This window comes from Manihot esculenta, chromosome 5 (assembly GCF_001659605.2).
Source record: "Manihot esculenta cultivar AM560-2 chromosome 5, M.esculenta_v8, whole genome shotgun sequence".
Taxonomy (NCBI): domain Eukaryota; kingdom Viridiplantae; phylum Streptophyta; class Magnoliopsida; order Malpighiales; family Euphorbiaceae; genus Manihot; species Manihot esculenta.
In genome coordinates this window covers 9,388,278-9,456,509 of record NC_035165.2, presented here as the reverse complement: position 1 = coordinate 9,456,509, position 68,232 = coordinate 9,388,278, and the positions used below count along the sequence as shown (strand labels likewise).

The 68,232-nt window shown below is 36.3% G+C and overlaps 6 protein-coding genes across 6 annotated transcripts; 4 read left to right on the top strand and 2 right to left on the bottom strand.

Annotated features, from left to right (window-relative positions):
* Positions 1 to 21,717: 21,717 nt before the first annotated feature.
* Positions 21,718 to 25,104, top strand: LOC110615797. The gene is made up of 5 exons (XM_021757908.2): positions 21,718 to 22,402; positions 22,496 to 23,835; positions 23,941 to 24,351; positions 24,424 to 24,653; positions 24,737 to 25,104. The coding sequence occupies exons 1-5, from the start codon at positions 22,230 to 22,232 to the stop codon at positions 24,992 to 24,994; spliced, it is 2,412 nt and encodes an 803-aa protein (XP_021613600.1). The 5' UTR covers positions 21,718 to 22,229; the 3' UTR covers positions 24,995 to 25,104.
* A 1,570-nt stretch (positions 25,105 to 26,674) lies between these two features.
* On the top strand, positions 26,675 to 28,671 carry LOC110614663 (60S ribosomal protein L34). Its single transcript, XM_021756273.2, has 4 exons — positions 26,675 to 26,836; positions 26,964 to 27,043; positions 28,113 to 28,222; positions 28,303 to 28,671. The coding sequence occupies exons 1-4, from the start codon at positions 26,758 to 26,760 to the stop codon at positions 28,394 to 28,396; spliced, it is 363 nt and encodes a 120-aa protein (XP_021611965.1). The 5' UTR covers positions 26,675 to 26,757; the 3' UTR covers positions 28,397 to 28,671.
* Positions 28,672 to 38,939: 10,268 nt separating this feature from the next.
* On the bottom strand, positions 38,940 to 40,860 carry LOC110616129 (protein FEZ). Its single transcript, XM_021758452.2, has 3 exons — positions 40,363 to 40,860; positions 39,986 to 40,287; positions 38,940 to 39,874 (listed from the first exon to the last, which is right to left on the bottom strand). The coding sequence occupies exons 1-3, from the start codon at positions 40,541 to 40,543 to the stop codon at positions 39,119 to 39,121; spliced, it is 1,239 nt and encodes a 412-aa protein (XP_021614144.1). The 5' UTR covers positions 40,544 to 40,860; the 3' UTR covers positions 38,940 to 39,118.
* A 6,308-nt stretch (positions 40,861 to 47,168) lies between these two features.
* Positions 47,169 to 53,360, bottom strand: LOC110615656 (putative membrane peptidase YdiL). Its single transcript, XM_021757651.2, has 10 exons — positions 52,973 to 53,360; positions 52,800 to 52,891; positions 52,519 to 52,626; positions 52,198 to 52,280; positions 51,726 to 51,859; positions 51,338 to 51,387; positions 51,089 to 51,181; positions 47,860 to 47,951; positions 47,606 to 47,712; positions 47,169 to 47,462 (listed from the first exon to the last, which is right to left on the bottom strand). Exons 1-10 carry the CDS (start codon positions 53,207 to 53,209, stop codon positions 47,421 to 47,423), a joined length of 1,038 nt encoding a protein of 345 aa, XP_021613343.1. The 5' UTR covers positions 53,210 to 53,360; the 3' UTR covers positions 47,169 to 47,420.
* A 4,868-nt stretch (positions 53,361 to 58,228) lies between these two features.
* LOC110615226 (probable methyltransferase PMT2) lies at positions 58,229 to 63,354 on the top strand. The gene is made up of 7 exons (XM_021757002.2): positions 58,229 to 58,618; positions 59,312 to 59,966; positions 60,061 to 60,271; positions 60,398 to 60,692; positions 60,874 to 61,263; positions 61,635 to 61,712; positions 62,872 to 63,354. The coding sequence occupies exons 2-7, from the start codon at positions 59,319 to 59,321 to the stop codon at positions 63,101 to 63,103; spliced, it is 1,854 nt and encodes a 617-aa protein (XP_021612694.1). The 5' UTR covers positions 58,229 to 58,618; positions 59,312 to 59,318; the 3' UTR covers positions 63,104 to 63,354.
* A 1,088-nt stretch (positions 63,355 to 64,442) lies between these two features.
* Positions 64,443 to 66,715, top strand: LOC110615119 (protein PHYTOCHROME KINASE SUBSTRATE 1). The gene has a single exon (XM_021756831.2). The coding sequence runs from the start codon at positions 65,193 to 65,195 to the stop codon at positions 66,660 to 66,662; it is 1,470 nt and encodes a 489-aa protein (XP_021612523.1). The 5' UTR covers positions 64,443 to 65,192; the 3' UTR covers positions 66,663 to 66,715.
* Positions 66,716 to 68,232: the final 1,517 nt, after the last annotated feature.

The following is a 68,232-nucleotide window of genomic DNA, read 5'->3' as shown; positions in this document are numbered from 1 at the left end:
TATTTTTAAAAAATACAAATTAAATAACATTATAAATAAAACTGAATTAAATTTCTAAAATTAATTTATTCAATTATTATTTCAATTCGAATTAAAACGATTCATCCTAATATTAAATGCTTCTAAATAAGGGAATATTCTTTATAATTTACTATTTAAAGAATATTATTTTTTTACCTATTAATATTTCTGATACCGCATTTTAATAAAAGGGCAGTTTTGGGTCTATAATTTAATTTTATGCATAACTGAAAATTTTAATTATTGATTATACTTTATTATAGTTAAATAATAAAATTACTATATATACATATATGTAACGGTTTTATGGTAATTTTATTTTGAAATTATATTAATTTAGAGGAATTTTATTAATCAGAAATGCTAATGCTGCTTCCCAAGGTTTATGACGTGTCCTTTTTTTTGGGTATTTTAATCTGGTTTATCTCAGCCTTCAAGGCAAGCAGGCTTTTTCTATTTTTGTGCTGAGTACATGTTAGGTAATGTAGGGAGTTGGCCTGAAGGAGAATTGCCACCTTTCCATATTTGGGCGGTTGATGAAAGCGGCAAGTTTTGTTTCCTTCTCCTCACTCATTATATAAATCAGGACAGCCACCTTAATCAACTTCTCTCTGTTTATTATTACATGTCTCACAAATCAGCCACATGCATTGGATCCAAATCTATTTATATTAAATCAAAATCCAGGATATCATGAATTCTCATTGCTCTTCCCTTCCACCACGTGGCCTTTCTAAACATTTTCTTTTTCAAAAAAACAGTGTGGATGCGTCATGCGTACGATTCTGATTTCTTTGAGTTTGAATTCTTATCAATAGTTTTAACATGAATTTTACTAATTCAATTCAGACCGTATTTCAAACCGGTCCATATGGAGGTCTATTTCAAGCTGATGTTAAGGCTCATATTCTTGCCATTTGCCAATATTGTAAACAGCTGGAATGTGGATCTTTTACAGTGTTTAAGCTGAATCCTGGCAGAATACCAGGATTCTTGGCCATGTGACGCCCATGATCCTGTTGGATTGGGGTGAGAAATTTTGAATTTAAGGCTTTTGCAGGACTTGTCAATTCTATGACTTGGAGTTACTGTAGCCAATCTGTAACTATACTATTGCTTTCAAAGGGACATCACTTCCTACTGAGAACTGATTACTCTTGTTCACCGCAAAGTAAGCGTCCAGTCCATTTCAGCCGCAATCACTTACTACTCCCTATTTGCACAATGGCTTTAAAAAATGCACAAATCTGAGCAGGTTAGCTTATAGAATATCAAAATATTAATTAGTTTGTAGAATATTATAAAACATTTGAAAGTATAAAATTTTAGGGCGTGGAGAATGGTAGTTGCAGGGACCATATCTGGTATGCAAGCACAAGAACTCAAATGCAGGTAATTCTTATATAGTTACAATCAGCAATCATCACCGCCGTGGACTCCCAACTCCTGCGCCCAAACATCAGACTTGATTAATTATTAGCTTAGAGTTCCATATTTAATACTGACGTAAGATAATTGGTTGGCTGATAATTACTCGTTATGTTGATTGAATGGAGAAATTTTTGGAGCTCCTTGGGTTGGAAGAGAGCCTTTTTTTTGTTTTTTTGGAATATAGGTTGGGCCCATCATCTGTAATTGGACATTGTTTTCATTGGTTTGGTTGGGCTTTCTTCAGCTCCAATCTTTTTCTTTTTAGCTTTTTTTTTTTTTTTTTGAAATGGTTTTCTTTTTAGCATTTAAAAGGTCATTCTCATTAATGCCTGTTTATTTATTTATTTTTTATTTTATTCATATTCTAAATATATAAAAATAAATCCTACGTTCTTGATTTTGCCTTTTGTTTCTAAAGGCACACAATTAATTTAGAAACATTCTCTTTGAAGCTTCTCGAGAGCGCAAGAAGGGGAAGGGAGAGAGCGCAAAGCGTGCGTGCGTGCAGGGGTGTGTGAGTCGGCGACAATGGGGACGTAAATGATTTTGTCTAGCAATTGTCTCATTTGGGTGGCGTGTGGGTAGCGGTTTGACGGGAGCTCTGGTTGCTGTTTGAGTGTTGTTGTTTGGATTTTTCTTTGGTGCTTCTTTGCTTTTTCATTCGGAGTCTTTGGTCCCTTTTTTCTGTCTTCAGACAGGGAGGGTTTGTTTCTATTCTTATTTTTCTTGTTTTATTTTCCTGGACCTCTACCCTTGGTCTTCTCTCACCGTGGGTAGAAGTTGTTTTTCTTCTTTTTTTACTTTGTTTTGTTCAGGTCCGACGCTGCAAAGTGAGGAAAATTTTGTGGATATATGGTATCAGAGAGTTTGGATTTGACTTTCGGGAAGATCGGTTGAACCTTGACGTGGGCATCGTGGGACCACATCAATGCGTCCGGTAATTTTACTCCCATCAGCCGGTAGATACCGGCTACGCTCTGGCACGTCTCTTCTTGTCAGAATGGATCAAAGTGCGATGAGATTGCTTGTGTTTGCATGTTGTTGTTTCTGTTTCTTTTTTGCTGATCAGCCTTTTTGTTGGGCTCCATAGATTGGCTTGTGTAGTCATTGATTCTGTGATGGTCGGAATGTTCGTTTTGCTGTGATGGATGGTGGTGAACGAATGGTATCCAGAGGGCAGTGGTGTCTGTTTGTTTCTTATTTTCTAGTAATGTGATTGAATTTAATTTGATTTTATTATAATTTTATATTATAAATTTATATAAATTCAGCCAAAATAATTTTTTTTACAAGCTTACGGGATTTTTAATCAAGCATATAAAAAATATTATTATTAGAAAGAGTTACATTCTTGACTCAGAAATATTTAAAAGCCTTGAGAGAAGCCTAATGTCAATAGTCCAACACAAGAAAAACTTAGAGATTATGGACTCAATTCGACCCAGAAAGGAGAACAAGTAGAGCAGAAGATGAGCCATGGAAGAAGACCACCAAACTCCATGCTATCAGCTAGAAATGGAGGAAATTTAACAGATCAATGGATAAAACATCTGAAAGCACTTCAAAGTAGATAAAACAGCCTTTTTGAAGCATCATGAAGTTTTCTTCAAGAACAACTTCACAGAGCCAACATGCAAAAGGGAAGGTAAAAGTCCATCTAAATATAACCAAAACGATTAGATATTGTGGATTGATGAAAGGACTCTTGAAGTTTCGTATACACTAAAAAAAAAAAAAAAAACCTAGCAGAAGGCAAAATGAAAAAGAAAGAAAAAATCATAAAAGCACAATCGGGGGAAGAGAGTTGTTGGTGGGAGTTTTGAAATAATTTTTTAAGGTAACTAACTATAAAACTCTAGTCTATTCAAACAGCTGGGAGATAGAAAGCAGGACCTTGAACTCTTTTTTTTTTTAATAATACGTGCAATAAAAAAACAAAAATAGAACTTTCTTTCTCTAAAACCGCTAGAGAGAGAAAGCCTAACTTCTCACCGAATAGTTTACTTCATAGGTAGCTTTTTCCTCATAATTACTGTAAGGACAAAAAGAGAGTGATAGAGAGAAATTTCTGAGTGCGGATTATGGGATTTGGAAAATTTATTAAATTGGCATCGTCAACATCAATGGTTAAAACGATAAAACTCTTTGTCCTCCTTATGTAATAGTCCAATTCTTATGTATTATCACCTTGAAAACTTCATATAAACAACAACAATGTCCACTTTTGTTTTTTTCCCTTAAACCTATTGTAGCTTTGATACCACTTTTAATTTCTCAATACTCAAATATCCAATAAAATTAATGTAGATATAATTTTTAGTGAGCAGCCTAACAGAAATAAAATAAAATAAAAATAAAAAAATAAAAAAAAATAAAAGAAAGATTTACGAGTTTGAATTGATTTTTAAGAATCGTTCTACATCTCAAAATAAAAAATCCTTTATTCACGATGAGATACAAAAAATAAAACATCCACACGAGTATAAGCTCGATTATAAATCAACAATGACAGAAAAATAATCTTAGTGTTTTTTTCTTTGAATTCTCTTTTCACCCTTCGGACACCCAAAATAGAAGAACGTCTGCTCTTTAAATAGCAGACTCAACAACCTTAGCCCCCATGAAAAAGACTGAAAAATCTCTCAATTCTCTTTTTTTATCCAGAAGTTTCGATCACTTTTTGAATAATTCGAGCATCGATCCTTCAATTTTCCACCTTGCTTGAATTTCTTCAACACATATGAATCCTCGTTCCTTCTTCGACCTGACCCTCATCATTCTTCAGTCAGCTTCAACAAACTTAGCATCTTTTTGAACTTGTTAACAAGTAAAATCTTGGCTAGGTTTTTTTCTGTGTGGATTTTTAAAATCCTGACAATATCTTGAGAATCACAAAACACCTCCACTGTCTCTTTGTCTCTTGTTTGAATCTGAGTTCCTCCCCTTTTAACCAGATTCCCTCTTTAATAACTTCTATCAATGCCATATACTCGGCATCTGGGGTCAAAAGAGCTATGGCATGCTGCAGACCGGACTTCCATCTTACAATATTTCCATTAACAATGAATATATACCCTGACACCGACTTCATTTTATCCAAATCAATTGCATAATCAGAATCACAAACCTCTGACTTTCAGACTTGATTCCGTAACATACTTGAGTTTTAGCTTCTAAATTCCTCTAATGTACCTGAGTACCCATTTTATAGCATTTTAGTGATCTCTTTCTAATTTGCTCATGAACCTATTGATAATTCTAACTGGATAAGCCAAATCAAGCCTTGTTCCAATCACCCCAAAAAATATCTTGGGTTACTACCTCTATGAGTGACGCTTTAAGTAGTCTTCAGAAAAATAAAAAATCCATTTAGAATCTTTATGGAGAAACAGAACACTACATGGATCTGCTCTGTGTTGCGAAGTGATCTTCATGCTGGGCGCGCTTCACCCCGTACTCCTTTCTGTTTCTACTTGGCAGGGCTTCCGTGCTTCACCAGTCTTGTGCCTCCAGGATTTCGAGCTTTCAAGCCTTAGCAAGTCTTCAAGTCTTTAGGCTTTCCTTCTTACCTTGCAAGCATCCGAGCACTCCTTCCTGCCTTACAAGCTTCCGAGCATCCGAGCACTCTAAGCTTTTGGACAACTGGCCTTCCTTAACGAGTATTCGGGCTCCACCAGCCTTGTGAGCATTCGGGCTCCATCAGCCCTGCGAGCATCCCAAGCACACTAACCCCTTTTCGAGCTTTTTAGCTTTGGCCCCTCCGAGCTCCTGGCACTCCCTGGCCTCTCAAAGCTCCTGGGTACTTTTGCCTTAGCCTCGCATCCATACAATGCTCCACCTCTCGGCAGCTCGTCTCTCCAACCGCTTATTTCACCAATAGCTCTCGCCTACTCCGCAACTCATTCCGCTTGGCTTGGCAGGTCGTCCTAGCCAGTCTAACCTCTGCAGACCAGCTCGTCCGCTAGACTCTAAAACGTTGCCCCACCTACAAATTTGGCCATGACTTCTTGATTTGACATTGGTTCTTCAATATCGATCTTTTCTGCAGATGTGAAGAAAAAAGCCACAGTCTTAGCCTCATTATATCTTGAAGGGGGGTTGATTTCTCTTCTACCTCTATTCCTTGCAAGCATATAATTACTAAGATCTTCTTGCTCGGAATCCATCACTTTCTCTGGCCTTTGTCCCAATTTTGCGTCTTTAGCATTCTCGGATCCATCATCTGAAGAGATGTCCTTCTCTTTAGATCCTGATGAATTCTCAACTGTTCTCTAAGGAACTCCACATTGATCTTTAGTCTCTTCACTATTCTTGTTCTGCAAAGTAGGAACCTGGAGTAACATTTTCCTTTCCTGAGATCTGCCTTGTATCCTCTTCCTCTTTCTCTTCCTGCAGATCCTTGAACACTTATTCTTCATTGAATCTAATATCTCTACTAATGACACACTTATTCTCTTCCAGCAACTAGATCCTGTAACCTTTGATTTCTTGAGGATATCCAATGAATATCCCCTTTCTTGCTCTTGGCAACAATTTATCCTGATCTGTATGAATGTAAGCCACACAACCAAACTTTTTCAAGTGTGAATAAGAAGGCTCAGCCCCTGACCACATCTGTTCTGGAATATTTAACTCTATAGCAGTAAATGGGGACATATTGATCAGGTACACACATGTAGATGCAGTTTCAGCCAAGAAATTTTTGACAAACCCAACTCACTAAGCAAGCTTATGACCTTTTCCATTATTTTCCTATTTATCCTTTCTGTAACACTATTTTATTGTAGTGTATAAGCACATGTTTTGTGCCTCCAAATTTCCTACTTCTTGCAAAATGGATCAAACTTTTGATTACAAAATTCAAGACCATTGTCTGTCCTCAATGTCTTGATCTTATTTCCTATTTGATTCTCCACTAAGCATTTCCATTCCATAAATTTCTCAAAGGCTTCATCCTTTGATTTCAGAAAAAGAATCCAAACCTTCCTCGAGTAATCATTAATAAAAGAGATGAAATATTGACACTTTGACAGAGAGAAAGGAATATTTGGTGATCCCCATAAATCTTAGTGAATGTAGTAAAAAATTTCCTTTTGTTATATGCTTACCAGTTTCAAAAGACAATCTATGAGATTTACTAAGGACACAGTTTCACAGAAACTTAGAGATGATAGTTTGGTACCTTGAAGCAATCCCTTTTTGACCAAAGTCTCCATTCCCTTTTGACTCATATGTCCAAGCCTATTGTGACAGAGATAGGTTTGATCATGAGTAGTCTCGGATGGATTTATTTCACCAGAAACCATTTTGCTTTATAAAACATATAGACCTTCTATCAACTCTCCTTTCATTATAACCCTACAACCTTTAACAATCTTCATTATGCCATTCTCAGTCTTGTACCAGCAGTCCTACAATTACAGTGCACCAAGAGAAATAAGGTTTCTCTTGAGTTCAGGAATGTACCCCACTTGAGTTAACATCACAATAGAGCCAAGAAATAAGGTTTTTCTTGAGTTCAGGAATGTACCTCACTTGAGTTAACATCACAGTAGAGCCATCATGAATCCTGATCCTCACTGTTCTAACTCCTTTGATGTCACAGGTTGTGTTGTTTTTCATCTTGACTCTGCCTCCATCTTTTTCTTCAAATGTGGCAAACCATTCTTTTCTTAGAGTCATGTGGAATGTGCAGCCTGTATCCAATATCCACTGTTCTTTAATCTTTGATTCAGTGATGGACAGTACCTCTAAAGTTTATGCAGTCAAAACTTCATAATCTTGCATATTGTTGTTTACAATTGTTGCTTTACCCTTTTCATTCTGAGAACCCTTCTGATTGTTTTTCCTCGAGTAGCAGTCCTTTTTAAAGTGATCTTTCTTGCTACAATACTAACATTTTGCTTTGCTCTTGGACTTCAATCTTGCCCTCGATTTGTTCTTGCCCCTGATCTTGTTGTCATTATACTCAGATCTTCCCCTTACTATTAGATCTTCACCCTAGTTTTTGTACCCTTATGAGCATTGAGTTCTAGTTCTTTGGATCTTGCTGCAGTCTTCACCTCTTCAGTCGTGATACTGGTTCTTGAATACTTTATAACCTCCCTTGTAACGACCCGAAAATCGGACCGCTACCGGCGCTAGGATCCAGATCGGCTTAAGGCCGCCGGGACCCATAGCAAGCCTGACATATAACCTGTAAACCTGTATAATCCCATACATGATCCACAACATACATAAAAATTTAAAACTTTTCTTTATATGAACATCAACCAAACTCAACCTGTGCATAAACATTAACATAACATTGATCCCTCTGTGGGATCTCATCAGTGCCCCCAAGGGGTGACATAACATACGTTGAGTTGGTTTACATAAACATCGTAAAAATCTCTAAGATCATGTGTAAAAGGGATAACACAATCTATGGTCAAGCACACACTAACATCCATAAACCTTATTACATAACTATACTGTACATTTACATTACAATTTGATCATGTCCATAACTAGCTATTACATAAGCATGACTTCTTTACTTTATCCGGACTCCCGCACTATACCGTACCTGTAAGCCTGGGGGTAAAGGGAGAGGGGTGAGCTAAAAGCCCAGTGAGCTGAACTATAAAACATTTTAACACTATGCTTTAATGAAATGCATCATAACACAGACAATTCACATAAGGGTTGGGTGAACTTGTCACCAATTAGTCCAAGCTAACATGGTGCCAGGCCGTAGCATGGGGTCCTGGTCTTCCTGTCATACATACATTACTTACCATTATTCCAGGGCCTCCTCTGGGCTCCTGGTCTTCGAGTCCACAATCGTGCCAGGCCGTAGAATGGGGTCCTGGTCTTTCATTTCCGTGCCAGGCCGTAGAATGGGGTCCTGGTCTTCCTGTCATGGACTAATTGGGTCATCCAACATTCACCCACATCAACAACACATGATGCAATGCGGCATATTCGTGAAACTAATGCAATCACCCTATTGCATGATCATGATGCATGAAACATGATAAAACATTTAATTTAAAAGATTAAGTTTAGTTCCACTCACCTCTGGCTGACTCTGCCAACACCGAAGCAGCTGACCTCACTGCTGGGGTCCTCGGTTCCTCGGGTCCGAACCTACACAGGTGGACTCAAATGAGGGACCAAACATACTTGAACATAACTCTAAAATACTCCCCAAAAACCCCCTAAAACATCCTGAAAACATCACATAAAAACATGCAAGAAATGGCTGAACAGGGCACTTTCGGCGGCAGGTTCGGCGGCCGAAAGTCCCTCCAGAGCCGAAAGTCAGGCAGGTTCGGCGGCACCTTCGGCGGTCGAACCTCCCAGACAGATCCGAAAGTCTTCTTTCGGGGGCAAGCTTCGGCAGCCGAATGCTGCCTCCACAAGGGGGTTCGGCGGCCGAAACTCCCTTCGGCGGCCGAACCTGGTTTTTGCCAGAAGGGCAGAAACTTGGTTCACATGAACCCCTTGCCTCCCAAAACCTCAAATCATGCATAAACTTGTTCTAAAACATGCATACTTGTCATACATCACACCTAGGGGTCTCAAACTATCATATACCCCAACTACAACACTTCAAACACACACAATCAACTCACATTGCTCAAAACATCAATATTAACCCATAACTCAACATATAACCTAACATGTCTTTCTACCCATAGATCTTGCATAAAACTTATTTAAAACACATAAGGAGCTTAAGATCGACTCTTACCTCTTGAAGATCGAAAGGGAGACGACCTAAACTTGGAGATCCACGAAAATGAGCTCCTGAGTTCCCAAAGCTCCAAAACTTGGTTTAAATGCTCAAAACTTGCAATGTGAGTTTAAAACTCAAGAAAAATGGAAGAGATTTGGAGGAAGAACACAAGAGTTGCAAAGGGAAGGTCGGAAGCTTGCTGTGGCCGAAAATGGGAGAAAACTCGCCCATTTCGGCTAAGTACCCCTTTTATAGGTGGCTGGCCAGGCCACGTTCGGGGGCCGAAAGTGCCTCCGCATGCATGCAATGTTCGGCGGCCAAACTTGACTTTCGGGGCCGAAACTGGACTTCCCTAACTCATGCTTTCGGGGGCCTAACGTGCCTCCAAAACGCATGCATGTTCGGCGGCCGAACTTGACTTTTGGCGGCCGAACTTGACTTTCGGCGGCCGAACCTGGGTTTTCCTCCAAGGACTATTTCATGCAAAAACTCATTTAATTTCATACTTAAAATCATAAAACACATTAAAACATTTTTATAAAACATGATTCTACCCTTCTAGAGGTCTCCAGCATCCGAGATTCCACCGGACGGTAGGAATTCCGATACCGGAGTCTAGCCGGGTATTACATTCTCCCCCCCTTAAGAACATTCGTCCCCGAATGTTCCTCAACTAGTACATACAAAGCAAACAACATAGCATACATACATGAAATACATAGAGACTAACCTTAAAAGAGATGAGGATATTGCCGGAGCATAGACTCCCGTGTCTCCCAAGTACATTCTTCCAAATCGTGGTGGTTCCCAAGGACTTTCACCATCGGGATTTCCTTGTTCCTTAGCTTTCTGATCTGGGTGTCTATGATCCGTACTGGCTGCTCAACATAGGTGAGATCCTCTTGGATCTCCACATCAGGCTCACTAAGAACCTTGCCTGGATCTGACACGAACTTTCTCAACATAGAAACATGGAAAACCGGATGGATTCTCTCCATTGAAGAAGGTAAATCCAACTTGTACGATACATTCCCAATCCTTTGCAGGACTTCAAAGGGTCCGATGTACCGCGGAGCCAGCTTACCCTTCCTCCCGAACCGAACCACTCCTTTCATTGGAGACACCTTGAGCAATACCAGATCCCCCTCCTGAAACTCTACTAGTCTTCTGCGGATGTCTGCATAACTCTTCTGTCTGCTTGCAGCCGTTTTAATTCTCTCTCTGATTATGGGTACCACCCTGCTGGTGATCTCTACTAGCTCAGGCCCTGCCAAGGCCCTTTCTCCAACTTCCTCCCAGCAAACAGGTGACCTGCACTTCCTCCCGTACAAAGCTTCATATGGAGCCATCCCGATGCTAGCATGATGGCTGTTATTGTAGGCAAACTCCACCAAAGGTAGATGCTGCCTCCAAGAACCGCCAAAGTCCAGCACACACATTCTTAGCATATCTTCTATGGTTTGGATGGTCCTCTCTGACTGTCCGTCTGTCTGTGGATGGAAGGCAGTGCTAAAGTCCAACCTGGTACCCATGGCATTCTGCAGACTCCGCCAAAACCTGGAGGTAAACTGGGGCCCTCTATCTGACACTATAGAAACAGGAACCCCATGCAGTCTGACTATCTCATCTACATACACCTGCGCCAACTTGTCCACAGAGTAGCCACTCCTGACAGGGATGAAGTGAGCAGATTTGGTGAGTCTGTCCACAATCACCCATATGGAGTCCAATCTGTTGGACGCTGCCGGTAACCCCACTACGAAGTCCATAGCTATATTCTCCCATTTCCACTCTGGAATAGGTAGCGGGTTAAGCATTCCAGCCGGCTTCTGATGTTCCAGCTTCACCCTCTGACATACTTCGCAGGCTGACACAAACTGTGCCACTTCTTTCTTCATAGCTGGCCACCAGTAAACTTTCTTCATATCTTGATACATCTTGGTGGCTCCGGGGTGAATGCTGTATCTTGCATTATGAGCCTCTCTCATAATGTCTCCTTTTAGCCCTTTGTCATCTGGTACACACAATCGACTCCCATAGCGGAGGATCCCCTTATGGTCGAATCTGAACTCACTGTCCTTGCCTGACTGAACAGTCCTGGCAATCTTCACTAATTCTGGGTCCTCATGCTGTTTCTGAGCCACCTGCTCCAGAAACACGGGTGTCACTTTCATCTGAGCAACCAAGGCGCCTGTACCAGACAACTCCAACTGTAGACCTTCATCAATGAGCTTGTAAAACTCCTTCACCACTGGTCTCCTCTCTGCCGTGATGTGGGATAGACTACCTAGTGACTTCCGGCTTAGAGCGTCTGCCACGACATTCGCCTTACCCGGATGATACTGAATCTTACAATCATAGTCACTCAGCAGCTCCACCCATCTCCTCTGCCTCAAGTTCAAATCCCTCTGACTCAAGATGTACTGCAAACTTTTATGATCTGTGAAGATCTCACATTTTACCCCATAGAGGTAGTGCCTCCACATCTTGAGTGCAAAAATTACTGCTGCCATCTCAAGGTCATGTGTGGGGTAATTCAACTCATGCTTCTTTAGCTGCCTCGAAGCATACGCAATCACCCTCTCATTCTGCATCAGTACACAACCCAGTCCCACACGGGACGCATCACAAAAGACTGCAAAGTCTGCATCACTAGATGGCAGAGCTAACACTGGTGCTGAAGTCAACCTCTTCTTAAGCTCTTCAAAACTCTCTTCGCACTGATCGGTCCACAGAAACTTCTGATTCTTCCTGGTTAGTCTGGTCAGAGGAGTTGCTATTTTCGAGAAGTCCTGAACGAACCTCCTGTAGTAACCTGCCAAACCCAAGAAACTCCTGATCTCCGTCACTGAAGTGGGTCTAGGCCAGTTAGCCACAGTTTCTGTCTTCTTGGGGTCCACCTCTATCCCATTTTCTGACACCACATGCCCCAAGAAGGAAATGCTCCTCAGCCAGAACTCACACTTGGAGAACTTGGCATACAAGCCATGCTCCCTCAGGGTCTGTAAAACCATCCTCAGATGATGGGCATGCTCCTCTGCATTCCTGGAATACACTAGGATATCATCTATGAAGACAATAACGAAGTGATCCAGGTACTGGCTAAACACTCTATTCATGAGATCCATGAATGCTGCAGGGGCGTTGGTTAACCCGAACGGCATCACAAGGAACTCAAAATGCCCATATCTGGTCCTGAAAGCCGTCTTTGGCACATCCTCTTCCCTGATCCTCAACTGATGGTACCCAGATCTCAGATCTATTTTGGAGAAACAACCCGCTCCTGCTAGCTGGTCGAATAGATCGTCGATCCTTGGCAATGGGTACTTGTTCTTGGTAGTGACTTTGTTCAACTGTCTGTAGTCGATACAAAGCCTAAGGGATCCATCCTTCTTTCTCACAAACAAAACTGGAGCACCCCAGGGTGAGGTACTCGGTCGGATGAAGCCCTTGTCTACCAGCTCCTGCAACTGCTCCTTCAACTCTTTCAATTCTGCTGGCGCTATCCTGTAGGGAGGGATAGAGATCGGTCGGGTTCCAGGCATCAGCTCTATTTCAAACTCTATCTCCCTAGCAGGTGGTAAACCTGGCAGCTCGTCTGGGAACACATCTAAGAACTCTCTCACCACTGGCACCGAGGCGGGCTCTCTAACCTGACTGCTAAGCTCTCTCACATGAGCCAAATACCCCTGACATCCCTTCCTAAGCAACCTACGAGCCTGAAGAGCTGATATCAGACCTCTAGGTGTACCCCTCCTGTCTCCTCTGAAGACAACCTCAGACCCATCCTGACCTCTGAACCTGACTACCTTGTCCCTGCAGTCCAAGGTAGCACCATGGGTAGATAACCAGTCCATCCCTAGAATGACGTCAAAATCTGTCAAATCTAGAACCACTAGGTCGGCGGACAAGCATCTTCCCTCAACAAACACAGGACTACACTGGCAGACTGACTCTGCCACTGATGGATCACACTTGGGTCCACTGACCCAGAGAGGACACTCTAACCCAGAAGTCATCAGACCTAACCTCCCCACGGCTCTTGGAGCAATAAAAGAATGAGATGCACCAGGGTCCATCAAGGCATACACATCTGAACAACCAATGATTAAGTTACCTGCCACCACGGTGTTAGATGCATCTGCCTCCTGCTGAGTCATTGTGAAGATCCGTGCTGGAGCTGATGGACCTTCACCTCTGAAACCCGCTGAAGAAGAGGCTGCTCCTCTCCCTCTGCCTCTGCCACTGGCCTGAGTCATGGCTGGAGCTGCTGGCTGCGCTACACTGCCTGAAGCTGTCTGCTGGGACTGAGCCATCGGGACTGCTCTTGGACAATCTCGAGCCATATGCCCCTCCTGACCACATCTGAAACAGGCATTCGTCCCAAACCGACATACTCCCCTGTGTGGCTTACCACACCTCGCACAAACTGCATTATCCGCACCAGAGCTTGAGCCACTCCCAAATCCCAGACTAGACTTGACTTTATTCCAGAACTTATTCTTCTTACCCTTGGGCTTACCCCATTTCTTACTGCCTAAAGCTGCTGCACTCAGGGTAGAGGGATCTAATCTTCCTCCACCCGGAGTTTTAGAACCGGAAGACTGTGCCACTGACTGCTTAACTGTCCCCTGAACGATGGCACTGGCCTCCATTTTCCTGGCCATATCTACTATGGCATGGAAGCTCTCCCTGTCCACTGACTGGATTAAGGAGGAATACCTGGAATGAAGTTTCATGACATACCTCCTTGACCTCTTTGAATCTGTGTCCAGACTCTGTCCAGAAAAAGGCAACAGCTCCATAAATCTGTCGGTGTACTCCTCTACACTCATTTCATCTGTCTGCCTCAACTGTTCAAACTCTATCATCTTCAGCTCCCTTGAACTATCGGGAAAAGCCCATCCTGCAAACTCGTTTGCAAACTCTTCCCAGGACATGCTGTCCACTCTCGGGTTCACATAATTCTTGAACCACTCTCGTGCCTTCTTGCACTTAAGCGTGAACCCAGCCATCTGAATGGCTCTACTGTCATCAGCCCCAATCTCCTCTGTGATCACTTTAACCCTTTCCAGATATACAAATGGGTCATCCCCTTTTTCATACTGGGGAGCACCCAATTTCATGTAGTCAGTCATCTTGACCTTGCTCCCACTGGCTGAGCTAGGTCTAGATGGCTGAACAACTGGGGCTGCTGGTTCTGCAGGTGGTGGAGATGGTGCAACATTTTCTGAGGTAGGGTTTGCTGGATTTGGATAGTAGGGCGGAGGTGGATACATTGGGTACTGAGAGTATGGTGGGTAGTAAGGTGGGTACGGCATCTGTGTGGGATAAGGGGTAAAGCTAGGGTAATCCGATGTACCTCCCATCGAATACCCGGGGTGTTGTGAGAAGTGTGGGTAGTGAGGTGGTTGTACAAATCCCGAGGCCTGAGTGCCTCCTTGGGACTCTCCCATACCTTCCTCCGACATGCTAACTCCCAGACTGCCATCCCTCCTCTGCTCTACATCCATATCATCCCCCACGTCCTCTGACGCTCCTCCCTGAACTGTTCCTCTGACTGATCTGCTTCTACCCAGATCCAGAGACCTTCTAGGGTCTCTTACTGCTCTGTCCCGATTGGACCTGCTTGACATTGCCCTAGGCAATGTAGGAGGACGGGCGCTCATGCCCTCATCCTCAGGTGGCACTCCAGTTAATCTCGCTGATCGACGACTTCCCCTCATCCTGTTTTCTGAAAAACAGTACACATAGCACAAACATTAGCATCATATGGTTCATGTGGGCACACATGAACCCGCATCACATACATCACGTATCATAGCATATCATTAATGCACATGCATAAAATCATGGCATTTCACTTCATCATGCAAGACAGGACTCCACATCCTATCCTAGTGGACATGATCTTTCCTATTGTGCTTGACCTTCTATAACATCTATGAGCCCGACACTCTAGGTCCGACCATATGAACCTAGGGCTCTGATACCATTCTGTAACGACCCGAAAATCGGACCGCTACCGGCGCTAGGATCCAGATCGGCTTAAGGCCGCCGGGACCCGTAGCAAGCCTGACATATAACCTGTAAACCTGTATAATCCCATACATGATCCACAACATACATAAAAATTTAAAACTTTTCTTTATATGAACATCAACCAAACTCAACCTGTGCATAAACATTAACATAACATTGATCCCTCTGTGGGATCTCATCAGTGCCCCCAAGGGGTGACATAATATACGTTGAGTTGGTTTACATAAACATCGTAAAAATCTCTAAGATCATGTGTAAAAGGGATAACACAATCTATGGTCAAGCACACACTAACATCCATAAACCTTATTACATAACTATACTGTACATTTACATTACAATTTGATCATGTCCATAACTAGCTATTACATAAGCATGACTTCTTTACTTTATCCGGACTCCCGCACTATACCGTACCTGCAAGCCTGGGGGTAAAGGGAGAGGGGTGAGCTAAAAGCCCAGTGAGCTGAACTATAAAACATTTTAACACTATGCTTTAATGAAATGCATCATAACACAGACAATTCACATAAGGGTTGGGTGAACTTGTCACCAATTAGTCCAAGCTAACATGGTGCCAGGCCATAGCATGGGGTCCTGGTCTTCCTGTCATACATACATTACTTACCATTATTCCAGGGCCTCCTCTGGGCTCCTGGTCTTCGAGTCCACAATCGTGCCAGGCCGTAGAATGGGGTCCTGGTCTTTCATTTCCGTGCCAGGCCGTAGAATGGGGTCCTGGTCTTCCTGTCATGGACTAATTGGGTCATCCAACATTCACCCACATCAACAACACATGATGCAATGCGGCATATTCGTGAAACTAATACAATCACCCTATTGCATGATCATGATGCATGAAACATGATAAAACATTTAATTTAAAAGATTAAGTTTAGTTCCACTCACCTCTGGCTGACTCTGCCAACACCGAAGCAGCTGACCTCACTGCTGGGGTCCTCGGTTCCTCGGGTCCGAACCTACACAGGTGGACTCAAATGAAGGACCAAACATACTTGAACATAACTCTAAAATACTCCCCAAAAACCCCCTAAAACATCCTGAAAACATCACATAAAAACATGCAAGAAATGGCTGAACAGGGCACTTTCGGCGGCAGGTTCGGCGGCCGAAAGTCCCTCCAGAGCCGAAAGTCAGGCAGGTTCGGCGGCACCTTCGGCGGCCGAACCTCCCAGACAGATCCGAAAGTCTTCTTTCGGGGACAAGCTTCGGCAGCCGAATGCTGCCTCCACAAGGGGGTTCGGCGGCCGAAACTCCCTTCGGCGGCCGAACCTGGTTTCTGCCAGAAGGGCAGAAACTTGGTTCACATGAACCCCTTGCCTCCCAAAACCTCAAATCATGCATAAACTTGTTCTAAAACATGCATACTTGTCATACATCACACCTAGGGGTCTCAAACTATCATATACCCCAACTACAACACTTCAAACACACACAATCAACTCACATTGCTCAAAACATCAATATTAACCCATAACTCAACATATAACCTAACATGTCTTTCTACCCATAGATCTTGCATAAAACTTATTTAAAACACATAAGGAGCTTAAGATCGACTCTTACCTCTTGAAGATCGAGAGGGAGACGACCTAAACTTGGAGATCCACGAAAATGAGCTCCTGACTTCCCAAAGCTCCAAAACTTGGTTTAAATGCTCAAAATTTGCAATGTGAGTTTAAAACTCAAGAAAAATGGAAGAGATTTGGAGGAAGAACACAAGAGTTGCAAAGGGAAGGTCGGAAGCTTGCTGTGGCCGAAAATGGGAGAAAACTCGCCCATTTCGGCTAAGTGCCCCTTTTATAGGTGGCTGGCCAGGCCACGTTCGGGGGCCAAAAGTGCCTCCGCATGCATGCAATGTTCGGCGGCCGAACTTGACTTTCGGCGGCCGAAACTGGACTTCCCTAACTCATGCTTTCGGGAGCCTAACGTGCCTCCAAAACGTATGCATGTTCGGCGGCCGAACTTGACTTTCGGCGGCCGAACCTGGGTTTTCCTCCAAGGACTATTTCATGCAAAAACTCATTTAATTTCATACTTAAAATCATAAAACACATTAAAACATTTTTATAAAACATGATTCTACCCTTCTAGAGGTCTCCGGCATCCGAGATTCCACCGGACGGTAGAAATTCCGATACCGGAGTCTAGCCGGGTATTACATCCCTCAACTACTCATAAGGAGGAGGCAAAGAATTCAACAGATACACTATTTGGAATTCTTCCTCCATCTTAACTTGCAGATTCTGCAAGTCAAATAACATCTTCTAGAAAATGTAGTTCTCCTTAATAGTCTTGCCTTCGTCCATATTGAAGCCTAAAACCCTCTACATTAGGTACATTCTGTTAGGTAAAGATTGTTCCAGATAGAGTTTCTTCAAAAGTCTCCAAATCCCAAAAGCAGTCTTTTCATGGATTACTTTTCTGAGAATATGATCCGAGAGACACATAACTATCAAGTTCCTGACCTTCTTACTCCTTTCTCTTCTTGACCATTTGACCAGCTCCTCAATCTCTCTCCCTTTGGATCTTACTTCTTGATCCAAGGTGATGATTGAAGCAGCCCCAGAAGATTATGAGGTTTCAGGAGTTAAAGAAAGAATTCTTTTCTGGAATAGAGTTCTAGGTTTCTTTGATTCATTTTCTTCCTCAAGATTTCATATTTCTGGATCATCATTGAAAGCTTCTTGTAGCCCCATGATCTCAAGGCTTATCTCGATCTTTTCTTTTCAAAGCATGAAATCTCCTCTCCCATCAAACTTCTCAATATCAAGTTTCTACATAGTCGATGCCATTCTTTCCTCAACCAGGCTTTAAGAAAATTGATCGGCGATGAACCACGCCACTCACAAACCGTGCTCTGACTTTTCAAAAAAAAAAACTGATCGGCAATGAACTGTCCTGCTCACAGACCGGGCTCTAATATCAATTGTTGTAGCTTTGATACCACTTGTAGTTCCTCAATACTCAAATACCAAACAAAACGCAATCTCCAGTGAGCGACGTAATAGAAATAAGATAAAATAAAGAAAAGAAAGAAAAACAGAGAAGAAGAAGACACAAAGAGATTTATGAGTTCGAATCAATTTTTGAGGATCGTTCTACGTTTCGGAAGAAGGAATCCTTTATTCACGATGAGTTATAGAGAAGAGAACAACCACATGAGCACAAGCTCGATTATAGATCAACAAGGATAGAAAAATAATCTCAGTGCTTTTTCCTTCACGCTCTCTTTTCATCATTCACACATTTAAAACAGAAGAATGTTTGCTTCTTAAATAGCAAATTCAACGACCTTGGTCCCATGAAAAAGACTGAAAAATCCCTCAGTTTTTTTAAATGAAATCGGGTAAATAAAATGTTGTCATCCTCTTAATCCTCTCTGTCTTTTTAGATGTTTTGAGCTCTTTAAAGAATCAATGCATTCAGAGTTTCTAAACACTTCAGCCCTTCTTTTATGAGGCATGCCTTACTTGTTCTGCTTCCATGCAGGCCGATCCTTCTGGCAAATCGTCTGATCTCTTTATTTTTATCCAGAAGTTCCAAACTCTTTTTGAAGAATTCGACATCAGTACTTTTATATATATATATATATATATATATATATATATATATATATATATATATATATATATATATATATATATATATATATATATATATATATTATTTGTTAATTATAATTATAATTATATCTAAATAAAGCCAAAGTTTCTGCATCGTCGATGCCATTCTTTCCTCAACCAAGTTTCAAGAAAATGGATCGGCGATGAACCTCCCTGCTTACAAACCGTGCTCTGACTTTTCAAAAAAATTGACCGGCAACAAACCTCATTGCTCATAAACCGAGCTCTAATACCAATTGTTGTAGCTCTGATACCACTTATAGTTCGTCAATACTCAAATACCATATAAAATTAACGTAGACACGGTCTCCAATGAGTGACGTAACAAAAACAAGATAAAATAAAGAAAAGAAAGAAAAATAGAGAAGAAGAAAATATAGAGAGATTTACGAGTTCGGATCGATATTTGAGGATTGTTCTACGTCTCGAAAGAATGAATTCTTTATTCACGATGAGTTATAGAGAAGAGAATAACCACACGAGCACAAGCTCGATTACAGATCAACAACTGCAGAAAAACAATCTCAGTGTTTTTTCCTTCGCGCTCTCTTTTCTTCTTTCGCACACCCAAAACAAAGGAACGTTTGATTTTTAAATAGCAAACTCAACGACCTTGGTCCCATGAAAAAGACTGAAAAAACCCCTCAGTTCTTTTAAATAAAATCGGGTAAATAAAACGTCGTCGTTACTCTTAATCCTCTCTCTTGTTAGACATTCTGAACTTTTTAAAAAATCTGTGCATTCAGAGTTTCCAGACACTCCAACCTTTCTTTTATCAGGCCTCCCTTACTAGTCATGCTTCTATGCAGGTCAGTCTTTCTTTCTGACAAGTTATCTGATCTCTCTGTTTTTGTTCAAAAATTCTAAACTCTTTTTGAAAAATTCGAGCATTAGTGCTTCAAAATCAATCAATATATATATATATATATATTATTTATTAATTATAATTATAATTCTAAAAGTGTTAAACTATAAAGTAATTGATGATTGTATATTCTTGTGATGTTTTAATGGCCGGAATCTGACATCCATTGCCGGCCAAAATCCTGCGACCTTGCAAACGAGGAAAATACATTTCGGACGATGAATGCTGATGATGCGGTTAATGATTTAAAAAAATAAAAATAGAAAGCGATTCCTATAACTGCATTATAGTCAAATGGGTCGAACTAATATTGGCTTTATATCTGAAGCTAAGATTTTAAATTTGAACTTCAATTGATTTCTATAAAAATATAAAATTAAATTAAATTATAATATATAAATATATTTTTTTATAGAAGTGATTGAAATTTCAAATTAAAATTTTTCATCTATCTGAAATATTTATTTTTATAATATATAAAAAAAACTATTTTTCAATGTACAAGTCATCAGTTTTATTCAATTTTATGCCTTTTTAGTATAAAAATAAAATAAAATATAAATAACTTAATTAATACATTTGGGTTGCTGAAGTGTTTTCAGAATTGTGAATTATCGGAATTAATTGAAAAAAAAATGATAGAAGACTTTCTCTACATAAATTTTATGGCTTCTATATATGCACGCTTAAATGGTTGTGCGGTAGCTGTCGTTTACTTACTACTCTATTTATTATATGGGGATTAAAACCATTTTGTATTTATCAATTTTTATTAAAAAAAAGACTGCTTTATATTTTATAAAATTAAAATTTTTATTTATTATGTAAAATAATTATTAATTAATTTATTTTAATTTTAATTAAAATGAGTAAATAGTATAATTATTTATTAATGGTATATTTTTGTTAAGGCAAATAAATAAAAAGACGATCCTAACTCTAGACCCTTAATAATTGTGTGAATTTTACAAACTATGATTATTTAATTTTCAGTAGACTCAAGAGTACAATAAATAAATAAATTGATTAAACATTAAAAAATATTTTTATATAAAATTTAATAGACTAAAAGTAAATATTTATAATTGAGATTGACATCATCTAAATATAAAAAATATTAAATATATTTTAATTATTAGTTTATTAATGTAATTAAATCGGTTTATTTTAATGATTTAGATATATTGCATGGAAGGTAAAACTCTTAATATTGCATAGTTCGTTGAATAAATTACAAAGTTTTATTTAACTTTATTTCAATTTGCATAAGGGAACACAATAAAATTTTATAAATTTTAAAAAAATATATATTTTATTTTTTTACAAATAAGATAATTATAAAAGAGAAATCCATTAAATTAATTTTTTTACAAAGGATTATATTCTATGGGATACCAAATAAGAGGCATCCTCATTTATGGATGGAGTAGTGAGGGGACCAAGTTGAGAACACTACGTTTGCGTAGTAGCTAATCTGATGGTTGGTACAACACAAGTCATTACACGATATTGTTTTTCAAGCCTTGAAGAAATTATCGCCATTGCTTTTGCTTTTAAAAGTTTAAACTTTTGTTGAAAGAGAAAAAGGAAAAATATTGGAAGATAATTTTTTTTTTCTAAAAAGGAGCAATGATAATTCTTATCGAATTGGGTATTATCAAAATAAATAATAAAAATATTATTTCATTATGAAACAAAGTATACTCTCAATATATTGTATAGTTTTCTGAAGGGTAAGAATATTAGTTAGAAAGAGCAATAAGAGGTCCAAAAATCCAGTGAACGAGGCAGGGCCACAAGAGACTTCCGTAACACAAAGGGGTCCTACAAAAATCTTGAACTGAAATTGATGTTGGATTTTTATTTTGCATTGAATTCCAGATTTTGGGCATCAACATTATTGCAATATTTAGGATGGTGATTGGTAATTTTCAACATCCACAAATGCTTAGCATTTTCTATTTTTAAAATTTCCTTAAACCCTAATCAAAGCTCTTGCCACCACCGTCCACCGACCTCCTTTCTTGCCTGCTTTCTTTGTTTTCTTTCATTTTGTTTTTCTTCTTAAAAATAAAGGCTTTTTCCCATAACAGGTACAGAAGAAGACAAAAAAGAAGCCCCACTTTCTCTGAATTTTGATTCTCAAAAGTCTCTCTTCTATCACTGAAACGTGTCACTTCACACACAGTAGATTCCAATTCCATAGACATCAAGTAAATCTTTCTAGCAAAAAAAAATTGGACCCAAAATTCCAAGAAGCTAGTTTAGTTTCTGCCGTTTCTTTCTCCCCTCGTCTGAATGTTAATTTCAATCTCCTCCCATCAATCTCGCCGACTCGGTCAGGCTCACAGATGCCTAAATTTGTCTCCACGTATTTCTCTTTCTACAAGTGGAGTGTCCACTGTCACCTATGCATTTTTGATGGAGAATTTTCATTTCCCATTTCTTAACTTTGCTTAGAATTTGAGAAAACAAGTAGGGGGAGAGGTGGATTCTTCTAATGGGTACTGGATTTCTCTACAGTATCAAAAATCGGTTTGGTTTTGTTAATATTACAGGTCTTGTAAACGAGTTTGTGTATCATAATATGTATAGGTTCTTTACTTTTTTCTGGGGTTATGTCTGCAGCTACACCGTTTATCTGCTTGAATTGTTCTTCAGACATATCTTCAGGTACGCTTGATTTGCTCATCTGGGGTGCTTTATCTTTTATTGTAATTGTTGTTTCTGATTGAATCACAAATGGGTTGTTTCGTTTTCTGGCAGATTTGAGAAAGGAAAATTTCTGGACAAGTTTGAGTCCGATTCTGATGAGGTTTATCATCAAACAGAAGATGATCGATTTGGTTCAATTTGCTCTTCGGATTCAGAGATGGATAAAAGCGATGAAGAAGGAGAGAATTCTGTTATTATGGAGAGTGCCTTGTCGGCAAGCACTAATAAGTATGAGTTTTTGTCTGGAAAAGGCATACGTGGGTTCGTGGAAGAACCAAGAACCTTGAGCTTTACTGTCCATGAGCTGTCCCTGGATTCAAACAATGATGCAATTGTGAATCCTCCAATTTTTGGTACTGGACGCTTCCCTGATGACGAATTCCAGGGCGTTGGGTTAATTGCAGAGGTAGCGGATAAAGAAGATGAATCAGCGGCCTTCGTCAAAAGTTTTGCCATTGATGAGGCTTCAGAAGGTAAACAGGAAGGAGAAAGATTGATGATGGAGAAGAATTCTAAGGACGAAACGTTAATTTCTGATGATGGAGTCACTGTCGACAGGGGTTTTCGAGATCATGAATTGGATGCAGAGGAAACAGAGAATTCAGTTACAAGTTCGGTCATTGAAGAGGGATTAGAGAAGCAGGAGCCGGAAACATCCACCGAGGAAAATATTTCTGATAACCAAGAGATGGGTGGTTTAGACCATAGCCCTGAAAATTCGGTTAATAGGACTGCCGGTGGAGTATTTGAATCTGAAAGTCTCATTTTCATGGATGAAGAGAAGATGGAACATAGTAGAGAAGCAGAAGAAATTTCCATTGAAGGAGTAGAACCTCAAAGCTGCATGTTGATGGATGAGGAGATGACAGAACAAAACAGAGAAACGGAAGCTGTTTTAATGAGAGAGCAATCCATGGATTCCGACGATGAATATATAGAATTAAAACCCCAGAAACAGAATTCAATTTTGGATGAGGAAATATTGTCTACAGAGGATTTAAGCAACATTGATGACAGAGAAGAAGAGCAAGAATTAGTCCATGAAAAGGCAGAACCGAAATTTGAAGAATCCATCTTCCAAGAGCATAAAGCCTCAGATTCACATGTCCAAAGTGATTTAGATTACATGTTTGAGCACCAGGACATAATAGAACAGCTAAAACTGGAGCTGAAACTAGCAAGAACAGGGGGTCTTCCAACAATTCTTGAAGAATCAGAATCTGAAGAATTGGAAACTCCGAAAACAGAACAAGAGCTAAAGCCAATGAAGATTGAAGACCAGAAATTTGAGCGCAAAGATCTCCTGGAAGGGATTCAGAAAGTTTACAAGAGCTACTTGGACAAAATGCGAAAATTGGACATCTTGAACTTCCAGACCATGCACGTACTTGGTGAGTTCTCCATTTTTAACCTTCCTGATTGATGCTGCAGATTCTTTTTTCCCCCCGGCATAAATCTTTCTGTGAATTATATTTTTATTGTGTCTTCATCGCTAGGCTTACTGCAGATGAAAGACACAGTTCAGTTTCAGACAGCTCGCAAATCTTCTGTTCCAGCAGTTATCTCTCTTCTTTCGCAGAACTTATGGTCATGCAAAGGAACCGCGGTGGTTGATCCAATGAAGAAGGTGATTTCAGACATATACAGTGATTTCGAAACCATATATGTTGGACAGCTTTGCCTTTCCTGGGAAATACTCCAATGGCAATACTGGAAAGCTAAAGAATTGCAAAACTATGATTCTCAAGAATCCCATCAATATAATCAAGTAGCTGGTGAGTTTCAATTATTTCAAGTCCTGATACAAAGGTTCCTGGAGAATGAGCAATTTCAAGGTCCCAGGGTCCAGAATTATGTCAAGAGCCGATGTGTCCTTCGTAGTCTTCTCCAAGTTCCTCTAGTTAAAGGTAAAAGCTATTGACAAATCAAACATTCCAGACATAATAAACTATATTCAACTCACTGTAACCGAAATGCAGATGATAGTTTCAAGGACAAGGGAAAAACAGGAGACAACAATGAAGATGCAATTACAAGCCAAATGCTAATAGAAGCCATTGAGCAATCAATGCAAGTTTTCTGGGAATTCCTTCGTGCCGACAAAGATGAAAGCAGTGTGTTCTTGCAGAGTCATCAACAATCCCATCTTAATCTCCAAGACCTTGTAGATTCAGAGCTGTTAACTGATATTCGAACCGATTGTCAGAAGGTATGTTCTCTAAGTCTCCAAAATTTACACTGCTCATAATATGGAGTCTTGAGATTATAATCAATAATTTTCATGTGATGCAGAAGGATAAAAAGCTTAAAGACATATTGAGAATTGGAAATTGCATAGTGAAGAGGTTCAAAAGGCAACAGGATGATCGAGTGAATCATATCCAGAAACTGGTAAGAGCTCAGGTGGAACTGAAATTGGTTTCAAGAGTTCTAAGCATGCCCAAACTAACAAGAGATCAATTGATATGGTGTCATGAAAAACTACTAAAGATTAACTTCTGTAATAGAAAAGTTTTTGTAGAGTCCTCATTTTTGCTCTTTCCATGTTGACTGACACGGCAAGTGCTTTTAAGAAGGTTTATATACATATACATGGAAAGTAAGTGTCATCTTCCACTTAAAGCCAATGTTAATGGAGACAACTTTCCACTCTTTTTCAATGGTTTGCTTTTTTTATTATTTTATTATGTATTTTTTTATTTTAAAAAATTAAGCTGTAATTTTTCAATTATTTATCTAATTGGGACATGAAGAGGAGATGCAGGAGAGAAACAATTTGTTAATTATATTAATGAATAAGGATTCAGATTTGGTTTAAAAATGAATTTAATATGTTTTAATTATAAAAATATTAAAATAACAAAATTATTTTTTAAAATTGCTTTTATAAATAATATCTGAGGTTAAGTGTCATACAATTAATTGCTTTTTTTAAATAATATTTAAGTTCAAATGTCATACAATCACTAAATAATTGCATGCTAATATACACTATAAATAATAAAATAATTAAATCACTAAATAGTTGAAAAGTAATGAACTTTGATTTTGTAATTAGCCAAAAGCATCTCCACCTAAACCCTTTTTTTATTAGATTAAACCATAAACGGCAAGAGAATTAAGAATCATCACGAGAAGTATAATGGGTGCTTAAAGATTTCATTATTTAACAAACATATTTTATTTACAAAAAATATTTTAATTCTCACACTACGAATTCTATTGATTTTAAAGTGAAATCTTTTAAGATAAAAATAATTTATTTATTTTATAGGTTTTGTATTATAATTTCCATATATGAGCATATTTGATTAAAAAATATGAAGCACATAAAATAAATGTTTAATAATAGTTGAGTTTCGAACACTCGATTCTTACTAAATTTATAAGAGACGGTCATATTAGAGTTTTATGACAATTTAGCACATCAATTCACTTTTTTTAGCACGGTTTAAATCTCAGACTAATAGGTCTGACCTAATATGATTGAGATATGAGAAATTAAAATTTAAATTACTTCTTTTAATGAGTAGTATGGCTATAGACTCCTATACATTTAGAATCAGATCCATATAAGCGCTGGAAAAAATTAAATAGTCACCTGACAATAAAAAAAAAGAAATGTTCATGCTTTAGAAGACAAAAAAATAGAAATATAGAAAAGAAAAAGAGTGAATCAGAGGAACAGATCACTCATATAGACCAAAATCCTATTCTTTTATACATTTTAGATATACATTAAATGATTTTATAGTTTTTAAAACATTTATATTTTTGAGAGAACTTCCTATTCAAAAACAATTGCTCAATTTGGCTTATTTCGCTATTTCGCTATCCACCCCATCAATGCAAATATTTTTTAATCCATTTTCTCTAGTTTCATATAAACAATTAGCTTATTTTATTAAATATTAATAAAAAAAATTGAAAGAGTGTTGTAGTTGTTTTTTTTTATCGAAGAGTGTTGCAGTTGTTGATAATAAAACATAAGTGTTAGATTATATTATTTAAATTTATTTTAAAAAAAAAGAGATTATATTATTTAAATAAATGAATAAATAATGCGAATGCAAAATAAAAAAATCGTGATTTCTCAAAAAAAAAATCGTGGAGCAGAGTAAATCATCGGAGACTACAGTGATTAAATCTGAGCCGTTATTTTCATCAAACTGCAACCGTAGGATCTAGGGCGACAATCTAGTAAATTGCCCCTTTTTATATACTCTCATTTCACCGCCCAACACCGTTTTCTGGTTTCGCGAGCGGCTCCACACTCGAAAACCCTAGGTGAGAGCGATTGACAGAGGTTAAAAATGGTTCAACGACTAACATATCGGAAACGTCACAGCTATGCCACCAAATCGAACCAACATCGGATCGTCAAAACGCCCGGTATCTCTTCTCTCTCTGTTTCACTTTGTATACATAGATGTATTTGTGAATGCAATGACATTATTGGATCTCATGTTGTGGAGGTGTTGTTTTGTTAACGTTCTGAATTGAGTGTGGATATGAACAGGTGGAAAATTGGTGTACCAGACCACAAAGAAGAGAGCAAGTGGTCCTAAGTGCCCTGTTACTGGCAAGAGGATTCAAGGGGTATGTTATGCTTTACTCTTTATTTTTAGGAGTATAGAAATTGTAGGTTCAAGATTTTGGAATATCATAAATGCTTGTTTAGACGTTTCCTGATCTAGCAAGCAATTATAATGTCATGTTCACTTTATGTATTTGAATTTTGAGAAAGCTCAGGACTAGTATTAGTTTATAGTGTGAGATATGGGGATTGAAAACGTTTTTTCATCCTGCATTGCGGACTAAATTGATCAACTTTTTTGTGGACTGTCATTTGGGGGGTGGAGAATTTAAATTTTGAGTATATGAGATTGTGTGTTTTATTTGAACCATACAGAAAAATGAAATAAGGATGAGTAGCAGATGAGATTTTATATTGATAATATGATATTGCGATATCGAAATGCAGTCATCTAACCCACATTGTATTATAGGGTGATGGTCCCCTTCTAGGTCACAAACTCGTTATTGGATTATCAAAGCATGCCACCCGTAGTTTGTTCTGAACTGTTTTCTTTTCTTCTGGTATTATACTATTATTAGCAGGTACTACAGACTTGTATCCCAAATGCCAACAGGTTAGGAAATAACTTTCTTTTTCTATAATAGAGAGAGAATGTGAGATTGGTTGGCGGGAGGAGGCAATCTAAGAAGTTTCAGTCCTCGCCTAGAGACTTTTAACTATTGTTGCAAGGTTGTTACATGAACCAAATCCCTCAACCACAAAAAATAAGAACTGAGATTACTGGCCAAAGGAGCTTGTAGGTTTGTTATGCTTGCCATTGTATATTGGACCACCTTAAGTCTGACGTTTTATGGGAATTAAGTGATTTTGGACTGTTTGGTTGAATTTGTTAGAAAGATGCACATAAATCTAAATTCTTGGATCTTCTTGTGATTGAGCCAAAATTAATTTAGAATGTTAGAAGTTGGAAGTTGCTGTACTTGATATTCCATATTTTAATGTTGTAGTCTGGGAGAGGAGTTCATAGTATTGTATGATATTTGGGAGCTGTTTACTTTCTCTTTTACTTTTTTTTTAATAATTGTGATTATACTTTAAGTTCTGATATATCGCTACTGATATCTGCAGATCCCACACTTGAGACCTGCTGAATATAAGAGGTCAAGATTAGCACGTAACAGGAGGACTGTGAACCGGGCTTATGGTGGTGTGCTGTCTGGTGGTGCTGTTAGAGAGAGGTTTGTTTTTATGTGACCCCAAGAATTACAAATTTTTAATTTGTTGTATTGAGTGTTTTAAACTGAATTCTGTTGCACAGAATTATTCGAGCATTTTTGGTTGAAGAGCAAAAGATTGTGAAAAAGGTCTTGAAGATTCAGAAGGCAAAGGAAAAGCAAGCCTCTAGAAGTTAAGATTGAAATATCCAATGTCTTGGATGATTTATGGAAACAGCCAATGTTAGTGATTAAAGAAAAGTACTGAGGGCATTCCAATTTGAATCTTGTATTTTGTTTTTGGTTTGTGTGAACTATTTTTCTAAGCTTTATTTAGGAGTTACACTGCAATTTTGTTCGGTTTTTTTTTTATTTTTTATTTTATCTTTGATGCTTTCTTGAAGTCTTTCTTGGTTGACATGTCTAATGATATTACGTGGTTATTGCTATTACTGGGATATTTACAAGTTGTATATTGGTTTGTCTGGTTATCTTGATGAGCTTACATAGGGTGCCATTATTACATAAAAGGAAATTACTATTTAGTTTGTGTTTTAGTGAAACTAATAACTTAGTTTCCCTATTTTCAAAATTATGTTGATTATTTTGTTCATTTTTGTATTGTTAACATAATTGGGCTTATCAACGGTGGAGATTGGGAAGAAATTAACTGATATGATCCTTAACCCAAGAGCCTGTGTGTGACTTTCCAGTAGATTGTTGTAGCTGCCACACGACACCAGGAATTCCTCTAGCTCATAGGTACACGTTTGGAGTGATCCATGTCTTGGAAGGCTAACTTCCAGATATGCCATCTTTGTAGCAAAAAATTTCTGGTTCCAAAAGATTATTGTAGGAAATTCATTACCAGTTCTCCAGAGTTCAAATGGTTTCGTGGGTCCTCAATTCATGGATTAGTTGGACATCCATGTAGGGGCGTAGATTATTGTAGGAAATTCATTACCAGTTCTCCAGAGTTCAAATGGTTTAGTTGGTCCTCAATTCATGTATTAGTTGGACATCCATGCAGGGGCGTGCAGTTTCGAACCGAACTGATATTTCATAAATAATCAAACTTAATTGATATCTTTGATTTAGTTTGGTTTGACTCAATAATGATGTTTGAGATTTAAGAATGGCTTTATATATTCAGAGTATATTTTTATAAATTTGGTTTGTTATTCTCACTTATTTCTTTTTATTCCTTCTCTATTGTTTTTTTTTATATATAACTACCGTTTTACGCTTGTACCTTTTTATCATATTCGCGCTGGTTGTATAAATGGATGCGCATTATTCTTTTTTTATCAAGCGGTCATTTAATTCCATTTAGTGCCACTTGAACACGATTTCGGGCGTCATGAGATTTGTTGTTCCATGTGGGTTAATAGATATTTGAGGCTAGAGCTCTTGTGGACAAATTTACGTCTAGTTCGATTTGCCAGATAGACCCTGGGCTTGCATGAGATGTAGAGTTGCACATTGAGGTCTAACTGAACTTAGGCCTGGTCTTCCTAGTATGTGCTTTGTCAAGGCCTAGGTGTCTGGAGCCCAGCCGTCATCAAGTCCTTTTACCTGTTCATTAATTATTCTAATTTATGAGGGTAAACTTTAAGATCTCAATTATTACCGTGTAGCTTTAGGAGAGTTTTGTCAAAACGTCCCTTTTTTGCCTTTTTCCCATTTTAAACTTGTGCTCTTGCTTTTACTATGCTATCTTACTCTTTTTCTTTTCTATAATCTCTGATTTCCTAATTCGAGGTATGTCTTGCTTCTCTCATGACTTCTACTAGAATTTCTCATATGGTTGGTGTGGTATCTTCTGTCACTCCTTTTTTCTCTCACTATTTTTTCCGCGACTTCACTAACACTACAATCTTCAAAATTAGAGCTCCCTTGCCTAATGAACGAATAGCTCTCCCTAACCACCGCTGGTAGGCCTGGTAGACATTCAGCAAGGGCATGATTTGGTCTTTTTTGTAAAGCAACACGAGTTCAATCTCACCTTTCCGTTTATCCCTTTTTCATCGACCTTTTTTTGTCACTTTAAAGTGACATCTCGAATGTTATCTCCTAACTCCATCTTGTTCATGTGCTACTTTGAGTCTATTTACTTGTGTTAGGGTTTCGCCCCCTCCCTCAAGTTGTTCTGAACCTTCTTCCATCTGGTCAAATGTAACCACAGGTTCTATTATTTCGACTCCCGAGCTGGGTTGTCAATATTCGCGCAGTATAAGAATTCTATCAAGGGTTGGGCAGAACAGTTTGTTGTCATTGAGCTGAAGGAGAGTTCGAGAATCAATTGAGACATTGACCTCTCCTAGGAGAGATTCCTTAGGGCTATAACGACTTCCTTAGGTTAATCCTAGTAGACCAAATCTGCCTTCTTCGATTGACCTCTGCAAGGAAGAAGTATAACGTCGAGAAGTGCATATTCATGTCTAACCTTCGGGACTGCCAAGAAGTTGGTCCTTTTGATTTTTTTTTTATGTTCTTTTTTGTTATTTTGAGTTCTAATGAACTGATTTTTCCTTTTTATTTTCTGGCGTGCTAATGGAACCATCAAGCTCCCCAAGGACTTTGCTTTGTCCCGGAAGAGTATAAAGGAGACTTTGGCTGCTTTCAAGGCCAACAAGTCTGTCGCAAATGTGACTTCAGAGTTTTTTCAGGCTGCAGCTCCTGCATCTTCAGCTTGCCGCTCTACTCCTACCCCCACGCCTTCTCTAACTCTGGTGCCGGTGTCGGGGGGTTCTCATTCTACAGTCTCCAGGATGTCGGTCTCACCTAAGGCGCTGGCCTCTTCCAAGGCTCTACCCGCTCCGAAGGAAGTCCCAAAGGAGCCCATTGTGGTTAGCGAGTTGGCGTACAGTAGTTCGGAGGAGGGTATCAGGTCTACTCCCTTGGAAGTCCCTCTGATCAAAGTTGTGAATGCCATTACCATTGAGGGCAGGGTTGCTAAACACGCTAGGACTTCAGAACCCTCAGAGGGCCGCTCCTTCTCCTCCCGTTGATAAGCGTAAAAAGATAATGGAGAATTTGTCTTCTGCCCCGGATAACGAGCTATTGAACATTGCCGAGGTGACTGCTAAGTTGATGCCATCCTTTATGGCCGAAATGTTGTGTGTAGGATGTTTGGGGGGTCCTAGTTGCTTTTGACCCTGCTTTCTAGCCTTTATTAGCCATTTGGCCTGTGCCACCAAATAGCAGGCAGTCTTCAGCTTGCGTTCATTGGAGACTCTTGGGGACAGTCTGAGGGAGATTTTCCTCATGGTAAGTTGTTTGTCCTTCTTGATAGTGTTTTTGGATTTTTGGTTTGTCTAACTTTATTTTTTCTCTTTTCAGTGGCAGTCCTTTGGCATGTTCATACAGATCGATGCCCGAAATCGATCTCTCCAGAGCTCAATGGACCGACGTATTGAGGAGGCACACCGGGATAAAAATCTGACAGCTACGGGTGAGGCTGTTGGCACATTATCAAGTTCAAGAGTCAAGTTGAAGACCTCACTAAGCAGCTCGGGGAGCTATAAGAGGAGGTTGCCAAATCATCCCAACGGGTTTCTGCAGTGGAATCTCAGCGAAATAAAGCCCTCGTGCAGTTGCCTGTTCTAGAGGAGACTCGTCGTCAGCGCGATAAGGCCTAGGCTCAATGCGACAAGGCCCTGGCTCGCACTACTATCCTTCAGCAGGAGCTCAACAAGCATATCAACAACCTGAAAGGCCTGACTTCGGCAGCGGAGTAGTCTCAACTTTAGCAGCAGCAACTCCATTAAGAGATTTTCGCCCTGGAGGAGAGTGTGCTTCCTTGCTGGGGGATGCCAAAACTGCTGAAGACAGGTTTCAGCAGGCCTGTGAAGTGTGGCTGTAGGAGTACAAGAACTCCAAGAAGCTGAGGGAGAGAAGTCAACTGGCTTGTGAAGTGCGGCTGCAGGAGTATAAGGACTCCACGTGTAATACCCGGCTCGAGTCCGGCCTCGGAATTCCTGTCGTCTGGTGGAATCTCGGGTGTCGGAACCCTCGAGAAGGGTAAGACATATGTTTTCATGTGTGTTTTCAGAGTTTTGAATGTTTTCACGTGTGAAAAGCAACAAGGGAGAAATGCAAAGGTTCGGCCGCCGAAGGTTACTTTCGGCCGCCGAACATTGCATGGTTTCGGATTCACGTTCGGCTGCCGAAGGTGGTCTGGCTAGCCACCTATTTAAGGGCCAAAGGTCGGTGGAGGGAGGATATTTCTCCTCCCCTTGCAGCCAAAGGTGAGCCAAAACCTTCTCACGTTGACTTTGATGATTTTCATGTTTTTCACCAAATCCTTCCAAAGTTTTCGAGTGTTGTTGTTGTTGTGACGATTTGAGCAAAATAACCAAGTTTTGAAGTTTGGAGCTTTGAGAGAGGATTTCTCCATATCTCCACGTTAGGATCCTTCATCCTCAAGTTCTTTAAGAGGTAAGTGAAGATCCTGAGCTTCTTTGATGCTTTTTAAAGGTTTTATGAAGTTTGTATGGGTAGTATACATGTTTAGGTTTAGATGAGGTTTTTGGTGATCTTTGGTGTTTAAGCATGTTTAAGTGTTATGTGCTATGTTTGTTTGGGGTTTAGGGTAGTTTTAGACCCCTTTGTGCGGATATATGTATATGTGCTAGTTGGGAGTAGTTGCTATGCATTTTGGGTAAAGTTTTGGGTGAGTTTGCATGAAATAGAGCAGGGTTCTGCCCAACGGGCAAAGTCAGGTTCGGCCGCCGAAGGAAGGTTCGGCCGCCGAACCCCTTGTGGAGGTAGTTTCGGCTGCCAAAGCTTGCCCCCGAACATTTGGACTTTCGTCTCTGGAGGCAAGGTTCGGCCGCCGAAAGTGCCGCCGAAGGTTGAGTTTCGTCTCTGGACGAGACTTTCGGCTGCCGAAGGTGCCGCCGAACATGCATGAGTTTCGTCTCTGGAGAGGGGTTTCGGTCGCCGAACCTGCCGCCGAAAGTACCCTGTCCAGCTTTCTTTTGCATGTTTTATGTGATTGTTTGGGGGATCTTGTAGAGGGTTTTTGGGGAGTTTCTGAGAGATGTTCTGGAGTTAGTTTGGTTCCTCATATGAGTCCACCTGTGTAGGTACGGACCAGAGGAACCCCAGAGAGCAGCAGTGAGCACTGCTTCAGAACCTGCAGAGTTAGTACAAAGTCAGCCAGAGGTGAGTGGAACTTCTCTTTTCAGAACTAAACTATTTTGAGCATATGTCATGCATCATAAGAGTATAGTAGGGTGTTTGCATTAGTTTCACGAAGTTGACGCATTGCATAATACGATGTGTATGAGGTTGTGGATAGACCAAGGCGACTCCAATAGCCCAAACTCTGTTATAAGACCTGGCCGGGCCAGGCAGCCATCTGTAGGTAAGACCTGACTAGATCAGGCAGCAGAGATAGTAAGACCTGGCTGGGCTAGGCAGGCAGAGTGGTAAGACCTGGCCGGGCCAGGCAGATTGAGGTTGTAAGACCTGGCTAGACCAGGCATCCTTTGAGTGGGATTGTTGGTGGTCATGTCTATCCCTGAGATGATGTGCTGTAGTGCATGCCATGAGATCATGTTTTCACCTTATGGTTACTAGTTCTGCTCATTGAGCTTGTATAGCTCATCCCTCTCCCATATCCCCCAGGTTTGCAGGTTCAGAGTCCAGAGGGAGTCCAGCAGGGTTTGCAAGAAGAAGAGATATGTAATAGCTAGTATGGACATAGACATGTACATGTAAAGAGATAATGTATAGTGTGTAGCTTTGTGCTTGACTTATAAGAGTTGTAATCCCTTGTTGTAGTCACATGATCAGTTTATGTATGTTTTCTTTTATGAATATGAGAAAACCAGGCTTAACATTATGAGTAGAGAGATCAGAAATAGTGCATGCACAGGTTAAGCCCTGGAGGAAAGAACAGTTTTTTATGGTTTGACAGAAAATGTAGGATCATGTATGGGATTTCACAGGTACACAGACAGTATAGCAGGCTTACTACGGATCCCGGCGACCTTAAGTCGATCTGGATCCTAGTGCCGGTAGCAGTTCGGTTTCCGGGCTGTTACACCACGGAGCTGGGGGAGAGGATATATAGGGAGGCCTTCCGCATGTTCCTTTAGGCTTTAACCAAGGCCTTCAAGCTGCTCGTGATGCCCCCTCTTCTCCATTAACTGATCTGCGAGCTCTTGAAGTCGATTCTGACAGCAAGGAGGTCTGCTATGGAGAGAATGGCAACCCCCTTCCTAAGATCCCCTCTCCTTTACCTTCTGTACAATGGGAGAGCAATCCTTCTAGGCCCCACAGATGATTTAGTTAGTTCTGCTCCCACTTCCCCTGCTGTTTCTGTAACACATTCCATAGAATAATTGAATAAATAAATTTTTGAGTTTTTCTATTGTTTTCAGGCCGTTTGGTTGTTTTATTTTTCCTATCTTTTAATTTTATTTGTATTCCTATACTTAAGTTATTTTTTGCGTATGTTGCCTGTAAATAATGTTGGGCTGTCTGTTTGATAATTTACTCGTGAAAAATGTCTAACTTGTGGCGTTTTGACTTTTGTTTATTGGAGATCTTGATTTTTGTGTTGAATGTCTTGGTTTTCCATGACCTCTACTCCTCTAGACCTTTTAGAAGGCCGAGTTGTAAGTTCTTTCTCCGGGTTGGTTTAGCGCCAAAAGCCAATTTTTTGAGGTCAGTGTGCTTTGCGATTGCCCCTAGTTTTTATATGGTTTTCTATTTTGGTTCATATTGTTTCAAGGCTTTATTTTTGCCTTACTTGTAATTCAATATTTATGGTGCCGGGGTCCATTTCTGAGATCAACGTCTTACCTGAATTTTATTTTGGTTTGGCATCGGTGGTACCAAAGTCTATTTTTGAGATCGACACTATGCCTTACTTTTATTTCTGGTAGGGCATTAGGGATGCTGAGGTCCCTTTTCGAGGTCGGCACCATACCTTACTTTATTTCTGGTTGGGTATTGGGGGTGTCGAGATCCGTTTTTGAAGTCGGCACCATGTCTTAGTTTTATTTCTTTTAGCTTTTAGCTTTGCTAGTATGGTGACTTTAGTTCTTTTTTGGTCTTCCTTTAGGTCTTAACTTTCTCAACTCGGATTTGTGATGCCGGCGATCTATTTCGGAAACCGGTCATCCACCTCATTGGATTCTTCACTTCTTCAACTCGGTTTTATGGTGTTGGCGGTCTGTTTCTAATGTTCGCCTATCTTATTGGGTCTTCACTTCCTCAACTCAGCTTTGTGGTGTCGGCGATCTATTTTTGAGACCGGTCACCCACCTCATTGGGGTCTTCACTTTCTCAACTCGATTTTATAGTACCGACAGTTTATTTTCGAGACCGGTCACAACTAAGGTCTATTTCCAAGACTGGTGTTCACTTCCTCAACTCGGTTTTATGGTGTCGACGGTCTATCTCTGAGACTGGTCACCCACCTCATTAGGGTCTTCACTTCCTCAACTCGGCTTTGTGCTACCAGCGGTCTATTTCTGAGATTGGTCACCCACCTCATTAGGGCTTCATTTTCTCAACTCGACTTTGTGGTGTCAGCAATCTATTTTCGAGATCAATCACCCACCTCATTGGGGTATTCCTTATTTGTCAGAAGTTTTTGAGAGTATAAAAGAAGCTTTTTATTCACTTTTTTCAATATTACAGTTACATTGTACATCTATTAGAAATACCTCTTTAGGTGCTAGATGTTTCAGGTGTGGGGCTCAGAGTTCCCTTACAGATCTTCAATTCTGTATACTCCTGGTCTGATGACTTTGGTGACTATAAACAATTTTTCCCAAGTTGGTGCTAGCTTCCCGATAGCAGCCATTTTTCTCATGGCTTCTAGTCTTCTTAAGGTTAGGTCTCCAACTTTTAGTTCCCCTCATATTATAGTACCGAGTTGCTTTCTGCTGATAGGCAACTGTTCTCACTTGTGCTTCATCCCTAATTTCTTCTAGGGCGTCCAAGTTACTTCTTAGTTTTTCACCATTGAGGTTTTATCATTAAACTGAACCCGATGTGTAGAGATTTTCAGCTCTATGGGAACTACGGCTTCTGTCCCAAATGCTAGTGCGAATGGGGTCTCCCCTATCGGTATCCGAGGTGTAGTCCAAAATACCCACAGAATGCTATGCAGCTTGGATGCCTAGTTCTTTTTAGCACTGTCTAACCATTTCTTCAGCCCTTGAAGGATAGCTCAATTCGTCATCTCGATTTGGCCATTTGTCTGTAGATGAGCTACTGAGGAAAACTTATGCCTTATCCCCGTGTTTCTTGTAAAATTCTGGAAAGAGTTGCAATTGAATTGCTTTCCATTGTCCGATATGAGCGTCCTGGGTATCCCAAACAGGCAGATGATGTTGTCCCATACAAAATCTATCACTTTTCGAGCTATGATGGTGGGCACAACTTCTGCCTCAGGCCACTTGGAGAAATATTTCACGGTTACGATCACAAGTTTCTTCTGCCCCACAGTCTTAGAGAATGGTCCCAGAATGTCTATCCCCCATTGCAAGAATGGCCATGGACTTGATATATTTGACTGTGGCATAGCCAGGCTGTTGATTGCATTGGCGAACCTTTGACAGATGTCATACTTCTTTAGAAACTCTCTCCGCAGGAACTCCGACAATGAATTTGCTGATAAATATGTTTGCTAGGTCTATAAAGTTCCTGATGCTCCCCGACTTCAGACTGTTGAACCATGCTCGGGCTGGTCCTGTTAAGGTGGTTGGAAAGACCTTACACATCAGGGCATCCGAGTGAGTCTGCAACTCCATGAACGTCTTGTTGTTCAAAACATGCTCCTGGGGATTTTTCGTCCTGTCATAGATTGTCAAGGTTGGTATCATGAACTTTTTTGGTATTGTTTCTTGTTGAATCCGTCTTACAAACAGTGATGAGGTTGGCAGTAGGGGACTATTGTTGTCTCGTGCCTCCAGCTCTGTCAATAATTGTTCTTTCAGTCTCTCTAACTTCCAATCTACATCAGTGTCTTCCCTTCTAGGCTTTTTCCTCCAGGTGGTAGTTTCTTTCTAACTCTTTACTCTCCAACCTTTCTACGGGTTCGAAAAAGTAACTTCCAGCTCTATCATTCTCAATGAATTCCCTTGCTTCTGCTATCCTGCCTCTTGCTCGAGTTGCTGGCTCGTTTCTTCGACTTGCTTTCCCGTTTCCATCTTCTATTCTCCTATTACTTGTTGGGAGATTTAATAGTTTAACGTGTACTGGAACTCATTGAAATTGAGCCTTACAACTACGGGTGGTCTTTTCAATGGAGTGCTGAACCCTCTTTACTATAACATCTGGTCTAGCCTCTATTATTTTCTTAAAAAATATGTACTCGTAGGTTTATGCCCTTCCTTGAGTTTTAAGGGCTATCAGCATCAGCCCATGTCCGACTTCACTTTGCTGCTTCTCCATTTTCGTTCCTTCTCTGCGTTTCATGGTTCCTTTCAGCCTTTTATAGGGTTATTTTAAGGAGAAAAATAAATTATTTGAAAAACAACGGTCAAATGCTTGGGGCAAAAAGACTCGAATCTTTTATTACATGGAAATAATTTGAGATCCTATATTTTTCAAAGACTATTTAGGATTGAGATTAAAATTAATTTATTAAATACTACTGAAAAAGTAATTTAAATTTTAAAAATCAATATTATTACATTTCCTATATATTATTTGCATTAAATACCCTTTATTTTTTAATAATATAAATCAAGAGTAGTAGAAAATAATTTGTATTTTGAAAAATAATTTATTTGAAAGACATGTTTCATATATAAACTATTGACTTTCATGGATCAACTTTAATTTTTTAAATGCTTACTGATGATCTGAGATCCAGAAAATATGGTTTTACAGTGAGTTTTTGAATTTAGAAAAAACTTAGGCCCCCAAGAAGAGAATGTTTCTTCCTTTTATCTGTTTCCGTTGTTTGTCAGTGACGTGGTCTGGCTTCCATTGGGCCACTTGTATTTGCCATACTGATATAATCGTACGAGAATATCAGATTCCTGCCCCATGCGTAACGGCCTCTGATTTCTCCCGGGCGCGCATGTGGATGGACCCACAAGGCGGATGGGTCGATCCCCTTCTTGATTCTGAGCTGGACCCAAAGATTGGATTAAAGTTGAGTCCAGATAGGATTTGTTTGATGGGCCGGACCTGGTTCATGTGGGAGACTTGAAGGCCTCCAGATAATGGACTATTGTCATGGGTCTGGCCATAAACCGGGGTGAAGAAATTCAGCAGGCATCGCTTACAAAAAAAAAAAAAAAAACTAAAGATTTTGGAAGGAGAACTCATATATATATATATAGTTAGAAAATCTCAATTATCAAACATGAAGCAATAGAATAAAAGGTGAGGCTTTTACATTGGTACTGTTACTGCAAGAAAAGGGCAACCTTAATTGATTTATTACAACCAATATCTCAAGAAGAAATGAACTTGAAAGTTGATTCCATTAAGTTCGAATTTGAAATCTCGAAGATCTGAAAACAACTTCAATATCAATGAATTAAAACCAATACATATAACTTTTATCCTTCATGTTCTCATAGCCTTAGGCTGAACCACACACTTGGAAGATAACAACATGTCCACTTCCTTTATTAGCCATTACCTAAAGATCATCTAGCAATGATTATCTGTATTTGGTGAACTTGCCTTGTTTAAAGTGATTACAGATGAACTGCTCATAATATCAGCTGGGTAGGTTTAGTACAAATTAGCATTGCTGTTAAAAAAAAAAAAACCATTAATTGCTGAAAATTTTGGATTCAGATTTGTTACAAAGTTCTAAAGTTCTAAGGCAACAAAATTCTATATTTTAATTTAAACAGAATAATTCTCTTTTTTCTTTTTAAACATAAAAACTTTGAACTACGTACTACTTGATTTAACTATATAGTAATGTCCTCAAGTATAACACTCAGCTGTGGAAAAACTTGTGGACATCTCACTAGAACATGAGGAAGAATCCCAAACCAAGTTTGGCTTCCATGTATCGCCCATACTCATAGGCAAACTGAAGGGAAATCCAATAGAAGGGACTGTCTCCCATTGATCATTGATATGTGTCGCGTTCGGATTCTTCATCGGTGCATGATCATCTCCATTGCCAGCATTCACTTGCATCACTTGGGGCAAACAAGTTAATGAGAAGCCATTGCAATGATCTTGTGGCCCTGCAAAGTCTAAGCTACTATCTGTGGCTACCTTATGATATCCAATATCTTCAAGCATTGAGGAAGACATGTTTAACAGCACAGAAGAAACATCAACAGTGCATTTTGCAGGAGCTAGTGTTTCAATGGGAGAAAAGAAAAAATTGTTAGTCAGATCTCCGTTTGAAATGGGAAGATGGTGAGAGAGTTTGATTGGCAATGAACTGTTATGATTCACGGGCTTGAAGGAGGAAAAGTCTGAAGGAGAGAAACTAGTAATAGACGAGTGTTGTATCTCATGATTGTTGTAGTTCAACTGGATGCCTGTACTGGTTTCTGTTGCGAGTGGCATGTTTTGTGAACTAAAGTGATGATGACTAGTTTGTGAGCCTTTGGAAATTAAAGAAGAAGCTGAAGGTTCAGGTAGTGGAGAAACCCAAGGATTTGACAGAGCTCTTTGTGCTGTGGAGTTTGTTTTCTTGAATATCCTGCATATTGCCCATGAGTCCTGCAAGTCCAAAGATTAAGATGTAATTATCAAAATCTGAATCTTAATAATGATAATGAACTGTATAACATGATCTATATTTTCAGATTACTTGGAAACTAAATACTTTACATTGGCAGGAATGGTTTTGTCGATGAATCTCTTGGGTGGTGCAGAGTCTGCGAGACAAGGCAACCGAAACTCATGCATCATCCAATCTGTTTTGATCCCTTTGGCAGCTCTACCTTTATAGAAAACAAGGGATTTCTTCAAGCCAATGCACTTGTTCCCTTCTGACGAGTAAATAGGCCTGTCGGTTCCGGTGGCTTTCCAAAACCCAGCTCCGGTAACCCTATTAGGCCTTGCGCTATTTCTATATTTCCTGTCCCTGGGGCAGTAGAAATACCACTCCTTTTCTCCAGTCGTTGCTAACTCTGCATACAGAAACTAAACATAAGTAACCAGTTTTGGTCGTAAAACATGGGATATATAGTAGAAGTTTATCTTACTTGGAAGATCCCAGGGATCGTATTTGTAGATGTCAAGTTGCTTGATAAGCTCGATCGAGAGAGGCCGCTGTTGAATCTTCCTCTTCAGATAAAACCCTACAAGCTCCTCATCTGTTGGGTGAAATCTAAACCCTGGTAACATCACTTCGTCTATCTTATCAACATCATTTCTCTCATCCATGTCTCTCTATCTCTCCCTCTTAGATCAACAAGCTCCAATCTCAAAATTTTGTTGCAAAAATGAACTAGAAACCAAAATAAACGAAACCCAGAAGTGCAAAAGTAGAGAGCTGCTTTCTAAGTGGAAGAAGACAGAGATTCAAACAGTGAAAAGCAAACCCTAGGGAGCACAGATTTCAGAAGAGAAGTGAAGTGAAAGCGAGAGCTAGCAAGTTGACAATGAATCAGTATTCACTTAATTTGAAGGCAATATATGCTTCCCGAGAAGGGTTCTGCCTCCGAAGGATCAGCCGCCTTTTCTGGTGACTTTAAAAGAAAGAGTGTGTGTGTTTTGCGAGGATCGCGTTGGCTCACAAGGGAAGCTCTAATGGCAAAGCTCTTGATAGAACAACAACCAAGAAAAAAAAAACCCCAAGTCAAGAAATTGGATTTTTGAGTTCAAGACTTCTCTTAATGTTTCTTACACCACTTGATGAAACCTTAATGAATCCATTAAGGTTTTTCTTTTTGTTTAATCCAAATTGAGGAATCTCAAGAAACTCAAAATTAGCAGCTAAACATTGGGATACTAAACCAAGTTTATTTTTTTATTAATATCCCATTAATCACATTGATCCCATGAGAGTTTTTCTCTATCAACTGCAAATCAAGACAAAGAAAACCACATATATAAAAAATTTATATTTGGTCTTTGTTTGAATTACAGATTGGTAAGTGGACCTGAACCAACTTCCAAGACATAAACTTAAAATTATATTCAAATGTGAAATTCCTAAAAGATTAATTTAAGATTAAAGAAGTGATTTAGAATCTCAGAATCCGAAAATCCGGCTTCTATTCCATTCCCTCATCTTCTATTCTACTGAACTTGTCAGATTGATATTTCATTTATAATTTGTATTATTTGCAGATACTACCATGCAACCGTGTGATGTGAAGTCTTGAAGCTGAAGTGCCCGAAGGGGACCACGCCTGCCCTTTTAGGACATTGTTAGGGCATCTGTGTTGACCCTTTTGAGAGAGAACGGGCAACCCATTTGTCAATCACCATTCTGTATATTCTTGACTTTGGGTTCATTGACTATAATACAGAAATTTCTGTTCCATTTTGAACCCTAATCACATCTAAAGTCTGTCATGGACTCAAGGAGTTGGTAAGGATTGCTGTCTGAAAATTTTAATTTTTAATAAACTACCACATTTAATCCTTAAATTTGTAATAAAAATTTAAAATATTAATCTTACGTATTAAGAATATATACATGAATTGATATATCTGAATAATATTTTATTATTTGTTTTTCTTTTAAATCACATATATTTATGTGTATTATTAATAAAAATAATATCTATTATCAATAAAAATCATAAAATATATTATTAAATAAATTTTAAATAGTTTAATCACCGATTTTATAGATAATTGAATCAAAACTTAAATTATTAATTAAATTTAATGTTGATTAACTGAAATTCATGTTTTAATATTTTAACTGCAATCAAATAGTACAAGATTTAATATTGGTTTCACATGAGAGTAAACCTTGAGCCCTAAGCAGCAGCTGGTTTTAGTTGTTTTCACATAAATAGTTCAAATAATGAGAGAAGGGTTTTAATAAAAATACAATTTGATTGCTTATCTAATTTTAATTTTAATAATTAATTAAAATTATATTTAAATAAAAATACAATTTGATTGTTTTTAATTAATTTTCTAATATATATATAGATATATTAAATTAGTAATTAAAAAGAAAAAAATTCACTCATTGTTAAAAATTTTTAATCTGGAGCTGATGAAATTAATCCTCATAGAAACTAGAAATCTTCACCGGGCCTTTTTCTTTTTTCGAACCCTTAGCATCATTAATTTTATTTTCTCTTCGTCCACTTTGAGGTATATATTAAAAAAAATTTTAATTTGTTTCACTTAGTGATATTTTTAAAAATTCAAAAAAAATTATTTTTTTCAACTTTATCACTTAGTCTATATAATTCTCAGCATCTATTTTTTTTTCCCTCATACCACATTTCTCTATAAATATAAGAAATATACTATAAAAGTATTTAATTAATTATTTTTTTATAAAAATAAAATTATTTATTATCTTAATCGTTATACGAAAAATCTTAAATACCACTTTAAAATGGAAGAAAGGAGTACTACATAAATTTAATTTATAGTCTACTTCTTCACACTAAGTATTGCTAAGTTGCATTGATCAAAGGCATTTAATCTTTTAAAAAAATGTTTAATTTCGATTTTGAGTTTTTTTAATCAAAATTTCACTCCCTTTTTCAAATAGGATAGCACCCTCTATGGAGGCATGTCTAAAAAAATTGCCAAGTAGTGGTTGGTTAAGCAAAAGAACTAGTTTTTAAAAAAAAAAATTTAAAAAAAAAAAAAAAAGCAAAACAAGTAGTGAAAGGGCCATGAAAATTTTGAGGAAACAAAAAGAAAAAAAGAAAAGGGCCATGAAATTAATGGGTAAGGTGAGAGAGTCAAATGCGAAACTTGGGACTCCAAATTCAGTGAAACTCCCAAAATGTAGCCCTCGGTTGGAGCCATTTTTGTCTGTTGCTTGACCTAGGGTTTGCTACCCAACCCAAACGTGTAATTAAAGCTATAAAAAAAATGGTCAAACTCTTCAAACACAATCTTCTCTACCTCTTTCTACGTGAAACATTAACCCCTCTTTGCTAACTACAATAATGTAAGTTTCAAGTCCGATTAATTAAGCTCTTAATTGAATTTTACATTATATTTCTTCACCCCAATCCTTTCTCCTCCATTTCTTCAACCTTCATTATTTTGGTTTCACAACAATTAAATGAAGTTATTTAATGCTATACGACTTATTAACTCAAAATTCAACCCTACTTGTTGCAAAATTCCATGGTGGTGGAAAAAGAACATTGTGAAATTAAGTTTTAAAAAAATTTAAAATTAATTAAATTAAAAATATTGAATTTAATCAAACTACTACAATAAGTTGATTCTTTTTTTTTTTATCATGACTTATGCTTTTTCCTTGGGTTGTTTCTTTTTTTACTGACGTTACGGCTTTTCTTCTCTAACGAGTCGAAAAAGTTTACTCCTTAATTTAAAAATAATTTATTCATCTTTTCTTTTAAAATAGGATATATATATAAATTTAGATCTAGTTTGAGAGGGTCTCTTTTTTATATATTTACCTGTTTATTTGTTGGCTTCATAACTAGCTTTTAATCTAGTACTTATTGAATTGGAGGTATCCATTAAGAGTGTAAGTGCTAGTTGAGGTTTCTTTAATGGTACTCCCTTCGGCTACGTGAGATTGAGAGACTTAGGCTCTATCTCCTCCTCAATCTCTCTCCTTAAAGCTCTTTGTTTGGAATTTTGTATGTTTTAGAGTAAACGTGGATTTCTTTTCGTGGGTTGTCTTTTAAAGAATATCTATATCTACTTTGTTTTACGCTACTCTAAATAGGAGTGTAACTGAACCAAACTTTGAAGACTTTAAGTTTGGTTTGTTAAATTTTTTTCAAGCTCCAACTTTACATTTCGAATTCGAACCGAGTATTAATATAGTTTACGAACAATTCAATTATTTATATATATAATATATTTTAATTTAAAATTAAATAATTTTAGTTAAATAAATATATATGCAAATTAGTTTACAAATTTATAAAGAATAAACTCTTAAATTTTAATAGTTCGAATACTAATAAGTTTGAATAGTGTAATTAAACTATATAAATCTGAATTTTAGAAAATTTAAATTTAACTTATGAAAATATATGCAGAATTTGAATTTATTCTTCTTACAATATTAATTTTGGCCTGTTTAACGAGATTATTCATGAACATGTTCGCAAGTCTGCTTATGAACTAGCCGAACTCACAAATTTTAATTAGTCGAATACTATGAAGCTCAATCTAAAAAATTAAGTTTGAACTTGACTCATTTAGAAATTAAGTCGAATTCGATTAAGTTTTTATCAAAGTGAATCTTGAATAACTCACGAAGAGTTTAATTTATTTACATCGTTAACTCTATACTCCTCCTTTGTCTTTGCATGCTTTGAAACGAATGGAGCCGATCCTGACTGTTTCTGAGGAGTTTTTCTTTTGAATGCTTTTGGATAGATACGAAGCTTATATACCTTCACCAATCATTGCTCAAAGAACTAGGTGTTCATAAGCTGGATTTTCCTTTTCAGCCGATAAGCATCCAATGAAGCTTGTAGCGCGCTTCAGTGGTTCTACCAATTGGGTCTCTGTTGTGGGTCAAGTACCCAAATTTTTTGGGGTTATTTTGGGCTAGTTCTATTGTATTTGGGCTTGGATTTTATGTATATATATTTTCTTGGCTCATTGAGTTTGTATTTCCCTTCATATCAATGATACCTTTTTATATTCTAAAAAAAAAAAAAAAACTGGTTTAGTTAAAAGACAATTTTACGGTTTAAATAATGAACTTGTTAACAAGTTCATTTATGAGCTCTTTTTAAATGGGATTTTAATATTATTATATAGTATAAATGATAATTTACTTTCACGCAAATTTTTCTCTGTGATTCCTTTATGGTTCGATACTATCGCCTTTTTCTCTTCTTTAAATTTAACCTCTTCTTTTTCCTTTTTCATGAAAGGCGATTTGCGTCAATTGATTATCGATAAAAAAAATATGTTGTCCCTATTAAGAATTCAAAAGATATTTTGATCATCACTTATGATTTTTGTATAGTAGATATATTTCTCATGTACAATCCAATCAATTTTCAGAATATGCAGATTCTTTTGACAAATTTATGGCGGCAATCTTCGGACAGTTATTGCATTTAAGGATTTAATTTCTAGTTACAAGCCGAATATTTTATTTTTGATGAAAATAAAAACTCTTAGTTCTCATATGAAATTTGATGGTTACTTCTCAGTCAATAGACAAATATTAGGAGGTCTTTCATTAATGTGGAAGAGTCATAAGTCTGTTTGTGTGGTTGACTTTTCTTCAAATTTTATTGATTCAGTTGTTTCAGAAGGTAACGTTCAATGGAGGTTTATTAGTTATTATAGGTTTCTGGAATCGCAACGACGACGTCAGTCTTGAAACCTTATTCGAGTTTTATTTCCTAAAAACTCCCTTCCGTGACTTTATTCTGAAAACTTTAATAATTTATACTCGAGAGATGAGAAAGAAGGAGAAGTATTTTTGGTAAATTATCGTATGCAAGGATTTAGACAAGCAATTGAGAAATATTTTTGCCAAATTATCTTATATAAGAGTTTAATTTTGAATAATTGTAAATTTTTATTAGACTCTACAATTGATATTTCTGTTAATACTACTCTAACTGCTCATACTTTGACTAGAGAATCTATCAAGTATAATCGTGTCTCTGTTTCCGATGGTATCTCTCTTTATTTGATAAAATTTTATTAATACAATCAGTAATTTTGCTTTAAAAAAATATATTATTATATAATATTAAAATTAATAAATAATATTAAAGCTAAATACATTAATTATTCTTAAAATTTACATAAAAAAAGGAAATATGAACAAAATAATGAAAAAAAAGTAAAAAATATATATAAAATCTTATATAATCACATTATGATAGTATAATTGTGTTTTTAAAAACTTTAAATTACAAAGGTTTATGCACGTCCCTAAACGTTTACCGATAAATTTTTTTTTTTTTAAACGTACTTTAAAATTTTAAGAACATACAATATGTAAGTTTAACCTAAATTCATCGTAGTATCAAACAGATTTTTTCAGAACAGAGATAAAGTTTGAATAGCTCAAAACAATCAGTCATTTACCATCTTGAAAAATTGAAAACTCCTAAATTCTTAGTGAATTTAATTTGCAAGAGTTATTATATTATCCAAATCTATAACCCTTCAAAAATAAAAAATATCACAAAAATTTAATTTAATTAATTTCTTTTTTAGTAATTCTTTTATTTAAAATAAAAAAAATTAAGTATTTTTAACTTAAAATTTTATTTTAACAAAAATTAAAATCTTGTACAATTTTATAAAAATTATTTAAATTTTATTTCAGCAAAAAGAGTTATGCTAAACGAAAAGTTAAAAAATTTCTCACTAAAAAAATGTTCAATTGGCGTGATTTAGAATCCTAATATTTATTTTATTGTTCATTAAATGTATATTTAAGGTGAAGGGGGAAAAAGCTCAAAAAAAGGTAGTGTAGTATAATACATTGAGAATACTGTACAGATGCGATTTATTATATTGGAATAAACTTGATTAAATGATTGCAAGCTGCAAGGCTAACAGAACAATAATCCATATTCATACCACAAAACCTGAGACTTGCCACAGCACTAGGTAGCTTTTATAAGAGGACAAGATACTAGTCATTATCCATCTCTTTAAGATCAAGTATTTTGCAAGAATTTAATTCAATTGATTTTCTTAATTGGAAAGGAAGAATTCAATTCACTTTAATTTGAAAATTTTTCGTTTTAAAAACATTTAAAATTTTATATGATTTTACAAGAATTTATTTGAATTTCTCTTTTGTAAAATAATCATACCAAACGAAGGTATATAAAACCAACCTGTTTGATCCATCAAGAAGAAAATGAATGTGATAACACATATAAACTATCCAAATAGAATGAAGCTTTTTGAAAACACAAAGTTTAAGTAACAAAATCCTGCCAAAGAAGTTGTGTTATTCTCCTAATCATACATCTAAGACTAACTAATCAACTTTGCATATGTATCCTCCTGCACCTTTTCTCTTTTTCTAAACCACTTGAACAAGGTAATCGAAAAAGAAATATAATGGTATGCTAGAAATACGCACTGATTGAACAAAGGTTCCTTACTGATGTGTAACGGAACTCTGCTACTGTCAGGTTGCCTGCAATATTTCCTTGATATCATATCCTTGGAGCTGTACATATAAACAACCAAAATAAGCAGAAGCATTCTTTCCCGGACTCAACACTTCATTTGCCCCAACAAAATCAGAAACTATAAAATGCCAGTTTAGACCCATCAAGCAAAGAAAATACTTATGAAAAGGAAGTAACATACCTGAAGAAAGGTGAGAATTAGGATCACTCCTGAGTTCCAGAAAGCATGAATTGTAATTGGGGTTACAAGGTTGCGAGTTTGAGCATATGAAAATCCAAGAATAATCCCTGGACAGGAATAAAATTCTTTTGATTTCTCCAAAAATGAAGGACAAAACTAGGTATCTATACCTTGGAAAGCCACAGCTTAAAATGATATTGAAGAATGTAATGGATAATTATAAATAGAAAATATAGTCAGTGTAAACATGTTACCTAACACAAATAGCTGGGGAAACTCTCCAGGGGTTAGATGTGCTATTGCAAATACCGCGGCACTAATTAGAACAGAAATTGGCGTAGGCACCCTGCAGAAAAATTTGAGAATATATGTGTTGAGAATCGAACAATCACACAATCTAAAAAATAAGTATGAAAAGAAATTAAAACATAAATTTAACGTGGTTCACCAATTTGATTACGTCCACAACAGCTAGACTTTTCTTTCTCTGTGAGTTTTGAAACAGAATACACTAGGAAAATATTATATATTTATATGTCCAAAGAAAATACAAAAAGACAAAATAGCCCTCAAAAAAATTCGCCCTGGAGACACACCCCCGGCGGATCTGCGACAGTAGGGCATGGTGTACAGTCCATAATATATTATTAGACTCCATATTTTAACAATACAATGGCATAAACACAGTTCAGAACAAAATGGTTGGCAACAATTATCTAAGGAAGAATCCTATAAAAAATCAAACTCAAAATAGCTAAACTCCTTGAGGTAGAAACATGGATGCAAACATTTGTGGTCATTTTCCCAAGCAAAATTATGATTATTGATTACAGATAGTAACAACAGGCAGTAGCATAATATTAAATCTGGAAAATTCAAAATGAATCAGGATTCCAACAAGTTAATTTTGTATACACTTCAGACATAAGCTCGAGTAATCCTCACCCAGCTATTTAATGTTGAATATTCCACCATTTAACTTCGTGAAGTTCATATACATTGCATCGACCCATAACAAATCTTGTTTCACTTTTTTTTTTGTTTGATTTTATGGTCATTTAGGAATTATCTGATTAAAATCCTTATGGAGATTGTAAATGTAAATTTTGTAATTTGATTCTGTAGAATGGAAGCTTATGTTTTTGTAATGAGTAAAATGAAGCGTCATGAATGGGATTTGTAGATTTGGGAGAACTGGTCAGTTATAATGGAACTAACCTATAATACCCTCATCCTTCTGTCCCTCTCCCCTCTCCAGTCTATCTCCCTCCATCCCAAGTTAATTTTGTGTACACTTCAGACATAAGCTCGAGTAATCCTCACCCAGCTAATTAATGTTGAATATTCCACCATTTAACTTCGTGAAGTTCATATACATTGCATCGACCCATAACAAATCTTGTTTCACATGTTTTTTGGTTTGATTTTATGGTCATTTAGGAATTATCTGATTAAAATCCTTATGGAGATTGTAAATGTAAATTCTGTAATTTGATTCTGTAGTATGGAAGCTTATGTTTTTGTAATGATTAAAATGAAGCGTCATGAATGGGATTTGTAGATTTGGGAGAACTGGTCAGTTATAATGGAACTAACCTATAATACCCTTATCCTTCTGTCCCTCTCCCCTCTCCAGTCTATCTCCCTCCATCCCATTTTTGTCTCTCCTCCCCTCTATCTCCATCTCCTTGCTCCTTTTACCTCTCTCTCTCTCTCTCTCTCTCTCTCTCTCATTTGCTTATCCAAATTCAATTCCTTTAATTTTACCAAATAAAAAACAGAGCAAATAAACGATAAAGAGGGAATCAGGACAATCAAGCAAACAATGGCCTCCCTCCCTCCGAACGTAGACACCTCTGGATCCAAAGACAAAAAAAATTATGTATCAATACAATTAGGAACCACAACAAATGCAATAATTTGAAAGGAACCAATCAATCATAATCTAATCCATGAACAAAAATCCATTGCAATCTCATTATATATTGCATAACAAAAATAAATACTTGTAAACAAAACAAAAACTGAAAAAAATTGAAGAAGAAAGCTAACTGAGAGAGATAGCAAGCTTAAAAAAATTCAGATGGGGCAAGTTTTGCTTTGGCAAACACATTTTTCCTATCTTATAAGCATCAAATACACCAAAATTGCAATTCCAACTCAAACCAAAATTTGCAACTCCATATAGCCAACACTGCAACTGACATGAGATACCTCCCCCTCTCTTAACTCCTCACCCACCTTCCCCTTTTGGCACTTGATTGTTTACCCCCAAAATTAAGGGGAAGATGACAACTCCATAAACCCAAATTACAACTCCAAACCAAACAAATCTACAACTCCATGGCCAACTCTGGTACTGCCATGAGACGCCTCCCCCTTTCCTACTTCCATGAGCCACCTTCCCCTTTTTGCATTCCATTGTTTAACCCCCGAAGTTCAAGGGAAGTCAAAATTGTTAGAAAATAGACCTAGAATGCCAGTTTCAAACGACAGCCTTAGAATTGAAAGAAGATAAACATCCCATTGCAGCCTACCCATTTCAAGATTGAGAAATGTCTCCAGGGAGAGGAAGAACTCATGGAATTGATCGGGAAAGAAAAAACAGGGAGAAGGAGAGAGGAGACACATCTGAAAGAGCCTACATGTTGCCGTGGGAGGAGATGATCGAGCCTGGATGAGGTTTTCTCCTGTCTTGACAAGAAGAAGCAACTCAGGTGAGGAGGATCCACAAGTATTATGGCGGTGGTCTAGAGGTGATGTGATTTTGGGAGGGTCACTGGTTTATGGCCATTTTCAGCAGCACAAAAAATGAAGGAGAGTTTGCAATAGCAAGAGAGAGAAATAGAAAAAGAATCAAATTTCCCTTATTTTCCCTCATCTCATTACGGGTATATCAGCTTTGTTTGCTGAATAAACAGCCATTAGACATTAAAGTGGCCGGAGGAACCTAATGTTAACAAAAGCAAACTTAGGGACCTAATCATCTATTCTCAAAACACATGGAATGAAGTCTTAATTATGACATAATGTATGGATGAAAATGTCATTTTCCCTATCTAATATCACTTTCTTTCAAAATGTTACGTTGATCATGAAACATTAGTTTAACTTATTCCATCTCCTTCTACCTAAAATTTAATTCACATTTGTACTTTCAATTTCTACTGAATTCTTTTTGAAGTTTATGTGAATGTCAGAACCTACAAAAATTCGTCAACTAGGTTTAAATATCTAACCAAATGAAGATACCAAAAAAAAATGCTCGTGATACTAAATTTAGCTTCCAGGTTCTCATATTCTGGCATGGAGCAATTCCAAATTTCCAATTCCGACTCCACATCCACGCACATGAAGGTACATGTACTTGTATCCTTATATTGAGTGGATCATGCAAAGAATACATTCACAGGATAACAATAAGCTATGATTTTATCAATATTAAAATAGAATGCTTATTTCCAGAATCAGACAGAACAATACCACTTCGTCAGAGACACCATGAAAAATCCTCGAAAAACAGTCTCTTCTAGAATTGGAGCAAGGACACCAGTAATGCCCACCAAGCAAGCAGTGCTACAATGGCAGTCCATATCATTAGGTTATTTGTTCAATACTTCAAACCTCAAATCAACAGATGGCAATACTGAAGGGTAGAGTATTTCTTATAGGAGAGCATTGCGACTTGCGCATGTTAAAATAAACAACATAGAAGACCTGCTCTTTGAATACCTGATACTTGAAGATCCAATTAATGGAAGAAGCAGAACAAGAGAATCAGTCTGCAATAATGTCATATACATGATAAGGATTATCTTGCAATAGAAAACAAAACAAAAAAAAAAAAAACAATTCTAATATTCACAATCATATGCCGGAATGAATATTGAATCGCAGGAATCACAGGAGCATGATAAACTTAATTAAACAACTCCATCTAAGATAAGTATATAATTTTGTTAGTTGTGGTATAGTGATGAGACATTTAAGCTTAGCATTTTGAAGATTAAAAGCACCATATGAATTTTGAAATATGGAATAAACTACCATCTTTTTTCACCGTAGCCTATAATAACAGCAGAAACAGGTTTAAGTTAAGACTTAAGAACCAGTTCCTAACCTCTCTTTGTGGAGTCTCACCACTAAATGCAGACATTGCAACTCCTGTCAATGCAACAGCAATCAGAGCACTCACAAGACCAATCACTGCCCACAAAAGCCACCCCTTCTGTAGATTGAAAGGTTCCCTCAAATCTAAAACAATAACTCATATCAAATTAAAAAATAAAAAGTCAAGAACTTAAGCAGAAGACAAAAGAAAAAGATATTAACAAACAAAAAACTGGAAGCATTAACGTCGATACCAAATTATCTATTACAAGGGCATATAAAACTAATCATCCCTTCTCAGACTAAGAGAAGCAGCATGCAGTAATTCACCCTAATATCTTTTTAGAATTAACAGAAATCAGTGTAGACTGTGTAGCAAACATCACAAGGATGGTACCATAGCAGTGAATAACATTTAAAAAATCGGTATCATAGGGAAAAATATAGGAACAAGCAGTGAATAACATTTAAAAGATATGTACCATAGCGAAACATATCTTCAGGAAGTGGTTGGAAGGTGTTTGCGATACTATAAATAACTCCAAGTACCACTGCAGTCGTAATGCTGCAAAAAGAATAGCTAAACAAACTTAGACCTAAGAAGAGCTTCAAAGAGAGTTGCATCCACACTTCAGCATTTGTACCAATCAAAGCAGAGCACATTCATTGACTTCTTAGTTTCTAGTCTACGCTAGTAGCTATTATCACGCATTACCTGAATTTCTATCATAAATTTGCCTAAAGAACTCCTGATTTGCCACTAATTGTCAAACGACAGAATACCAAGGAGAAGTAATCCATACCTCTGGTCCAAGAACAGCAACTCTGCTTTCTCATCTAAACTTAATTCTTCAATTTTAATTCCTAGTAATGGAATAGCTGCTGCCTCTGCTAAACCTGTCAAAACAAAACTGCCTGGCGAAAAATTTAACTTCACTCTAAAACCAAATCAAAGGAAGAAAAAAAATTGAGGCCATCCAGTGTTTCAAATTTTATAATGACAGCAATTTAGCAAAAACATGAAACCCAAATAAAAGCCATGCGTAAATTGGGAATCAAATATTCAATTACAGCAAAAGGAAACCTTAATCCACATGCAAGCGAGGTTAAGGAAGCAGTTTGCCATTGCCAAGGCACTTCCCATCGCTTAAGTATCGGCCAGTCCAGTCCACCTTCCTGAGAAACACGTATTCTTATCATCTAAATAAGAGAATAGATTAACTCTTAAACAATGAAAATAAGCTAGAAAAACCAAACCTGCCCATCAAAATTGCCATTAGATTTTTCTCGAGCATTGAAGAAGCAAACTGAATGTAACCTTCTCTTAGGAATTGAAAATATTGGCGAGGTACCGAAGCTTAGTGATGAATTTGGTCTGTTGATAATAAGAGGGTGACTCTGTTTGGCTAATAATCTGGGCGAAGGTAGCCTTGGAGAATCAGAGATACAGTAGAATGAAGATTGAGCTACAGACAAGAAGATAGACGAAACCATGATTTGGGTTCTGCTTAGTAAGAACCAGGAAACAAGAATTTTTAGCTGTGGCCTGTGCGTTTGTAGAAAAGCTAGAGGGCTGAGTGACCTCTCGCTGAGCGGAGGATAAGGCTGGAACCTGGAGATACAGCTCAGAGAGGGGCTTGTCAGATATACGTAAATAAATAAACTCTAATATTAGGATATATTTTTAAATTTATGTTCAGTATATTTTACGAAAAATATATTTTTTAAAATATTTAAAAAATTTAATTAAAAGAAAAAAATTTTAATTTAGAATTAAATAATGAAAAATATGTTCCGTAAACAAACAAAACTTAGTATAATTTTTTTTTTTATCTTTAAAAGATTCATGATCTAATTTGTTTACGCTATTGCGTTCTGTTTTTGCTATTAATTTCAATTTAACTAAATTAAAATAATCGTAATATTAGATTGTTTGGCTAAATTAATTTGCATAAAAAATTTAAATAAAATTTTATACAATTATATTATTTTATTTTAAATGAAAATTGTTTCAAATTAAAAAAATTAAATTATTTATTTATTTTTATTATAATTTGTCTATATTTTTTATTTTTTATCAATTAAATTATATATTTTAATATTTAACTAAATACATTCTATCATTATTTATTTAGTTTTATATTTATAAAATTATAAAATTACTTTCTTTTAACTATTAAATGCATTTAAAAATTCTATTTAAATTATTATTATTTTTTAATTTTTTAATAATTTTATAATATCAATTTATCTTTATTTTAATTAAAATTATTATCGATTGATTTTTTTTAATTTACCAATATGCTTATTATTTAATATTATTTTAAAAATATTATTAAAAAATAATCATATTAAATATATTAATTATAAAATATAAAATATAATTTAAAATAATATTTAATATTATTTAATTTAAAAATGTTAAAAATAATAAAATATTTTTTAAAATTGTTTTTTTAACTCTTAATTATAATACTAATTATATATTTTTTTAAATTATAATAATATAATATTTAGAGTAAATTTTAAAAAATTAACAATATATTAATTATTTAATTTGACTTAATTAAGTGGCTAAAAAACTAACGGGAGCCATCGACGTATTTACCGGGCCTAATTCCAGTCTTGTGTTGGACCTTACCTAATGCCCATATTTGAAATTCCAAAATTTTCTTGCTACATGAGTTAAATTTTTTAATAAATTTTATTTTTTTTTCATTTTATTTTTAATTTTTTAATATTAAATTAAATTATTTTAATTTTAATTAAAGTCTAATTTTTATATACATGATAAAGTAATAGTCAAAATTTTTTATTAAAATAAAATAAATCGAATAATTTAATTTTTTAAAAATGTAAAATTAAATTAAAATTTTAAATTAATTTAATTTGATAAATTATTCTGGTACAAATCGAATATCAATAATCTAATATTAAATATTTTAAAAACGAGTAAAAAACAAAAATTACTAATACTTAATAGATAATTTATATGTGTGTATATATATATATATATATATATATATATATATATATAGAAACCCATCCAAGAAGAAGTGGCATGGCATAAAATAGAAGGAACCACGTAGGGGGGACAGCTAAGCTCAGATAACAATCAATGATAAGTGTTGATGATCTAATGCTATGGAAAGCGAAACTCCATCGGTCCATTAATCATTAATTTTATAAAAAGTTTAGACATTAGACATTATTCTATGTTACCATAAATTATTAAATATCATTATTCTATGTTACCATAAATTATTAAATATCATCTCTTTGCCTTTGGTTTAAATCCCGTCTTGTCGGTGTTGCTGTTCATTGGATTCAGCTTCAGGTCACACCATACGGACCTACCCGCTCTCAGATTTATATTATGAGGTTGCTTTGCTGTTACTTTCAACGCCATCACACGCCCTTTTCATTTTTTATTTATTTTTATAATACTTATTTTTAATTGATTTTAACGGTAATTTGTTTGAATTTTATTATTCAATTTATTTATATATTAATTAATTCAGACATGTAATTAATATTTATAAATATATAATTTATTTAAAATTATTATTATTATATTAAATAATATATTTATAATAATACATTATCATGAATAATCAAATCAAATTACATTTATGTTATTATTACTTGAGAAGGATTATTTATTCCTATCATTAATCAAATAACGGTTAAACTAAAAACTTTGATGCCATAATATACCATTATTTCTCTTTCTCTTTTTTTTTTAAAAAAAATTCATAAGAATTTAATTAAATTAATTTTTTTTAATAATTTAAAAATCTTTATTTAGAAAATTTTATCTTTAAAACATATAAATATTTTACAAGAATTTTTCTTTCCTTCCAATTAATATAAAGGTTTTAAAAAAAATCTCACTTAAGAAAAAGTTGGAATATATAAAAAAAAAGGGCGTAGTTCACTATAATTGGAAAAGTTCAAAAACAGAATGTGAAAGGGATAAGTGGGAAATCACTTGTATTTTAGGCTTTGCTTGTTGGCATCTTGAGGGCTTTATCATCTTGAAGCTGTTTAGGTCAGCAATTTTGCCATATGGACAACAGAATTTGAATTACAAATAATAATAATAAAAAAAACTAGTGATTTTACTAATTCAATTCAATTTAATATTAATACGAGTTAGGAATCATTCCAATATCGCTGACGACCAGTGGGTGGTTTTGGATATCCACCGGAACGCCGCCGTTTCACCAAAATGAATTGTCGGTGCCCTCGAATTCCCCGATAAATCAGTTGTAATTTACTAAATTACCGCCGTAAGATTTAATCCCCTGAAAGTGGGACCCACATGTAAATCAAAAAAAAAATAACACATAAATATTTATAAATATATTTTTTATTTATTTATAAATATAATTTTAATAAAAATAATAAATTCTATAAATAAATATAAAATATATTATATTATTTTTAAAATAAATATATTTACAATCTTTTATATATATATATATATAAAATTTTAATTATTAAAATAAATTTATATATAATTATTATTATATTAAATTTAAATTATATTAAATGATTAATATTAATATAATTTTTATAATTATATATATACTTCGTATATAAATAAATAAATAAAATTAATATAATATATATTAAACAAATTTAGTATTACCACACGGGCGGTAATACAAAAATTGAGAAATTAATTCAGATTACAGAAATTAATTTTAATTATCTCAAAATTTTAATATTTTATCGCATTTTTAACTTCTTGTAAAATTTTTATTTTAAAATAAAATTTAAATTAAATTTTATTGCACTTTTGTTAAATTTTTTTTATTTAAAAAAATATTTTTATTTAAAAAATTTTATTTTTAAGTTTCCAACTCTATTGTATTTTATAAGTACGGTAAAAGATTGATTCACCCAAATCTGCTTGTGCCGGTGTATTTTAGAAAAAGGTAGCTAGAAATCCTAGACTAGCTGCTTGTGCCGGTGTATTTAGGAGTACTGAGGGAAGATGGCTTAGTGGATTTCAGCAATCTCCGGAAACTTATAACTCTCTTGAAGCTGAATTCTAAGGAGTATACAGGACGTTATTCTTAGCATGGCAGCGGATTGACGTAAGGTTGAGGTTCAAATTGATTCAGAAATGTCTTTAAATTTCATTTGAAAATCAAAGCAGCTGCCATTTCGAATTCATAATCTGATTATTCAGTGTTAGGTGATGTTTCGAAAGGATTCATAGGTGAGGTTGAAGAAAGTATTGAGGGAAACAAATACAATAACATATGTTTTGGCTAAATCAACAATTTCATATGGCTTGAATTTAATTGAATTGGTGTCTCCTCCACCAGAAGCTACTACATATTTATTATCAGGTTCTGTGGGTGCTGTGTTTCCAAGAAAACTCTAATTAATGGAATAAACCCCTCCATTTTAAGTATAAGAAAATAAAAAATTTCAATAGTTATTTGTAAAAAAATTGATTATTTAATTTTAAATTATATTTTATTTACATATTTAAATTTTGATGAATTATTATTTTCATATAAGATTTTATCACCTTAAAATTAAAATTTTTCAACACCCCACGTCGTTGTATCTGACATTTATCTGCATACCTCCAATCGGATCGTCACGCATTTGCATTGGAATAGCGTGTGGGTCCCGTTACATTCCCCATTGATGCGATTTGTAATAAAGAAAGAAGGGAAAAAATAAACGGGCCATACCAGATTGATGCGATTTATTGCACGTACTTGCATCTTAGCAAACCCGCATTGAATTAAATCTCCTGGCGACTCTAATTCTTTTATTATTATTATTATTATTATTATTATTATTATTATTATTATTATTATTATTATTATTATTATATGCTGGTTATTGCCACAATAAGATTTATGCATATCAATTTTAAAATTTTAAGTTTCAATCTTTAATATTCATAATTTAATAAATAAATAAATACACAATAAATTTATTTTAAATTATTTGACACAATATAATTGAATAAATAAAATTAAAAGTTAGAGATAATATTTTATTTAAGTTTAAATTTTATATACTAAATATTACGTTAGAATTTTTTTATATAATTAAGTAAATTCTAATATATGTATCCATAACATGTATAAATTGTTTAAATAAATAAAATTTAAAAATATTATGTAAAGTAATTAATTTCTAAAATGTAAAATTATTATTAAACTATTTACATGATTTACTTATTTATATATATAAAACTAAATTAATTTAAAGAGTACAAAAATGAAATTTAGATAATATAAATTTAAAATAAATCTCAATCTTCTCTCTAGTTTTACTCTCAATTTTTTTATTTTATTTATAGTTTAATTTATTTTTATTTATTATCTGTGTGTGACAATCTTTTATCCCTTCTTAATAGGAGACAGCCGTCATCCTTTAGAATTTAATAATTAATTTGTTACTATATAAATAATATAGAAAAGGAGAAAATAAATTTCATAATAAAAAAATAAAGAAGAAAATTGAAAAATAGCAGGAAATGGGAAGGAGGCGAAGACGAGTGCAATGGGTTTATATAAGTTGGTTTGGTTTCACTTGTTTAACACGGCGGAGTGGGAAGCAACAGACTCACTCTTTATCTTTCTTTCATTTTGTTATTTAGAGATATTTATTTAATTATATTTGAAAAAAAATCGGCGATCGGGGCTGAGGTTTTGAGAGATTTATTAAGAGGACTCGTTGAGGTTGGATCTTTGAGATCTCTACTGGGAAGTGTTCGTCGCACTTCTACAGCTTCATCAATAGTTTCTTTGCAGAGGACAGCAGCGAAGCTACTCAAGTGGAACACTTCCTTTTGCAGACTCAATTTTTTTTTTTTTTTTCTAGTTGGAGTGTTGGATCTTTTAGCCAGACTGCTTGATGCGATTGGTAATTTTTTTTTTCTTAATTTTGTTTTCCCCCCTTTCTTTTTTCAATTTGAATTAGGCTTGCTTTTCAAAATGTTATTTTCTGATTATATTTCAACTTCACTAAAACTCTCTCTTTTTATTTTTTTGTTAGTTTAAATTAGTGTGTTGAATTATGGTCTCTTTTTTCTTTTTTGATGCTCTGAGGTTTTGGGATGGGATCGGATTTGGATCCAGTGTGAGCTTAAGTTTGCTGTTTAAAGTTGACGTTTTTCTTAAGAAAAATTGGGCCCCTTTTTATTTGGTAAACAAAGATTTAACTGAGGATTAACGAAGTTACCAAATGCGTATCTTATCTGTTCTTTGTAGGAGTACTTGCAGATTTATTCTATTCATAATAGCTAGGATTTTAGCATTGATTTTACTCTTTGGTTCTTAGATCTTGTATGTAAAGAGGATAAAAATGAGATGCCTTCTAATTTTTTGGTTTATGTGTAATTTTATGTTTGGTGAATCGTTTGCCTTCTCTTTGTATAGATCTTTTAGAGATTGCACTATACACGACATAGCGTGTGTGGTTGGAAGAAATATTTCTTGTTTAAGAATGACATCTTAGCTTTTATATGCATTTATATATCCGTGGATCTAGTAGCCTTGGGTTTGGTTTTTTGTTTCTTAGTGAGTTGATACTGAATCCATCTGCTAATGGTTTCAGGGGTACAATGGCATTGAAATCTAATTCAGCTGATAGTAGAACTAGGAGTTCTATACAAATTTTTATTGTAGTTGGCCTCTGCTGTTTCTTCTATATACTGGGTGCATGGCAGAGGAGTGGATTTGGGAAGGCAGACAATCTTGCTATGGAGATCACCAAGAATACGGGAGACTGCAATTTAATCCCAAGTCTAAATTTTGAGACACATCATGGTGGTGAAATTGCGACTATCAATGATTCTGAATCAAAACTTAAGGAGTTTAAGCCTTGTGATGCCCATTACACCGACTACACACCCTGCCAAGATCAGAGACGTGCTATGACTTTCCCTAGGGAAAATATGAATTATCGAGAGAGGCATTGTCCTCCAGAGGAAGAGAAGCTACATTGCCTAATTCCGGCACCCAAGGGTTATGTTACTCCATTTCCATGGCCTAAGAGTCGTGACTATGTACCATATGCTAATGCACCATACAAGAGCTTGACAGTTGAGAAGGCTATTCAGAATTGGGTCCAATACGAGGGCAATGTATTTAGGTTTCCAGGAGGAGGAACACAGTTTCCACAAGGGGCAGATAAGTATATTGATCAGCTAGCTTCAGTAATACCAATTACTAACGGAACAGTCAGAACCGCCCTGGACACTGGTTGTGGGGTATGTTTCTCGTTCTTTTTGTTTTCCTTGTGTGGTTTCTGTTTCATGATGTGAATCTGTTGATATTCCTTTTGCATTGTGTTTATTTCCCCAGGTTGCCAGTTGGGGTGCATACCTTTGGAGTAGAAATGTTATTGCCATGTCATTTGCACCGAGAGACTCGCATGAAGCACAAGTTCAATTTGCTCTTGAAAGAGGTGTACCTGCTGTTATTGGTGTTCTTGGTACAATAAAGATGCCATACCCATCTAGAGCCTTTGACATGGCTCACTGCTCTCGATGTTTAATTCCGTGGGGAGCAAATGGTGAGAGCTTCATCATATAAAGGAATTGCTTTTGTTATTTTCTCCTTTTCCCTTTCTTTTTTATTGTCTTTTTATTGTCTTAAGTTGTGATAGATGCACTTTTCTGATGGATTTTTCTCCTTGTAGATGGAATGTATCTGAAGGAAGTTGACCGAGTTCTTAGACCTGGTGGTTACTGGGTGCTTTCTGGACCTCCAATCAATTGGAAGATTAATTACAAAGCATGGCAACGTTCCAAGAATGAACTTCAGGAGGAACAGAGAAAGATTGAAGATGTTGCAAAGCTTCTTTGCTGGGACAAGAAGTATGAAAAGGGTGAAACGGCCATATGGCAAAAGAGAGTAAATGCTGAATCATGTCCTGGTAGACAAGATGATTCTAAAGTTACTTTCTGCAAAGCCGCAGACCCAGATGACGTGTGGTACGAACTGTAAAGCTCGGTTTTAATTTATTTGTCAGCAAATACATGGCCTCTATACACCTTATTATGCAATGACTCTTCCTATATCAAGTTTCTGATTGCTGCTAAATGCTCATTATTTGAAAATTATATGTGATCCAGCTTTATATATTCATTTGTTTGTATTTGTGGTTGCTGACAGGTACAAGAAAATGGAGGGATGCATTACTCCATATCCTGATGTCAGTAGTCAAGATGAAGTTGCTGGTGGGCAATTGAAGGCATTTCCAGACAGGCTTTTTGCCGTCCCCCCAAGAGTTGCCAGTGGTTCTATTCCTGGAGTTTCTGTTGAGACATATCAGGAGGACAATAATAACTGGAAAAAGCATGTAAACTCTTATAGGAAAATCAATAAGCTTATTGACACTGGAAGGTATCGCAACATTATGGATATGAATGCTGGAATGGGAGGATTTGCTTCTGCACTTTCGTCTTCCAAATTCTGGGTTATGAATGTTGTGCCTACTGTAGCTGAAAAAAGTACATTGGGTGTCATATATGAGAGGGGATTGATAGGAATATATCATGACTGGTAAGATGTCTGAAAATTTTACTATCTTTGTTCACTGTAGTTTTTAAGCATCAGTTTTAGCAATTCTGTTGTTTCTTTAGAGTGCTTCAGTAATGTTTAACATTTTCATGCTGCATGATGAGGAAGTTTAATGTTGTTTAACCTACTTTTTCAGTATCTCCTCGTGGTGTATGGCTTGTAAAGTTGAAGTGCCTGCTAATATAATGTTCCCTGAAAAAATTTACTTTTCTATGGGATAATGGGCCTTGTCCTGTGCTTGGTTATTAATTGTTAATGTGTCCCAGATGTATCCAATGTCTCTTTCTGTTAATTTTTGTTTCATTTCTGTTGTGTATAATGTTAACCGTCATGATGTACTTCTTTTCTTTCAGGTGTGAAGCTTTCTCCACATACCCAAGGACATATGATCTTATTCATGCCAATGGACTTTTCAGTTTGTACAAGGACAAGTAAGATTTCATTTAATTATTTGTTTAATTACGTGGTCAAATTTTTTTTTTTTGCTTAATTTGCATCCGGTTCTTTATTCATTGAATAAGTCCTTGAGTGGTGTTCCTCAGCCAAAATTTGAATAATAAAATTTTAGCATGAAACATAATTCATTATAGTTGAATATTTTCAGGTTTTAGCATGAAGTATGATATTGGTGAAGTTGAATATTTATATCTCACTGCTCAGGTTCTTTAGCTGAATATTTTCAGTTGGCTTATTTTTTAGCATGAAGCACAATTGTCCTCAGGTTGAATATTTTCAGTAAGAATGTTAGCTACTAAGCTGATAAACCAATATTTTCTTAGCTTGAAGTTTATTTGTCTTCACTGTCGGATAACTTAATTTCAAAGTTTTGTAAATTTCTCAAATGTTCCACCACTGTGAAAGCAATTTGCTAGTGAGGGTTCTTGCTGCCTACTTGAATGGAATCTGTAGTTCAAGTGCTGATCATAAATTAGGGAACCTGGGTTGTGAACAATCTTCTCATATTGACATATAATCCTGTGGGCTAAATTTTTTTGGTTCAGTCTACTTCAGACCATATTTACCTGGTCTCTAGATGTTGTCAAGCTTATTGTAGGCCTAATATATGTTCCTAGAATTTGAGCAACTTTGGTTCCTTGATTCTTCGGTGCAGTGGCTTTATAGCTTCCATGACCTTTGCATGTGGTATGAGCATTCTTAGCCATTATCTTACCCATTTGCTGATTCATTGGCTAATTATTAAGCAATTTACCTTCAATTGTAACTCAAGTTTGACACTATTCGGCTCATAAAGTATTTCCTAATAAATTGATTCAAAGCAGTTCAATTCAGTTTTGTGGATTAAAGGGTGCAGAACATGCAAAGTTGTAATGGCTTTTGCATGACATTCAGTATAGTTGAATATTTGTATCTCGGAGTACAACTGATACAGCTGCATCAGTTTACAAGAATTAATAAGCTTTGTCTCACTCTATGATGAGTTTAATCTTTTATATTTTCTGCAAATGTGCCTATGCTTGAACAGTTTAGTTAATTACACTTTTTTGGATCACTTGATTCTTGTGTTAGATCAATAGTGGGTTTTAATTCGCATACCATTGAAGCTCATATCAAGTGATCAAATGAATGCAGATGTAACATAGAGGACATTCTTCTTGAGATGGATCGAATTTTGCGACCAGAAGGTGCAGTTATATTCCGTGATGAAGTTGATGTGCTTGTTAAGGTGCGGAAGCTAGTTGGTGGAATGAGATGGAGCACCAAAATGGTTGACCATGAAGATGGTCCTCTGGTTCCTGAGAAGATATTAGTTGCAGTGAAGCAGTACTGGGTTGCCGGCGGCAACTCCACATCCTCACAGTGATCGGAGAATGGGAATGAGATTGAGTGAAAGTTTGGGACATGGTGAGCTGAGAAAGCGGGGATTATATGTTATACGAGGTCTGACATGAACTGATAACTATTTAAGCATGAACATTTTGATTGCAGAGTACTCTCTATTCTTTAGCATAGGCACACGATATGTATTCAATGTTTTAACGATTATTAATTAGCCATCTCATTTTGTAGCAGTAATTATTAATAGACGGATGATCAAAGAACTTTCTTGGATTATTTGGTTTGTCAATTTACCGGAGGATTAATTTACACAACATGATTAACGTAAAAATAATTTTCTTCTTTAATGATTTTTTTTGTTGTTAAATCCCCACTTTTTAGACTAGTGTTTCAATATAACAGCGTATTAACTTTGTGCTATGTTTGGATGAATGATTTGAAATAGACACCTGAATTATGTGATTTATTGTTTGCTTGGTTATATTTATGAGATTTATCAATGTGAATATGAACTTGTTAAAAGTAATTGTAAAATGACAATTCTTTTATAGGATATTCTACATTTATGAACATAAACTAAAGTCATGATTGGGGAAAGGAACAGAAAGTCCTAAAGAAAGTTCCAAGTGTAAATTATCCACTTGATCCACAAGGCAAATGAACTAACAATCCAATTCATTTAATTGTAATGCTGATAATTATCCAAAAATAGTATGAAATGCACATTATGGCGACTCAAACCCATCTATTTTAGTGCATCATGCAATCTTTTTTAAAAGAATAGGAAAAATAAACATTCAAATTTACGTCTACGTCTATCAAATAAGTGATATACTTTTAAATCACTAATAAATGATATATTTTTAACCATTAATAGGTCAAGCTAGATGGTGAATAATATAAGGTAAAAAGCCTTTTTAAACTCCTGTGAATTAGTTAAATATTTACTTAAATTCTCATCAATATTTTTTTTTGTTCGTTTAAGCTTATCAAAATTTAAAAACAGTAAAATTAAATCAAATAATTATTAAAAATAGATCAATCGAGTCCAGAACCCATCAAGCAAAATTACTTGTCTTCAAATGGGTAAAGGAAGTTGCCTCACATCTCCAACTGGCTACTGCACATCGTAGATGCTTATTAAGTGACGGTAACAGTCATGGATTTCCTTCTTATTAATACATAGCTATTAACGGTTAGCTTTGTATCGAACATTTTTATTTTGAATTATTATATAAATAATTAATCATTAATATTTAACTGTTAACAAAATTAACCGTTAACGATAATCACTAAAAATTAATATTTAACTGCTAATAAAACTAACCATTATTAAAATTACTAACGACTATTTAAATCAAAATAACTAATTCAACTATTCAAACCGCCAATATACTATTCAAACCGTTATTAAATTCGAGTTTCATCTCTCCGACTTTCTTATTAAATGAATCAGCCAAAATTAAGCTTAATTGACCTTCTGATGAAATGACTTGTATCATCTCTTCAAGTTGAATTGACGTGATGTCTGAGATCATGCGATCAAGTTGGTCCTGAACCAGTGAACACCCTTAGCACCAGCAGCCACCATTTAAACATATCAACGTTCATGTCAATAGTCAATAGATGAATTAATTTCCAATACCCATATCTTTAATTAATCAAGAAATAATTATATCCACAAAATATTAACTGCAAACAAAAAATCTATATTTTTAGCACACTGCTATAACTTGAAAGATGATATTTTGATCATCAGAGCATGGATGTGTCAGTTAGGTTACAAACATATGGCCCTACTCTTGCTAACATCTTCAGCTCCACTTGCCTACTTATAGCTTTAGCTGATGAGTTCTCTTTCTCAGTATGCCAAGCAATTTCTAGACGAAGATAAGTCTCTTTCTTCCATTATTTCTTCTTTGATCTACAGCTCCTCCACGTTTGGTTGGTGGACAAGGAGACCTCTCTGGCTTATAGCCTTCTTCATATTCAAGACCAAATTATTCTTGTCTGTCTACGAGAACTTCTGATTGCTCTTTTTGCTGTTGGGTCCTTTTCGTTTTCCTTTTTGTAGCTTTGTGTGCTTCCTGTTGGGTTCTTTTCTTCCTTTTTCTATGGTTATGGCCACCTTAACATCAGTTGCTAGCCTCACGCACGCATTGTCCTTGGACAGCAGCAGGAGAAATCTCCGTGATGTTTCCTTCTCTTCTTTCTTAAACAACTCGGAGGAAATCGTCGTTCGGAAACTTGCAGAGTCTAATCAAAATGTTAGTTCTCAGGAAGATGAAGAAATCGGTGTATTTGGTGCTGAGAAATACTTCAATGGAGGGATAGATGAGGACAGTCCAAGAATTTCTAGAACTGTAATCCCAAGAAAATACCACCTGCCACCAAAGAAAGATGCACAATTAAATGATCATATGGTCCCTATAAAACCCAGTGTTCATCCTGCAACTCCCAGTGTTCATTCTGAATCCAGTTCGAACAGCCAGAGCGCGTTGCTGCGAAGCGTTCACAGAAGAACTTTACAAACAAAGACAAACAAGGTTCGTGGAAAGATTGGCAAGAATATTTTTGCTGCCCTTGGCTGCAAATGCTCTTGTTCTGATAAGGATTCTATTGATGTTGACGATGAACATGTCGGTGAGATCAGTTTCAAGAAAAGTACTAATGCTGCTATGCTTCAAGGCAAGGCCATTACAGAAGAAGAATGTATAAAGGCTGGTCTTGATCTTGATCATAAACCACGCTCAAGATCACAGCTCGAGGGCTTGGAGAAGTTGGGAACTGGAATGAACAAAGAGAACTCTTTTAGATACCCAACTTCAAATTCTGAGGCAGGAAATCTACCCAAAAAATTGCAGCTTCAACAAGAATCTATAAAGCCGAGGAAATCACTAGAAGTCTTTGGATCCCCAGTACATGGCAGGAGAAGCCAGTCCTTCAGAATTGAGAGGAGGCTATCCATGTTGTCTTGGGATGCAGCAGCTCCAAGAATGGAGGAAATCGATTATTCTGCTACATCTGGTGGAGTTTACAATGATAATGATAGCGATGCAAGTTCAGACTTATTCGAGATTGAGAGCCTGACAGGAAAAGTAACCCCATTTCTTACAAGACAAGGTTCAGATGATGTCACCTCTGGCTGTCTCACCCCGACAACTTGCTATGCACCGAGCGAAGCCAGCATAGAGTGGAGTGTGGTCACTGCCAGTGCTGCTGATTTCTCTGTAATGTCCGATCTTGAAGAGCTAAAGCCACCCACGACAGCATCATCAAGTCCGATCAAAGCCTTTCTTAATTCTGCAAATGCAAAATCTGGAATTGGCAAAGACTCCCCAAGGCGCCGCCGTTCCAGCATCTTGTTGGGATGTAATAGTCACCAAGCTGTAAGTGTTGCAGGAGACGCTTACAAAACAAATGATAATGCAAGTTTTGATTCACGAACACGTCGTACCTCGGGTTTCTACGAGCCAGTTACAAGGTTTCAGGCTGAGACAAAGCCGATGGGATTCCATCCCAGACAAAGGCAACATGTCCTTAGCACCCATTTACAGAGTTTCCATTCTTCCTACACTCAATAATCTCAATATTTCGTAACTTCAATATTATACGAGGCAATAAAGTTCCCTCTTTCTTATCTGTCTCCCTCACTTCCATCTCAAATTTGATTCTGTATTCAATTATCCTGTAGTTTATGATACTGTGCTTCAGAATCAATCTGGTTTTTCTGATCATGGATCTTGGTTTGTAAAGTGACCCTTAATAGCTAATGCTTAATTATTTACAAGGCTACAAATCTATCTTTTGGTCACTTGTAGTGTAGCAAGTATAAACCTGAGGACAATGACAACTCTCTTAATTACCGAACTGCGAAGCCAATATTGTTGGGGGGAAAAAGAAGAGAAAAGATATTACAACCAGCAGGAAATGAAAGGAAAGTGCAGCAAGAAAGAACACTTCATTTCCCTTTTGCAAGCTTTCCATACATCTATATGCACGACTAGCAGCAAACAATTCGCTGCCAAAAGGGCAAAGACGCTAATCAACTCCTGACTGGAAATAATTAATTCTGATTCCTACTGTAATAATTCAATGTATGCTTCCACAATCAATTCTGCAACCACCATGTTAATGAGGTGGCCCATGGTTTTATTCCATCCTATCAATTTCATCCATATTATATGTAAGATATTAGTTCAACTTTGTATTTTCTTATGGATACCCAGACAAGATGTGTATCTTTGTCCATTTCAGATAATACTAGTATTATGGACACAGTTGCCTCCCTCTTCACCTCTGCACATTTTGCAATTCTTTTCTCAAGCTTTCTCATATAATTGAGGAATAGCAATTGTAGTTCTTACAAGTCTCTTTAAAAATGTGGTAATATGTCTGAATTCAACGTACTTCTTTACCTAATCAGGATACTGGAAGTAGTAATTGTAGAACTTGACATGTTCAAGATGGGAACGAACTTTGATATTATATTAAGTTTGGAGAGATGATTGATCATATTAAATATTTAATTTATTTAATGATTAGCCAAATTGATAATGCAACCCTTTCAGCCTTATATATTTTTAATGTGAGATTCACAATAAAAAATAATTAAATATTATGGCAATCATTGAGACATCATCAGCAAAGAAAGAAACAAAAAAATGATGCAGAATTTCTAGCTGGAAGAAGCTCATTTGTGGCCACCACAAGCAGAAGAAGTGATGAGACGTATTTAAGAGAACCTGAAATTATTGAGTTAGCTAGGCATCCATCTTCAGAAGTCAAGATACAACTATAAGAGTTTTTGTGATGGGCCACCTGAGAGAGGCAGATTTTAAGGTTCTCGGGTTAGTTAAGTTGGGTGGGGTGAAGTTAGACGTGGCCAAGTTCGAGCCGGCGGTTTGATTTATTTTTTTAATTAAATTGAAATTAACTCGATTTAAAAATAGTTCAAAGATAGTTTTAAATTTTTAACAGTTTTGATTTGATTTTAAAGTAGGTATGGTTATGATTTTTCACGATTCTGATTTCAACTAAATCTAAATTATAAACAGTGAAGCAGAGGGATTCAGTTAGGAAATCTGCATTTTCAGTTCATTTTAATTGGGGGGTTTGGAATGTAACCGTTGAGATGGGTTTGATCCAACATGG

Bases quoted from the DNA above. Each gene is read 5' to 3' on its own strand.
- LOC110615797 (XM_021757908.2), top strand. From the start codon at position 22,230: ATGGGTACTGGATTTCTCTACAGTATCAAAAATCGGTTTGGTTTTGTT. The intron at 22,403-22,495 runs GTACGCTTGATT...GTTTTCTGGCAG, and splicing joins TTCTTCAGACATATCTTCAG to ATTTGAGAAAGGAAAATTTC. The intron at 24,654-24,736 runs GTATGTTCTCTA...CATGTGATGCAG, and splicing joins TTCGAACCGATTGTCAGAAG to AAGGATAAAAAGCTTAAAGA.
- LOC110614663 (XM_021756273.2), top strand. From the start codon at position 26,758: ATGGTTCAACGACTAACATATCGGAAACGTCACAGCTATGCCACCAAA. The intron at 27,044-28,112 runs GTATGTTATGCT...TGATATCTGCAG, and splicing joins CTGGCAAGAGGATTCAAGGG to ATCCCACACTTGAGACCTGC. The intron at 28,223-28,302 runs GTTTGTTTTTAT...TCTGTTGCACAG, and splicing joins GGTGGTGCTGTTAGAGAGAG to AATTATTCGAGCATTTTTGG.
- LOC110616129 (XM_021758452.2), bottom strand. From the start codon at position 40,543: ATGGATGAGAGAAATGATGTTGATAAGATAGACGAAGTGATGTTACCA. The intron at 40,288-40,362 runs GTAAGATAAACT...TTCTGTATGCAG, and splicing joins CGATCCCTGGGATCTTCCAA to AGTTAGCAACGACTGGAGAA. The intron at 39,875-39,985 runs GTAAAGTATTTA...TTGGACTTGCAG, and splicing joins ACAAAACCATTCCTGCCAAT to GACTCATGGGCAATATGCAG.
- LOC110615656 (XM_021757651.2), bottom strand. From the start codon at position 53,209: ATGGTTTCGTCTATCTTCTTGTCTGTAGCTCAATCTTCATTCTACTGT. The intron at 52,281-52,518 runs GTATGGATTACT...TTCTTTTTGCAG, and splicing joins TTGCTGTTCTTGGACCAGAG to CATTACGACTGCAGTGGTAC. The intron at 51,860-52,197 runs GTACATATCTTT...TTATTGTTTTAG, and splicing joins TGAAGATATGTTTCGCTATG to ATTTGAGGGAACCTTTCAAT.
- LOC110615226 (XM_021757002.2), top strand. From the start codon at position 59,319: ATGGCATTGAAATCTAATTCAGCTGATAGTAGAACTAGGAGTTCTATA. The intron at 60,272-60,397 runs GTGAGAGCTTCA...TTCTCCTTGTAG, and splicing joins AATTCCGTGGGGAGCAAATG to ATGGAATGTATCTGAAGGAA. The intron at 61,713-62,871 runs GTAAGATTTCAT...AAATGAATGCAG, and splicing joins TTCAGTTTGTACAAGGACAA to ATGTAACATAGAGGACATTC.
- LOC110615119 (XM_021756831.2), top strand. From the start codon at position 65,193: ATGGTTATGGCCACCTTAACATCAGTTGCTAGCCTCACGCACGCATTG.